Source organism: Microtus pennsylvanicus, chromosome 17 (genome assembly GCF_037038515.1).
Source record: "Microtus pennsylvanicus isolate mMicPen1 chromosome 17, mMicPen1.hap1, whole genome shotgun sequence".
Classification (NCBI taxonomy): domain Eukaryota; kingdom Metazoa; phylum Chordata; class Mammalia; order Rodentia; family Cricetidae; genus Microtus; species Microtus pennsylvanicus.
Window position 1 is genome coordinate 8623125 of NC_134595.1, and position 72089 is coordinate 8695213.

Here is a 72089-nt window from a genome sequence, read left to right on the forward strand (position 1 = left end):
TTTTTCATGATCTGTACACGTAAGTAATTTTATTCTACATTGTCCAGGTCCCTGCTATACCTCAAGATTTTATGGAAAACTGTTGCTTTAGTTTCTTCCACCTACTATCAATAATGATAGAATTCACATTTCTTTTCCTTATCTCTGCTGTGTTTTATTTATTAAAAAGTATTAACAAAAATACAATACAATCAAAGAAAGAAAGCAAAATAAAAACTCAGCTTAGAAATTGTGATAGAAATAGCAGTTTCTTTGATAGCATCTGTTTTTTTAATTGATTTTATTGAGCTATCTATTTTTCTCCGCTCCCATCCCTGCTTCTCCCCTCCACTCCAACCCTCTCCCATGATCCCCATGCTTCCAATTTACTCAGGAGATCTTGTCCTTTTCTACTTCTCATGTAGATTAGATGCACGTGTATCACTCTTAGGTTCCTCATTGTTGCTAGGTTCTCTGGGATTTTGATTTGTAGGCTGGTTTCCTTTGCTTTTAGTTTAAAAACAACTTATGAGTGAATACATATGATAATTGTCTTGTTGGCTCTGGGTTTCCTCACACAATGGAGTACTACAAAGCAGAAAAAAATAATGACATCTTTAAATCTGTAGGCAAATGAATGGAGTTAGATAGCATCTGTTTTTAAAGATTGGCATGGTTTAAGAGAGAAAAACAGGGCAATTATTGTTGATTTTTTTTTTCTCTTAACTGTCACTGCTCAAACTCACCCTAACTAGAAGATATGGTCTTGTTGGAGGAGCTGTGTCACTGAGAGTGTCTTTTGTGATTTAAAAGCTCATGCCAGGCCCAGTGCCTTCTTCTCTTCCTTCTGTCCTTGGATCTAGATATAGAACTCTCAGACTCCCAGCTCCTTCTCCAGCACTGTGTCTACTTGTGTGCCACTATGCTTCTGACCATGCTGATAATGGTCTAAACCTGTGAAACTGTAAGTAAGCGCCAATTAATTTGTTTCTGTTATAAGAGTTGTCTTGTTCATGTTCTCCCTCCTTGGACCTTGGGAGCTCAGTCGGGTGCTCCAATGTGGGTCTCTGTCTCTATCTCCATACATCGCCAGATGAAGGTTCTATGGTGATATGCAAGATATTCATCAGTATGGCTATAGGATAGGGCCATTTCAGGCTCCCTCTCCTCAGCTGCCCAAGAAACTAGCTGAGACGATGGGGCTGGTCTAATTGGAGCTCACCAAGGCCAGCTGGACTGGGACTGAAGAAGTATGGGATCATGGGGCTGAAAAGATGGCGCAGAGGTTAAAAGAACTGACTGCTCTTCCAAAGGTCCTGAGTTCAATTCCCAGCAACATGGTGGGTCACAACGATCTGTATGAGATCTGATGCCCTCTTCTACCCTGCAGGTGTACATGCAGGCGGAATACTGTAGAAATAATAAAGAAAACATTAAAAAATGTTTAAAAAAAAGCATGGGATCAAACTGGACTCTCTGAACATGGCGGACAATGAGGGCTGACTGAGAAGCCAAGGACAATGGCACTGAGTTTTGATCCTACTGCATGTACTGGCTTTATGGGAGCCTAGTCTGTTTGGATGTTCACCTTCCTTGACCTGGATGGACGGGAGAGGACCTTGGACTTCCCACAGGGCAGGGAACCCTGACTGCTCTTTGGAATGGAGAGGGAGGGGAAGGGGGATGGAGGAGGGGGAGAGAAATGGGAGGTGGGGAGGAGGTGGCAATTTTTAATAAAACAAAGAAAGAAAGACAGGCAGCTGTCACTTCCTTAAGTCTGATAAATAAAGGAAAAATGAACAAAGGCAAAAAAAAAAAGAGTTGTCTTGTTAATAGTGTCTCTTCACAGCAATAGAATACTGATTAAAACAGTGGGCTTAGAGGTTTCAAAAGCTTATATCATTCCTACTTATTTCTCTGTCTAGGCCTTGTGGTTGTTGCCTAAACGTATAAGCTCTTTGCTACTGCCCAGTAGCATGTTAACCTGGCTGATGCCATGTTCCCTTCCATAAAGGTCATGGTCACTTTGCCATGGAAAGTGTAACTTAGAACCCAGTTATATGCCTTTTTTATAAATTGCCTGTTTATGGTGTCACTTCACAACAATAGAACAGTAACTAAGTCAAGCCCAATAATACCACTGAGAAATTACTAACAAAATAATCGTTAAGGATATTGAACTTTTAAATAATCATACAGGGATTCTTACCAGGACGTAAAGAAAGAGGAAGAAAATGACTAAGAATGAGTTAATAATATGAAAAACAAATACACTTGAGAAAATATAAAAAGAAAAGTTGGAAATTCTGATTTGTAATATTTATGATAAATTATATGTGTATAATTTAATATATAAATGGTTCTAAAAGTCAATGTTAGAAAGACCAATTCAACATAAACACATCAAAGCTACACTTATCAATCATACTGATCATGACAAATCATGTGTTTAGCCCATTTCTTGTGGTTCTGAGTTAGTGTTTTATCTGATACTGTTATTTTTCTTGGGAAAGTGCATCAAAATGAGAATATGATGTCATCTTGACAAGAAGAAATTCATTTGGCTATTGTATTAGTTTTTGTCTTTCTTTTTTGTCTCTGCCAAGTTTTATATTTTTTTAAAAAAAATGCTGCAAGATCCCTGGCGGCAGTAGGTAGCAGAAATGCTGTAGGTCCCAAATGGTGGTAGCGGGTCATGTGGCAGCAGACAGCGGGCCCTGGAAGCAGCCAGTCCCAAGCAGAGATGGCTGCTGGTCCCAGAGTGGTGGCCCGAGCAGTGGTGGCAAGCCATGTGGCAGCAGGCAGCAGGACCTGGGAGTAGCCAGTCCCAGGCAAAGATGGCTGCCGGTCCCCCTAGCAGTGGCTGGTCCCAGGCAGGAAGATACATGGCGGGTGGTCAGAAGACAGAAACATGGATAGACATGACTTGCAGAGTGAGGTTGAATATTTATTCAGGGGGCTATGAAGGGGGAAGGGAGAAGGGGAGAGAGAGAGAAGAGGAGAGAGAGACAGAAGGGGGAAGCAGAGAAGTGGGAGAGAGGCAGAAGCAAAGCTGCCTCTCTGAGAGGAAGATGGAAAAGAGAGCGAGCTCAGGCCAGAAGCTGAAGATCAGCCTGCCTCAGTGGATGGGGAGGGAGTGGGTGTGGCTTCTGTCTTAAAGGGATAGGGGACCAAAACCATAACAACAAGTACCTTAGAAAATCAAATTGAGGAAGAAAAATAAATTTACTTGGTACCTGATTTCAGACTTCAGTTCATGGTCATTTGGTGAGGCTTAACATCATGGCAGGTTAAACATAGGAAGAGAGAGGAAGGAACAAGAATTGAGCTTTGACTTTCAAAAGTACTGTCCAGTGATCCTACCTTTTCTACCTATGCTCTGCTTCTAAAGTTTCAATCTCTTTCCAAAACAATGCTCTCAGCTAGGAATCACACCTACAACCCACAGGTCTTTGGGGACATTTCCTGTGAAACAATAAGAGCTGGTAAACATGAACATATTCAAGTTCACTGTAGCAACAGAGATACATTGTAAACCAATAAACCCATGTTCTTTTATTATATTGTTAATTTATAGTGGAAGACAATGGTCACATCAAAGAAAGGGATTTTCTCATGACTGGCAAGTGAGACTGTAACTTATTATATATAACCTTTGACGTTTGAAGAAAATGAAATTGTTCATCTATTTAGATTCAGAAATTAAATTCCTGTAAATTAACATTGGGAAAATTGCATACTAAGATATTCTTCAGAGTATGGTTTAGTTCACTAAAAATGAAATAATCTACATACACAATAATCAGTAATCAAATAAATTGTGGTTATGAGTATAGTTGAATATTTAGTGATTAAAAATATAAGAGACAAAAACACGAACAAGCAATACATATAATATAAAATTGTTTTAAATATGTATGACTGTATATAGTTCAAATATGTACCAACAGAGCAAGCATAAATTAGTATATAACCCAAATATCTGCAATCTAAATGTCATAAATATGCCAAGATTATGCTTTTTATGTTTAAGTAAGTTTCTTCAGTCTATCCCAAATTATATGGATTATCCCTTTTTCTATCCAATACCTCAAGGATTATCAAGATGGTGACATTTTTCTCCTTCTATCAGCTTTTCAATTTTTGATCTTATTTTCTAAAACAGCTCGAATTTATTGTCCATGTGGAATGCTTCTGTCTCTACTGCCTAAAATAACATTTCCAATGTTTCTGCTAAGAAATAAGTGAAGGAGATTGTAACAAGGCTAAAAAAAAAACGTGGATACTAGACTTTTAGTTGTAAACCTTCAAATCAGCGACATCATATCAGGGTAACCTCACTTGCAGATCAGTTTCTGCCCCAGGTTTCTTCTGTTTTGTTGTATTGCCAGACATTTTGTCTTTAGAGACTACTTTCTGCTCCTGACTATGCTATCAGTTTCTGATCCAGTTTCATGACACCCTGAAACAATCATTTTATAAGAAGAAACCTCACTGGAGAAAATGTCCATTCTATTGGCCTTGGACAAGCCTGTAGTGCATTTTCTCAGTTAGTGGTTGATGTGCGAGGTGCCATCCTTGGGCTAGTGTTTCTGGATGCTAAAAAGGAATCTGACCTAGCCAGTAAGAAAGGTTCCTCTATGGCCTCTGCATCAGTTCCTGCCTGTTGCTTGGTTCCTGCCCTCTGTTCTGCCAGATCAGTGATAAGAAAGGACCTAAAATGTAAGTAATCCTTTCTTATATTATAGATCAACTTAATGGTGTTTTTTGTTTGTTTGCTTGCTTTTGCTTTTGTAATAGCCCTTGCCTTTCAGGCTATATCTAGAAGGCTAACATTTTGCAATTTGCATTTTTTATGAAAAGAGCTATTGTCTCCTTAAAAGACATTACCATTAGCCTAGGCAGTTTGGATGCTCACCTTACTAAACCTGGATGGAAGTGGGTGGTCCTTGGACTTCCCACAGGTCAGGGAACCCTGATTGTTCTTCTAGCTGATGAGGGAGGACTTGATCGGGGGAGGGGGAGGGAAATGGGAGGCAGTGGCGAGGAGGAGGCAGAAATCCCTAATAAATAAATAAATTTTAAAAAAAAGATAGAATCTCAAAAAAAAAAAAAAGAAATTACCACTAAACTCACAGGACATCCAATACAAAACACAGCAAGCCTTTCAAAGGAGCTTTCCATCTTCTCTAAGCAAAGCAGATATTCACAGAAATATGCACATGATTTTCTGTGTGTACATGTGTGAACCAAAAGGGTATACATCAAAAGGTTATGAAACCATTCTCTGGGAGAGAAGATGGGGGTTTGGGGAAGTAGTCATGTGATACTCAGTTTTAAAGGCTGCACATTTACCTGCATGTGTGTTAATGAACAGAGGTCTTGAATGGTTTTAAAGAAACTTAAACATGTATAATTCAACATTAAATTTAGTGACATCTCCGAGAAGCTGAAATGGTTCACACAGACTTTTAAAGAAGCATGTGTTTAGAGGTGAATTACAATAAAGTTCACCATCTTTTGACACTTTGTCCTTAATTTCTAGTGGAACACATGGAAAGAAATTGTTATCATTCCTAGAGAGATCTTCCATGTGTGTGAAGCGAGGCTATCAGTCTCCTCCCTCCCTACTGTAGCACACGATTCTGCATCTTTGGAACAAGAAGAGGTATAGTAGAGCCCTAAATCATACCTTAAGTGGAGTCAACATACCTCTGGAAAACCTCAAATATGTCTATCCCAGCTAAGATGTTAAATGTTCTATATCACTTTAAAAGTTTTACTTTTAAAACTTATTTTCAATTTAGTCAATGAAAAATTGTTGTAAAGAGGGCCAGGCTGCTTGTTTGTCCTGGCCACCCAAAATAACCACACAGAAACTGTATTTATTAAAACACTGCTTGGCCATTAGCTCTAACTTCTTATTGGCTATCTCTTACATCTTGATTTAGCCCATTTCTATTAATCTATGTATTGTCACCTGGTTGTGGCTTACTGGCGAGATTCTAACTGGAGTCCATCAGAGGTGGAGGATCCATGGCTTCTCTGACTCTGCCCTTCTTCCTTCCAGCATTCAGTTCTGTTTTCTCCTCTTACCTAAGTTCTGCCCTATCAACTAGGCCAAGGCAGTTTCTTTATTCATTAACCAATGAAAACATCACACAAACAGAAGGAACTCCTACACGAAAAAGATTCTTAGGGGTATTTAGAATACATAAATGTAGTTTTTCAACTTTAAGTTTTATGAAATTTTATTTCAGTATAAGTATTTCTTACGAAAATTTAGTTTCCTAGTTAAGAGGTATTTGTAAATGCAAAGTTCATATATTTCAAGAATGTAGCATAATATACTAGTATAAAACACTATAATAAATAATTTTGTATCAATTGTATACTAACAATATATTTTTGATAAATCGAGTAAAAGAAAATACATGAGTTATATCATTTCATGCATTCTAATTTTACTTTATAAAAAGAAACTTGATCACTAGAAATTATAAACTATGTGGATCACATCCAACTTCTATGAACAATGTTACACTACAGGGTAAAAAAAATTCATAGACACACTGAAGCCACAAATTAGCAGAAAATACTTAGCTTATGGACATTTGTTTTTTACTTGTGGTAAGTTTTGTAAATATGTGTAAAAACTGCAGCAATTTACATTGAGAATGTCGCATTCAATTTCTGAGAAATATTAATATTTAGCTTCCTGCAAGCAGTTAGCAAATGAGGCAAAACTCTTGGTTCTTGGAATGGCAACAATTTGGCAAATGGACAATGCTTGTCCCCACTACATGGCTCAAAGCTCTTCATGTTTCATGTTTCATGGTGGATCCTGTCAATGAAGAAGTACGCCACTGTGAAAGACTTCTGAAGACCCTTGAGTCTGATATCCTTGAGGCAGGTGGCAGGATGATGTAGAAGTAGGCTTTGTACCCACTAAATTTATTTTTCCAGCAGGAGTTCTCTGTCTTGGGTAGTTTTCTGTCTGGTTTTTTTGTTTGTTTGTTTGGTTTTTTGGTTTTTTTTAGCCACAGAAATTGATCCGTATTTTACAAGGTTAAAATCCCACTGAGCATTTTAACAGCTGCCCATAAATCAAGTAACAAAATCTCAGTGAAGCCATGTCTTACATTGTGGTGTAGAAAACCCTAGTTATAATTAAATCTGAGTCTATTCCTTTAAGTCCTGAGAAGCTCCCAGGTTCTTTCTGCACTGTTGGCCTATATGACAAGCTTTAATTAGCACAGATTTTTCACGTTCATGGATAGATTAGAAATTTGGAAGTGCTTAATGAAAAAGGTCTGTTACCTTGACCAGGCTGAATTGCAGTTAGAGGACATCTACAAAGCTCCTGAGGCTAACTTCATACAAATAAATGAATATTTACACTATGCACAGAAAAGTAAAGTTTTTAGATTTTTCACTAAAGCAATATTCCCTTTATTTACTGTTAATACCCTGAAAATGTTGACTCTTTTTAATAACTTTGAACTAGTTATGCCTAGACCTTCTATGCCCATTCAAACACCTTAATTTTATCTTTGCCCATCGCATTAAACTACACGTGAAAATGGTCTTATTCATGTTTCAGTATTGCTCATTTTCCATAAGTGGCTTGCAGTTTAATAAGATACTGCATTAGTGATAGACAAACAAATATAGGAAAATTCATGCATATATACAAAGTTAATACATGAAATAACAACCACTTATTTTAGGTTCAATAATAAAGTAGGAAGTGAGAAAGGGGCTATTGTGTAGTGTTGATGGTCAGTGTCACAGGAGCAGAAAACACATGGGAGACAAACCTACACACACAACATGAGAGATTATGCATGATGAGGCCACCTTCTGGGCATGCCTGTGAGAGATATTTTTTTTGGGTGAATTGACATAGCCTGATCTATCCGAAAGAACAGTGGCTTCATTTGCTAGGTTTGTGTCCTAAACAGAATATAAAGGAGGAAGCTAGCTGAGCACGAGTCACCATCATTTTTTACTTACAGATGATGAAGGCAATGTGAACAATTACATCAAAACCTTCCTGTTATGATTTCTCCACTGTTGGCATACAAAAGAGTTCCAAAATAGCCTGGAATGGAGTATAACAAAGCTATATTTATTAGGGAATAAACTCCCCAAAATAGTAATGATCCACAGTCTTCTGCATGTGCTGGTAACTGAAACCAAATCTAGCAGCAAAGAGGCCTACTCTTGTTTTCTGTCTGTATTTAAAGTACACGAGACCATACACAAAGTGAACTGATGTCTTAAAGGCTATTGGTTGAAGGTGTTCCCACAGCCCCTCTCCCTTTTGTCTAAATAAGAAAGTGCTAAGCCTAATACAAAACTATATACAATAAGAACAAATATCAAGTATTTTCCAGGGGAAAGAAGAGACAAAACATACATAAAAGAAGGACAATATTTTTTTTATTGAGAAAAGGAGAACAAAAAAACAAGTTTCCACCTCCTCCCAGCCTCCCATTTCCCTCCCCCTCCTCCCACCCTTCTCCCCCTCCCCCCACTCCTTTCCCCCTCCCTCTCCAGTCCAAAGAGCAGTCAGGGTTTTCTGCCCTGTGGTAAGTCCTAGGTCCTCCCCTCTCCGTCCATATCTAGGAAGGTGAACATCCAAACTGGCTAGGCTCCCACAAAGCCAGCACATTACATAGGATCAAAACCCCATGCCATTGTCCTTTGCGTCTCATCAGCCCTCATTGTTCACCATGTTCAGAGAGTCCAGTTTTATCCCATGCTTTTTCGGTAACAGCCCAGCTGGCCTTGGTGAGCTCCCAATAGATCAGCTCCACTGTCTCAGATCTTGGGGGTGGGGTGGGATGGGGGTAAGGGGAGATGGGGAGAGTAAAGTTAGAAGGGAAGGAGGTGGGGCCTTGGGGAAACAGGAGGGTTGGGATAAAGGAAGGTTGGATAGGGGAGCACGGAACCACAATTCTTAGTTAAGGGAGCCACTTTAGGTTTGGCAAGAGACCTGACCCTAGAGGGGCTCCCAGGTGCCCAAGCTGAGGTCCCCAGTTAGTTCCTTGGGCAGCTGAGGATAGGGAACCTGAAATGACCCTATCCTAGAGCAATACTGACGAATATCTTGCATATCATCATAGAACCTTCATCTGGTGATGGTTGGAGATAGAGACAGAAACCCACACTGGAGCACTGGACTGAGCTCCCAAGGTCCCAATGAGGAGCAGAAGGAGGGAGAACATGAGCAAAGGACAATATTTTTAAAGGAACTATTTTAGGAAATATTTCCAGATAATATTTTAGAATTCTAATTGAAGGATGTCCACCACAGCACACCTGAAGAAGCAACCTCCACAAAAGCAGGTACAAGGGAGTGATAGCTGGGGGAGAAGGCCTGAACCAGAGACCTCTACAGGACTGTGTGTGAGTCAGGAACCTCAGTAGGAGCAGGCCCAAGCCAGGGACATCTGTGGGAATAGGTCTGAGCCACCTACCTTAGTCAGAGCATGCCTGAGGCAGTGACCTCTCCAGGAGAAAGCTTGATCCAGTGACCTCCACTTAAGCAGGCCTGAGGCAACAACCTCCACAGGAGGAGGAACAAGGAAGCCAAGGCTGAAGGAACAGGCTCAAGCCTGAGACCTTGATAGGACCTGGCATGAATCAGCAACCTCAGAGGTAGAAGGCCTGAGACAGCAACTTCTGCCAGAGCAGGCCCAAACCAGCTACCTCTGCTGAAGCAGACACAAGGCAGTGACCTCAGAGGAAGCAATCCTAAGCAAGCACCCTTCACAGGAGCAGGTCAGAATGAGCCCTGGTACTGCAGAGTGACATCAGGAAGCACTGAACAACCTCCAGAGTGACCTCAGTATTTGCTGGAACCATGGCTCTGATGGCACAATGAGGAACACCCATCTGATCTTTGGATTCACTGGCACCTAGAAGATTGATCACCAGAAACACAGACAGCCCCAACTACACCAATCAGAGGGAAAAGATGGGAAGACAAGGTAAGAACATACTCAACACCACAAAGAACAACATGACACCAATAAAAACTAGTGGTCCTACAACAACAAGACTTGAACAACCAAATATAGATGAAGAAAATGACCTAAAAATATCTTTAGGAGAATGTTTGAGGCCATTAAAGAGGAAATGAAAAATTTTCTCAAAGAAATGGAGGAAAAGACAAACAAAAAGTTGGAAGAAATCAACAAATCCTTTAAAGAAAACCTAGATATAGCAATCAAACAGGTGAAAGAAATGAATAAACAATTGAAAACCAAAACAGAGACAATAACAAGAAAACAAATTGAGGGAATTATAGAAATGGAAATTATGAGAAGAGAATCAGGAATCACAAATGAAAGCATAAACAGCAGAATATAAGAGATGGAAGAGAAAATCTCTAGTGCTGCAAATACAATGGAAGAAATAGACTCATTGGGTCAAAGAAAACATTAACTCTAACAAAAGCTTAACACAAAAATATCCAGGTAATATGGGATACTGTGAAAAGACCTAAGAATAATCGATATAGAAGAAGATCTTCAGCTCAAAGTCACAGAAAATATATTAAACAAAATCCAAGAAGAAAACTTTCCCAACCTTAAGAAAGATATGCATATGAAGATACAATAAGCTTACAGAACACCAAGTAGACTGGATCAAAAATAGTCCCCTTGCCATATAATAATCAAAACACTAAACATACAGAATAAAGAAAAACTATTAAGAGCTGCAAAGAAAAGAGCCCAAGTAACATGTAAAGACATACCTGTCAGAATTACACCTGACTTCTCAATGGAAGCAATGAAAACCAGAAGGTCCTGTTCAAGTGTTATGCAGACATTAAGAGACCATGAATGCCAGCAAGACTACTATACACAGCAAGACAAAATAAGATATTCCTTGATAGAACCAGATTTAAACAATACCTAGCCACAAACTCAGCCCGGCACAAAGTACTAGAAAGAAAACTCCAACCCAAGGAAGTTGAATACATCCACAAAACCACAGACAATATATGATCTGACAGGAGCAAATCCTAAAGAAGGGAAAAACACACACAAACATCACCAACAATAAAAACTAAAATAACAGGTCAAACAATTACTGGTATTAATATCCCTTAATAAAAACAGATTCAACTCACTGATAAAAAGACACAGGCACTAACAGACTAGTTACAAAAACAGAATCAATACTTCTGCTTCATACAAGAAACAAACCTCAACCTCAAAGTCAGACATTGCCTCAGAGTAAAGTGTTGAGAAAATATTTTCCAATCAAATGGGCGTAAGAAACAAGCTAGTTTAGCTATCCTAATATCTGACAGAATAGACTTCGAACTAAAACCAACAAAAGAGACAAAGAAGGACATTTCATATCAGTCACAGGAAAAAAAATCCAACAAGAGGAAATCTCAAAGCTGAACATCTATGCCTTGGTACAAGGGCACCCTCATATGTAAAAGAAATACTTCTAAAGCTTAAATTACACATTAAATCCCACACTCCAATCGTGGGAGACTTCAACACCCCACTCTCACCACTGAACAGGTCTGGCAGACAGAAAATTACAGAGAAACAAAGGAACTAACAGATGTTATGACTCAAAGGGGCTTAACAGGCATCTATAGAATATTTCATCTGAACATAAAATGGTCTATTAGTACCTCTAAAAGTTTACTAGAGGTTTTTGTTTTTTTGTTTTTTTTTTTTTTTGGCACAGCCTGAATGGCTGATGACTGTTTTTTTTTATATTTTTATAGTCCTTTATAATATCCTTTCCAGAAACATGAGGTGGTTTATATTTTGTTTCTGCGACTGCAGGAATGTTAATCTGGGTATTCTATTGCAACAAATTATGACCCCAGAGATTCACTACTATATTAGCCACATGTGGCCTTAGCCTTCCTCTCTGTCCTTCTGGCTCTATGCATTCAACCCATATCATGTTTTATTTTACTTGGGATAGGGCTCCAATTCTTAGGAATTGAACAGCTGCATCCTGAAGAAGCCATTTTGGATGCCAAGATTCTGGAGTAATAATAGTCATGTCTGCACCTGTGTCCAGCAATGCTTCAAATATAATGTTATTTATCCATACTCTCAGCTTTAGTCTTTGATCATTTATAGAAGTCTGCCAAAATATGTGTTTCCTATTTTCTATTGGAATTTTTGATTCATCCTCCATGTTTATTCTATCATCCAGAGCAGTGTGGATTTTTACAACAGGCACTGGATTTTCTAATTTTCCTGGGGAGGTATGTCCTCCATAGTGACTGGAAATGACTGGACCATGCTTGACATGGAGGCCCATGAGAGGCCTTCCAAAGAGTTTCCGAATGGTAATGTTGCCCTGTTTGTCTCTTTCTGATCTACATTCATTGATCCGGTTTCAGCCTTTGCCACATCTTCTCCATAATCCAAAAGATTGAGACCATTTATTTTTGTCTTTCTCAGAGGCAACCTTATATATAGGGATGTCTTCTCTACAGTCCCTTCTCAGGTGGCCTGTTTTACCACAATTAAAACATTTGGTATTTTATTTTCTCTTCATACCTTCAGAAATGTCTACTCCTACCCAAGTATCAGTATTATACTCAAATGACTCAGCATTGGCTGTGTGCAGGATCCATCCATCTATTGGTGTTGATTTGACCTTTAAAGGCCCAAGTATCTTTTTGCATTATAAGCTGGCATTTTCAAAAGCCAGAGATTCAAAAAGTATTCATATAGCTTCTGGATCTGTTACCCCTATTTGTACAACTTTAGTTAATCTTCATAAAAAGTCACTAAAGTGTTTTTTGGGATGTGTACGACCTAGTATATGATTCAATTATTCTTCCTAGTTTATGAATCCTGTCTCAAGCATTCAAGGCTGCTGTATGGCATAGGGACAAGATATGTCCATTGTTAATAGCTTGATTCTGTGGATCAGCATAACAGCCCTTGTCAAGAATTTGATTTTGGGAAGCCTCAAGTCCTTTGACTCTATCTTGATGTTCCAGGGCTTTAGCCTCCTCTAATAGCACTTCCTCTGTAACTGTGGCCCATCTTCTAGCACTGCTGATACTAATTGAAGCCAATCATGTCTTTTTCACCCCACTTACAAATGGTGAATCCATGCCTTAAGTTACTGCTGCTTGTTTAATTTCTTTTAGATCTTTCATACCTATAGATTTCAATTTACATTCTGTGAATCCATTTAGGTACTGAATATTTGCTGAGTTTTTAGAGGTATTAACAGGATAATTAGCTAAAATTCATGGTAAGTCGTCTCTGACTCTGAGAGGTACTGGTGATGCTAAATCCTTTGCCTGTATTTCCTCTCCTTATCTGTTCTGACAACTTCTTCAATTGATTCAAATCTTTTTAATCACTGTCTTTTGTAAAGCCTGAATCTCTTGACCTGTGAATGTTTCTAATGATTTAATTAAATCCATTAATTTCTGGTTTTCATCCTGCACTTTTAATTCCAAGGTTTACAATTTTTCCCTTAAGGATAACTTCTCATCCTTAGGTATTATTTGGATGACATGTAGATTGCCTTCTTGGAGAGATGTTATATCTGCTAGCTTATCATAACTTTTTAACAGATTGTGATTGTCAATTTCAATAATATCAATCCTTTGAGAATATCTCAGTACCTTTTTGTAAGGTTGAGTAAACATGAATTGCATTTTGCCTGTCAAATTAAGCTTATCATTTTCAATAGTATGAATACTTTCAGCTAAAGACTGTATCCTTACTAAAAATTTCTTATTCTTGGCTCTTTTAAACCATTTCTCTAAAGATATAATATGAAGAACAAAGCTTTAGTTACCATGACCACAGAAATATATATACAAGGTAGGTCATATAACTCTTGCAGAATTCCAACCATAGTAGAAACAGAAAGGTTGAATGGTGATATTGTCTGCCATTATCTTGGGGTTGGTTCATGATTTTCAAATTTATATTTTATTTATTAATCAAATTAACTTACCTCCATTATAATTTTCACAAAGTTGTCAGAAGTGTAATAATCTTGATTGGGCAGCAAGTGTCGGAGTCACAGCAGTAAGGCAAGTCAGAAATAGTTCTTGAGACTTAGATAGAATTACTAAAACATTATTTAAAAACTTAAAAGCAGCACACCTGCATAAGGAGAAGGCTTGTGTTGGGCACAAGTTTAAGAAACACAGAGCTTGCAGGCAGTGAATAACCATGAGGTTACTGACCAGAGCTAAGGTCAGGCATTCATGGATCCAAACTAAGAATGTAGGCCTATGTTCCAGGTGCGGGATTAGAGCCTCTGCTCCTGGAATCAGAGCTTGGCCTGATCAGAGCATGTCTGACAGATGCCATAGAAGCCATGGAGGAGTGGGGGCAGAAAGCCGTGGGCATGGGCTGTAGCTGGAAATTGTCAAGTCACTGCCGCAGGTCTGCTGAGCCAAACGATGCACAGCTGCATGCCAGAGGGTTAGTTCAGCTGCATGGGGTGGGAGAAAGCTGCACGCTGGGTTCTGGGCAGAGCTGGGCAACGATGTGGACTCAGGCCTTGTGGGGGCCAATTTGTTGGCATTCAAAAGAGTCCCAAAATGGAGTATAACAAAGATTTATTTATTAGGGGATAAACTCACAGAAATAGTAGCTATCTGGAGTCCTCTGGCATACACTGAGAACTGGAGTCAAATCCAGCAGCCAAGAGGTCCACATATGCTTTTTGTCTGCATTTATAGTACATGAGACCACACCCAAAGTGGGCTGATATCTTAAAGGATATCTTTATTTCCTGAAGGAGTTCCCCCAGCACCCCAGCAATATAGTCATTACTTAGAGCTGTGGGCCAACAGAAAACCCTTCTTTCTTTAAGATTTTTTTTGTAAGAATATTTCATCATAGCAACAGTAACTAGGGGAGAAATGATCAGAGAAGATAGATGTCTTTGAGGGCTGAATTTAAGGTGAAAACCTAAAAGTAAAAAGCCATGGGAAGGATAAAAAGGTTCTAGTCAGAGGGAAGAACATGCGCACTGCTTTAAGGGCATGTGAAGAACAGAAAAACACTGGTGTAAGGAGCTGGGGGCTGTGACACATGCCTGACTGGGTGCCACCAACGTGATTCTAACAAGACATCCTTGCAATTGGACATAACCAGATGACACCTAATGGATGAGCCCCCTCCATGCTCACGATAAAGTATGCCAGGGCAAGAATTCACCTAAGCCCAGAAACCTGGATTTCACCACCCATTCTAGAGCTGCTCATTGATTCATGTAAGGAACTGTTTGCTTGCCTTTGAGGAAACTCTTCCTATTCCTCTTAGCTAATTTTCTCATATTCTATGCAACTTTGTATTTTTTTTAAATGAAGAGTATTGCACACCAGGATCATTCTTTGGTCACTGAGCCTTTATTTTTCTCTTTCATCTTTGAATAGAAGATCTTAGGGAGGATGCGCTATGAGAGACTGTGAGGCAGACATTATAGAACAGGAAAAAAAAAGTGGTCTTTTCTTTAGCCCCCATAAGTTCTTGGTTGCAATAAACACTTGGTTGCAAAAATCTAATCAATCAACACAAGAAAAAAAAAGTAGAAGTTGAGAGCAAGTACATTTCCTGCATGTGAGGGAAATAGAGCACAGTTGTGCTCACACAGGTGGCTTTGGATTCCTGCAGATAACACAGCTCAACAAAGAATGACAAATTATTGGAGAAGTGACAGGAAGGATTCGGAGTGATGAGACAAATAGCAAGAGGTTAGAGCCCAATTATTGCAGCTCATTAATGGAGACTCCGCTGGTTCCAGGCCCAAAACAGCCTGAGATGATCTTCAGTAACAACCTTCTTTTTCTTGGGGGAAAGTGGGATAAGGATCGTTTTGTCTTACAAATCTATGTCCTGCTTTTAGGCAAATAGAGGAAGAGTACAGAGATCTGTTCATCTAATTTTTAAATCCCCTTTTCCTCAACAACCATTATAACAAGGAGGACTATTTGAAGGTTGGTGTTAGGTCAACATAACCCCCCCCACACACACACACACCCAAATGGCAGTGCTGGTGATGTCCTCCAAAACAGGGCTTCATTTGGGTAAACACAAAGATTGTTATCATAAACAAGCCTCAAGGCAGGTTCCTGTTTTCCAGAAACCAGCCTTACCTCCCGAGGAAACTCCTTTAACCTTCCCACAAAGGTCAGCTACCTTGGGCAAAGGTACTTAGTTCCTTTGCAATCCCCACGGTCTGTATCAACTCAGATCCTCACCAAGCTGAGTGACGCTTAAAATCTGCTTGTTTTTCCACTGCCATTTGCTCTTCTCCCTGCCCCCATCTTCAAAATATGGCTTTGGCAGTTTGATCTCCAATAAATCCTTTTTCTGCCCACAGCAGAGTCTAGTAAGGTAGTTTGCTACATCATCACATGCAGTGGCACTCTATAGTCTTCCAGAACCTTCAAAACAAAGATTGCTCTATGGTTAAGAGTGTCTACTGTTTAACCAGGTCTGGTAGTATGTGCCTTTAATCCCAGCATGCAGGTAACTAAGGCAGGGGATAATTTTGAGTTCAAGGCAAGCCTACCTTGGTCTACAGAATTAGTTCCAGGTCAGCCAAATGTACATAGTGGGACCCTACTTCAATTACAAACAAAAGAAACAAAGCAAGTGAAAAGAAGGACAAGAAATGAGTGCTTGCTGGACAATCGTCAGGACCAGAGTTTAGATATGTACACCTCTGCTAAGCATCCTGAGTGTGCCTGAAATCCCATCCTCAAAGGACCAAGAAAAGACCAAGCAATAAGAGAACCCCATTACTTTTCTCTGGCCAGGGAACTGTCACCAACAAGTATGTCTCTGCCACTCCTCATACATGCTCATATATACACAAATAACAACTCAATTAATTAATTCAAAAACAGTTTGGCTTTAAGTGTTCACTCAGCTTATTGAGGGATAATAAAAAAAAGTGTAATAAATCCCAATTACATTGTTCTCACTAAAATGGAAACAAAACTTTTGACGATGAAAAGAGGTAGAGTGAGGACGAGAGGGTAAGTGGTGTGGGTCTGTTGCAAGGAGTTAGCTGAATACAGGAAGATCAACATGTCAAATCAGTGAAACCACGCTAATGACAAATGTTGGCAACTTCAACAATTGATGACATGAAAAAAAATCAATGTTTATTGAATGTAAACTGCTTTATATGTCTCCTATAGAAAGTTTATTCAGGTTTATTGATGTGTTTCGCACTGAAGCACCGTGTAAAGTCGCACAGTGAGTTGATGAGAACAAAGCAGACTGCTACATCACTGAGTTCATGCTCTTATACACAGAAATTTGATTAGCAAACCTTGTGGTGAATCTACTGTTTATGCAGTAATGCACTATTAGTTAGGAAAGTGAGAAAACTCATATGGGTTTGTGTTTGCCAGTATTCAATAAAAACATGAATAAGATTTATTTTTGTGGAAATAAAGGAATATGAATTTGCAATTCAAATGGCTCCTGTTTTATTTTCTCTTATATTATCCATGACATAATACAGCCTTACATCTAAATGATACTTTCAAAATTCTATGTGAAGGCAAGTAAGGAAGTCACATAAATCTAGCATGTGGCACCTTTGAAAATCCCTACTCATGAGGTTTTGGCTTCTACAAGCTAAGGATGGATAAGAGATAGTGGAAATCAAGCCATGATCTAAATAAAGTACTATTGATTTTGCACAAACTCATCTTGTTGGGTCACTATACATCCCAGGAATTCATCAGGAAGACTAATGAGCATCTTTGTGGTTACACAAACAAGTCACCTCTTGGTCCAAATCCGAAAAAAAAAGTACTTCTTCTTAACTCCTTATTTTGCAGTTCAGCTATGTTCACAGTGGTGTGAATGGGATAGGAATCATTTTATGTTTTAGTCATACTGTTAGGTACCTAGTCACACATGAGCATTAGACATGGAAATCATTAAGGATGGACCCTGCCTCATAATCAGCTTTGGGCTTCATCCCATGTCCCTGATAGACATTAACTTTAAGCAAGGGAGAATATCACAATTACCCAACCTTAGATTTTGAAATTCTGTATGAAAAGGGAAGGATGTATCTGTAGTAATGATCTAGTTCCCGGCTGCTTAGTCCTGAAATAATAACACAGAAGTTTTATTATATAAATCACTTCTTGGCCCATTGGCTCTGGCTTCGTATTGGATAACTCTTACATCTTAATTCAACCCATTTCCATTAATCTGTGCATCACTGAGAGGTCATGGCTTACCAGCAAAGTTTTAGCACATCTGTCTCAGGTGGCAGCTCAAAGGCTTCTCCTGACTCCACCTTCTTTCTCATAACATTCAATTCTGTCTTCCTTGTTTACCTAAGTTCTGCCCTACTATAGGTCCAGAGCAGTTTCTTTATTCATTAATGGTAATCACAGCAGACAGAGGGGAATCCTATATCATACATCTGAATTGTCCTTCGATAGGATATAAAATAATGTCCCTCCAAGGAATTAATATAGAAGCAACATGGTTTTGCTGAAGCTTGTTATGGGAAAGCTACTTCTCCTTGGATATTTTGTAGATGCATTTTTATTTTTCTTTTATTCTTTTGAAACTTTCTTCTATAATCAAAAGAATAGTGAAATCTGAGTTGACCCTTTGACCCTGGGTAAAGACATGATATTCTATACTGCTCAAATTATTTTAAGAGTACAAAGACATACTATTTCTGTATTAATAAATAATACAAATGGACCAGTCAATCACCTGGTCATCCAAACACCTCCCATGACAGCTGTCTGTTCCAGAAACAAAACACACTTGAAGGCATGTTAAGAAGAAAGGAGTAACTATCCTTTTCATGATAAACCTATGTACTTACACACCGAGAAGCCCATCTCCTCCCTCAGTGCATACATACTCAAACTAATAAGTCTTAACTTCCTCCTCCAATCTTTAGAGTGTCCATTTGTTTGTTTTTAGCTTCCCCTTTTCAGTTACAATCCCAAACACCAAGCTTGACACCAGGATATCCCAACAGCCACCATGCAGCTGGCAGACTCTGATTGATGTACTTGTCCTGTTTTCTTGTCCTCTTATTCAGAAATTTGTTTGCATGCTCACTTAAATTTTAATCTCAAGTCCAAAGTTGTGATCTGTACCATTTTAGTATATTTACTAAGGCAAATGTTTATGATCATTGGAATTGAGAAACAGGTGAATTTTGATTTCTCAGTTCTTTTATGGGACACTCATTTCTGGGTTGGCTATCATGTCATCCATGCTTTGGACTGTTGGCTATAAAAATGCCACTGTCTCAGATGGTACATTGGTGAATGCAACTCCCAGCTTAAAACTGCAGTTTTTAGCAACTCTGGAGTTCCTCCTTCCCTTCTGCCCCTGCTTCATAGCCCATCTTGGAGAACAGGCCCAGTGGAAACGTTTCTGTTTTTCCTTAACCCCAACAACCATGAAATTAATTAAATGATGTCATGCTTCATTTTATCTTATTTGGAAGCAATTCATCCCCTTTGCTTGCTGTATTAGTCCAAGCAATCAGCACATTAATTCATTTGTGAGAGTAAGCTCAAGGGTAATTATAGTGAGGAGGTTTAATGCCTAAATGTGTTAATGTCTGCAATCAGAAGTACTTTCTCAGTGTGAACAATTGTTAGACAATTACTGTTAGATATGATTGTCCCATAGACAACAGAAATGTATCAAGAGGGAAATAGCAACAGCTTGTTTTGCAAGTTTTATATTATCAGCAAGTTCTTCAACCGTCCCCCACACACAATATTCTCTAAGATGTTCAGCTAATGTAGATCCATCCTTTTGCTTGCTCTTCGCATTGTGGATTAAGTAAAAAAAATGATTGCATTGCTTTTGGATTAGTTTTTTTTTTGTTTGTTTTTTTCAATACGGGGTTTCTCTGTGTAGCTCTCACTCTTCAGGTAGTCTTTATAAACCAGGCTGGTCACAAACTTATAGAGATCTGCCTATCTCTTTTTCTCCATTGCTAGGATGAAAGGCATGTACTATTACCACCCAGTTTAAATTGTATTTCTTATATAAAAGATTCACAAGTGATAACCCAACACTGTGGAAGCCTTAACCCTTTGATTTTCTTTCTTTTTAGCACATTGTTCTGTTTGTCTTCATAAAACTTTCAGCTTAGTTGTGTACCTTTATTTCCCTATATATGCAACAATCTCTATTATCTGATGATTTTATTCTATAATGAAAAGGTCTTCTCATTACAAAGTGAAAATTATAGTAACAAGCATCCATCTAAATTAATGAATTGCTATGAATTGAATAAACAGTGAAAATGTGAATCTTGGCCAGGCAGTGGTGGTGCACGCCTTTAATCCCAGCACTTGGGGAGGCAGAGGCAGGCGGATCTCTGGGAGTTCGAGGACAGCCTGGTCTATAAGAGCTAGTTCCAGGACAGGCACCAAAGCTACAGAGAAACCCTGTCTCAAAAAAAGTGAATCTTAACTCTTGCTGTTTTTTCTGAAAAGGTGACTTTGAATGTAAATTTAAATTTAATCTCTATTGTGTTTAGTTTTTCCTTTCTCAAAGCTCTGTGATAAGTTTCAAATGCAAATGGAATACAATGTAATATAATCACAATGGCCAGGCTACCCATGCTTTTATATATCAGGATTTTTATTTACTTAAGCTTTTAAATTTTTTAATTTTAATAATTTCTTAATTTTTGAAACTCAGATGTTGACAAATGATTTTCTTCTTTTCCTACATTTATTTTACAAGTTCAGTTAACTAGTACAATGTCTATCAAGTTTATGACATCCGCATGTGCTGCGGGAGCTTCTGTTCCTTCAGCCATTAGCCTTCAAGATACCAGCCCACTTGGGTGGGGTCTCTTTTGCTTTAAAAAGCAGTGGTAGCCATGAGCTCTCCCTCTCTTGCTTTGGACTCCGCTTCCGGCTACTAGACGCAAGTACTTTCCTCAAAATATGTATCTATAAGTTCAATACTGTTACCTCCTACTTCCCAGGCATAGGCAATCAATCATCTTTTTTTTTTTTTTTTTTTTTTTTTTTTTTTTTTTTTTGGTTTTTCGAGACAGGGTTTCTCTGTAGCTTTGGAGCCTGTCCTGGAACTCGCTCTGTAGACCAGGCTGGTCTCGAACTCACAGAGATCCACCTGCCTCTGCCTCCCGAGTGCTGGGATTAAAGGCGTGCGCCACCATCGCCCGGCTCAATCATCTTTTAAGATAGACATTTCATTTAAATGGAGTCCTTACAATAATGTGGTCTTCTCTGAGTAGTTTCTTTCCTTTACCATATGTCTTTTCAGTTTGATTCATGTTGTGGTATATATTAGTGTTTTACTTTGAACACTATCCCATTTGACATATATACCACTTTTTGGATATTATTTATAGTGTGTTTTTGAGATGGGGTCTTACTGTGTAGTTCTGTCTGTCCTTGAACTCACATTGTAAACGTAGCTGGCCTTTAACTAGGAGAGATCTGCTTGCCCTTTCTTCCTAGGATTCTTCCTGATGGCATCAAGATTGGAAGTTTCTAGACTCCATTTTGCTTAAGTCTCTTTTCAGCATTGTTTATAGAGTTGACTTACTTTTCTCCTTGCTATAAAATCAGGCATTTCCCTCAACACCTGAGATATGTCTGCTGCAACCCAGACTGATGGCATCTGCTGTGGAGCACTTGGGTAGTTTTGGGAAAAGGAAACTCATTTCCTTGTTGATGCACATACCACTTGCCATGCTGGGAGTAATCAGCCATCATGATCTAAGCTATTATTTTGCTGTATACTGTCAGTGCTTTTGGCAAGTGGCTTATTCACTTTGTGTCATGCTTTATAGTGTTGTGGGCATTAATAATGTCATATTAATTTGTCTAAGAATCTCAGAGTGAGTCTCTAAGATAGAACAGTATGTGGTAGGGAAGTCAGGTCACTTGCCTTTGGTCACAAAGCTAATTAGGTTACAAACTAATTACAAATAATGGTCGCCCCTCACCTGTACCTAGAGCTTTCTTCATGCTTTTCTTAATTAGAAATAGATAAGAAGCACACAAAAGTAGGTCCAGGCAACAGAACTGGAAACTATCTTTTACCTAAACAGAAGGTAAAAAAGACCCAAAAGGAAAAAAAAAATCTACCTCAAAACTAGATCATCTCTAATTATCTTGATATTTTGTTTATTGGGTGATTCCTGGTTTCCCAAGCTTTGTCTGTATATTTTCTACTTCTCAGAGGATGTCTAAATTGCAACTGATCTACTTTTGTGAGTAGTAAAAATATGAACTCCTGAACCTTGCCTAGATCTTCTGACTTCTATATGTTATACTTTTAATTGTCCTTAAAACACACCAACCTTCCTTGCCTTGGTAGAATGCTGCCCTAATTCAGATACAATCACCCAACTCATAAAGTACTGATATTCAGGATGCTTCTGTTAGCATATCAAGGTCTTTTAACTAAACAGAAAATTTTATATGAAAAATTGATGAGTGTTCTTATTTTATGTTGAGTTTGGCAAACTTCCAAAATTTGTGTTGCACAGCACCCACCCCAGTTAGCTGTGTGACAATGCTTTGCACCCTTGCTAATATAATCATTCAGCTCTCATTTAGAACTCCTAATGTAAAAAAAAAAAAACATTGTGCAGAAGGATACAATACATATAAAATGAAAGCAAGGATTTAATGGGCTCAGGATTTAAGTTGGAAATCTTAAATGATTCCTGCTCAGATTTCTGGAAAATAATAAAGTTCCTGGAGCTATATAGGAACATACACCCATAACTAACGTGTGCTCTGTGCTACAGTGAGCTTTTACAAAAGTATCAGAATGTCATTGCTCCTTCATTTACAATTTCACTGGCCTTCATTGTATCAATTTGACCATCCCATAGATTCAGTTTACTGTCAACAGGATGTTCATCACTTCTTTTCGTACATATCTATTCAAATTGACAGAGGCAGGCTTTGTTGAGTTGATGAAGACCACAGCAAGCAAGTGAAAGTCTGGCTTAAGTTCCCTTTTTAATAGGAAGTATTATAAATAAATATTTCAGTAGACTCTAATCAGAGGACTTGATGTATAGAAAAATATGTGTAACTGAAATGAAAGTGAAATCAGAAAACACTCAAGATGGTACAGAAAGTTTGGTTTCAAATTTAGGGGAGGAAAACAGGAAACTGAAAGTGCTAACAAATATGTTAATGTACTCAGGATTTTAAAATGTAAACAAATGAAGCATGATTATCTGTAAAAATTGATTAGGTTTGAATACAATTTATTCAGAAGTGGCTCAGTAAATTAAAGCACTTGCTATGGAAACATGAAGCAGAACATCCAATCCCTCGGATCATGCAACAGTTCAGCAGATGTTGGGGACCCCACCTGTATCTACAGCTTTTTAAAAGCAGAAGCAAGGGTTGTTTAGGGTAAATGGGCTAACTGGAGTAGCTGGAAGTGGGGAGCCTCAGATTTGATAGAAGACTCTGTCTCAATATATGAAGTATAAAGTGATTGAGGAAGGCATGTCACATAAACCTCTAACCTCTACACAAGTGTACACACAAGTGCATGTACCACCACAATTGTCTATGCTCATATTCATGTGAAGATTCATAATACACCACACACATTCACGCATGCACACACCAAAAATTGTATGATTTATAACTTTATAATTCTTCTTTGACATTGGCTTCTAGATGAAGTCATTTCATACTGAAGAGTTTTTACGTATCTACTCAAATTATTAAAATAAATAATTGATAAATTTGAATATGATTGAGCTCCTATAGTGCTCCAGGAACATTTGAGGCTAGGATTAGGTTATTTTTTAAAGATTCAATTTATTTAAAATCAAATACATATATATGTATGTGAATTTATGCATGTAAGTTTAGGTACCTACCCAAGGAGACCAGAGACATAAGATCTCCTAGAGTTGGGTTTATAGGCAGCTGTGAGCTGACATCGATGTTGGGGACCCAACTTGGGCTATATGAAAGAGTGTTATGTGACATCAACCACTGAGTCATTGCTCAGGCATGGGCACTTATTGTTTGGTTCATACCTATTGGGTAAGGTAAATCATATAAATAAATAATAAACACAAAAATGATAAGAGCTAAGAAGATACATCATGTGTAGTAACACAGTAAGCAATGTGAATAATGAAAGAAGAAATCGCGCTGTGGGTAGAGTCATTATCTCCTAAAATGATGTTAGAGATTACATTTCAATGAGGTAAAGTTATTGACAAACCCAATGGCTTTGAAAAATACTATTTTAGCAAATGGTAATTCTTCAGTGTTTGTCAGTATCTGCAATTTCCTGTTTCCATTACACCATAGTGCCAAAGTTCCAGGCTTAAGTTATTTTAGTAACTGGGGCTTATAAGTGAATAGAGTTCTGCTAATAGAATTATAATCTCTAATTCTTGACCAGAATAAGCAAATATCTTGACGCCAAGAGTATGGCTCTGCTACCACCAGTTCAGTCTTCCATTCATTTAGACCTTAGACACTGCACCCATTCCAATGTCCAGAGTCAGAATTCTTCAGTCTTCCATAGCTACCCTAAGTCTTCTCTACATTGAGCCACTCTGAGATCATTTTCTTCATTCCCCTTCACTTCCAAAGTGGGTTAGTCTGCATAAGAGACTATTGAGAAATTTAGGTAGTTATTCTTATATATTACTGTCAAACTCCAATAAAATGCCTCTGTATACAACATAACTTTCCTTATTGCTCTTTATAAATGAAAATACATTTCTAGTTCATTGTGGTGCACACACCTTGATTCCCAGCAATGAGGAGGCAGAGGCAGGTGGATTTCTATGATTTCAAGGCTAACTGGACTCACACAGTGATTCCAAGGTCAGCCAGCACTATATTGTGAGGCTCTGTAACAAAACAAAGCAATAATCAAAAATACATTTGCTCTCCAGTGTCAACTTACTCCTTCACGCTGATTGGCTGGTTTGGTTTTAGTCAGGAGGTTCACTTTTACCTGCCACTTTCTCTTTTTTATTGGCTTTTTCTATTAACATTTAAACAAGCCTCATACTTTATATGTTATAAATTTTCCCTTTTGCTTTGTATTTTTCTGTCTAGTCCCTTTTTCTTCATTATTTTAAGTTAATTTAGTCAAATAAATTGGTTTATGTAATCGCACCAGACTCCTGAGATGCATTAATAAGAAAACACACAATAAATTAACTAAATCACTAAAAAAACAGAAGGCTTTCTAAAGTAGTAACACTCTAAAGTGATGAAGTCATAGGTACATGTTTTCAGAAAGGTGGTTAATATGTGCAAATCACATTGTCTAGAAAATTCCCCTTACTTTTGAGAAGTCTCCCAACCTAAATCACAAATGCTATTTGGAAAAGGCAAATGTGAAAAACACACATTAATTTCTAAGTTATACGTTTATATTATAATGTACTATAGCCATCTTTAAATTATTCTTCCCTTATAATTGTCAAAAGTATATGTGTTTTGAACAATATTTCAAAAGAAAGTTTTGCCATTTAGGTTTGTTCTTTTGTTTTTTTTTCCTGAACAATTATGTTGTGTTTATAAGATTAAAAGTTTCCCTTATTTTGTTTCTACTCAACCTCCATTTGATTTGTTACAGTTTTTCTTTTTCTCATCCCTCATTGCTCACATTTGTGAAAGAAATAATAAAACATCTCCAACAGGTTTCAAGCTAATTCTTTTTGAAAAAATGTCTTGATTTTTTTTATAATAAAATATGCAGTGGCCTACATAGATAGAGAAAAGACATCATCAAGAAGAGAATTTGGAGGTTACAAGGGAATTCTTGTCTCCATGGTGACAACTACACTTTCATTACTTCTTTAAAGAAGTTTATTTTCATTTACAAAGTTGAAAATATTTCTAGCATGATATGTGAAATTACTAAAAACTACCCCATTTTAGTCCCCTGCAAGCAATCAAACCAATGCTAAGCTATCGTTTTAAGTTTCTAGTGTTTTCTTTCTGTTTTTGAAGGCCAAATAGCTTTAAATTATATCTTAATTTTTTGTAAGATTTCCAACTTCCCAGTCATATTTGTGGACACCTTGATTCAGTCTTCTTTCTAGACCATGATGTTTTCAATTAAAAATACAATTTCCCCATAGTTAAGAGGCAAAAGTGGTGGAACTTATATTTTTTCCAAATTAAAGTGTGCAAATACTTCAACCAAAATGATTGTCAGATGCGTTGTTTAGCTTCTATTCACTGTAGTGACACTTAATATTTTAACCACACAATACTTGCTGAATAAGTTAAGTCTATTTATAATTTCATAAAAATACCTCCAAATTTAGATGGTAAAAAACCATGTGACCTTAATTTCAGCTGATACAAAACTTATCTAATTAAATACTTCAAAGTATTGTGTGAAGATATTTCAAAGTCGAGTTCTATAGATCTAATGCCATTCCTTCTGTATCACTGAGCTCTTTGACTCCCTACTTGATTTCAATGAATTCACTTTAGTGCTCTCCTGTTTGCAAGGGTTAAAGCAGACAACTGTGGTGAGCACTGACCAGCAGGGGACTGGCAATGAGTAGATCCACCACCAGGAGGGACTATTACAGACTGGAGAACCAGTGGCTTAACAAGGAAAACATCCTTGGCTAGGAACACTTCACTTGATGAAAAGTACCATGTTTTGTGCAGAAAAACATGGGTACAAAATGAGTATTCTTAACTATTTTTCCACATTTAATACCACGTTAACAAGGAAATTCATGTAAGCATGAGTTATTGGCTAAGCATTTTTGTATTAAATTTCTGAGTGATTATTTGAGATGGTTATACTTATGTATAATGCATATATGCACATGTACATATATTATGAATAATAAATAGTTTTTGCTTGTTGCTATGGACTAAATTTTGTATTCCCTTAAATTTTACATCTTGAAAACTAACCCAGAGTATGATGGTATTTGGAGGTGGAATCTTTGGTGGGTAATTGAAGACGATGATGAAGCTCTTGAGAATAGGCCTGTGTATGGCACAAAACTATAATCCCAACACCAGGATGCTGAGCTGAGGCTGGAGGATCACAAATTCAAGACTATATTGGACTACATATTGGAACCTTGTTATGACAAAGAGAGGGCAGAGACAGAGAGACAGAGACAGAGAGAGACACACACAGAGAGATTGATAAATGACAACTCTTTGAAAACCAAGAAACCCATTGTCAGTCCATGCCATATTTACCCATGCATTGATTTTGGAATGTCTATCCTCTATAAGTAGTAGAACAACATTTCTTCTCACACAACTGACTTTGATGGAGGAGGGTCCTCTGTCTGTGTCTTAATTTCATTGGTTAAAATAGGTAGAGTAGACAGAACAGGATGCTGGGAAGAAGGGAAGTGAGGCAGACGCTAAAGCTCTCCTCTCCAAGATGGATGCAGGTTAAGATCCTTCCCGGTAAGCCACCACCTTATGGTTCTACACAGATTATGAGAAATGGGTAAATCAAGATGTGAGAATTAGCCAATCAGAGGCTAGAACTAATGGGCCAGGCAGTGTTTAAAAGAATACAATTTGTGTGTTGTTATTTTGGGGCATAAGCTAGCCAGGCAGCCTAGAGCCATGTGGCGGGAAATGGCCCTGCAGGTCCTTCTACATGACTTAACAAATACAAAAAAATAAAAATCTTCCTGATCTTCTTGTATTTATGCACCAGATGGTTGAGGTGTCCTTAAACCAAATTCTGACAAGTTAGTGTTGGTGACTAATTCTTCTTACTCTGAAAAGCTGAATTTATGACTCTGCTTTGAAGCCACTTCCCATGGCTCGCAGAGGCAATCCCCATTATAACATTATTTCTGAACTTTTCATTTTCTCCCACGGGCTCTTCACATTTTCTCCATTCACTTAATTTCCCCCAGACAGCTTACTTCTGTAAATTGAAGGAATTGTATAAAAAACATTTTCTAGTCAGAATAACGCACTTTGGTTATTTTGGTTATAACTCTCTGAAATTTTCTGGGAAGTGAAGCAAATAAGAAAACAATATTGAGTTTTCTATAAGAACAAGATTGAGGATACAGACTGGCTTCCGCACGAGCTAGCTAGTGTATTCATGTGTTCATGGTGGGCTGTCAAATACACTTACAGAGGGAAGTCAGAATCGCAGATTCTGGACAAATTGACTTTTAAAATGTTCTATTTCATATGAGGCATAATGACTCACTCATACAATTTAAGCACTTGGGAGGTAAAGGCAGGATAATTGGGAATTAAACACCAACCTATGTTACATGAACATAATAAAATAACTATTAAAAATCAAATCTTCTTTATTCATTAATTTCCCAACCACGGTCAGAATGATAACCCAGTCAAACAATTCAATGTCTTTTGCAAGATATACAAAGTATTCTGAATTGTGAAAACAACTGGAGAATAGCTATGTTTTCAAAGGTGTATCGTTTTTCCTGTCTGTATTCTCTGCCCTCAAACTTGTCTCTTTTAACTTTGAGCTTCTGGTCATTATTTTAGTACATCATTTTCTTATCTTACTCTCTTCTTGCTTCAGGGTAGTCTCTGTCTAACTTTTATACAGTGAAAGATACCTTTGAGTCGATCCAACTCTGCTTCTGAAAACAGGTCGGCACAGACTTGGTGTGAATTCATCTTTCCCCCACTGTCCCGAGAGTCACAGAGATCTCATTTTTAAACTCTGCACCCTTCCAATTCTTTAACTTCTCATCAGATCATTTGATGTCTGACATCTATAATAGGTTCTCCTTACATTTATCTTTCTTGCTCAGACTTGTCCTTGGAGTCCTGAACTAGCTTGTAGACTGCTTGAGGTATGGTCCCACCAAAGCATCATGTATACAATTGAACTCAATGCTTTCTCTTCCAATCAACAACGGGTTTGGTTTTTCTTTATTTCAATAAAGAGGGCACCACCTATTCATTTATAATAATGATCAATTCAGAAGTCTTCCTTGATCTCTCATGAATTCCAGTTGAGAGAAACAATAACAGAGAGAAGATACTTAGAAACATGTGTGTGTGTTTCTATATGTAGTGGGCTTCTGTTATGACATTGCCTATATTGCCTTCCTGCACACAGAATAACAGTTTCCAAATAAAAATACAACCATTTAATTTTCTCATAGCAACTCCTACAATGACTTCCCATTGCTACAACAAAAAAGGTTGGAATCTCTGCATGACCTTGAACACTCCGTGTGGTCTGAGTTTTGTGTCCTGGCAGTTTGAGGACTGCTTAGGACTTCTCATTAGCCCAGACCTCCATATTGTTCATGAGCACCCTGTTGGTCTAACCCTTTGTGCATGCTGCCTGCTCACTGGTGCCCCTTTCTCACCTTCTTTACCTCTTCATGCAGATAATTGCCGTGTATCTCTACTTCAGTTCAAATTATCAGTTCCTGGAGAGATTTTACCCAACTACCTCGGTGGTCTTCTACTCCCATCACAAACATCCACAGAGCCATATACTCCTTTCATCACTCTTGTAAATTAGTATTTGTCTTTTTCTCCAAATAATGAGTTCCAGAGGAGGAAGAAATACATCTGTCTTTATATAGTTACTAATTCTTCTGCAGTTACTATAAAAATATTAGTAAAGATATCTTCAAATCATGAGTGAATATGATTTTGTGTGTGTGTGTGTGTGTGTGTGTGTGTGTGTGTGTGTCTGCCTGTCTTTCTGTGACTGTGTGGTAGGAAGGGAAGAAGTTGTTAACAGAAGAAATAGAATCAGAACTCATCTAATCTTTGAAATGATTTTTGAAAATTTGCAGAGTTCTTGCCTTATACCCAACATTAACCTAAGGATTTTCCATATATATATGAAAAAATGATTTTTTTTCATTTATTCCATTTTTTTTTCTTAGAGAAACTGAATCTTCAGTCAATGATAGGTAGACAGTTTAAATTCAACTGGTGTGGGAAATTCCGCTGTCTATGTGTTGGTTTTATTGGGTAATGAATAAAGAAAACTTGCTTGGCCTATAGCATGGGAGGAAGAAGGCAGAGTCAGAAAGGAGCCATGAAACCTCTGGAGACAGACATGCTGGAACTTTGTTGGTAGGCCACAACCTTGTGGTGATACACAGATTAATAGAAATGGGTTAAGTTAGTATGTAAGAGTTAGCCAATAAGAAGCTAGAGCTAATGGGCCAGGCTGTGATTTAATTAATACAGTTTCTGTGTGATTATTTCAGCTCTAAACTAGTCGGGCTGTCGGGAACCAACAAGCAGCTCTCTCCTCCAGCATTCAACTGTTATGCTTTGAAAGTGATGTGTCCATGACAGGATTATATATTAAGAGCTTGATTGCCATCTAATGATCTTTTGAGAAGTTATTAATCTTAAGGGCTTTAACCCACTCAGTAGATAAATTCCTTGACAGATTTCTAATATGGTAGTTTTGGAATATAGCAAAAAGACGTGGACAAAGCCTAGTTGGAGGAAGTAGGTCGCTGGTGTCATGTCCTCCAAAGAAGTATCTTCTCCCTTTCACTCCGTTTACTGTGATATGAGCGACTTTGCTCTGGCACTCTGGTTTCCATGCTCTTCTCTCTCACCTAACACCCACAGCAACTGAGCAAACCCACCATGGCGCTAAAATTTCCTGACCTTTGAACCCAAGGAACCCAAATGAATTGCTCTTCCTTTGAAGAGTCTCCTAAGCATTTGTCAGGAGAATGAAAGTCTTACTTGGATATCATTATTGCCTGACTCTGTGTCCTGGTTCATATTCTCAGGCCTTGCTGAATGTTACTTGAGCCAGAAAACAGTTTTGTTTTGTTTTGGTTTTTTTTGCCAACTAGAAGTAGTTAACACTGGCCCTTTCCTCTGATAATGCATGTTATCAGTTCCACAGCATTTTTATTTTTCATTGACTAAGATTCATTGTTTCTATTTCCCATCTTCATGAAACAATTGACAAGGCTTACCCCTCTCTGCATTCTCGAACAATGCTTAGAATAATCGTTTAGTTAATAGGGCAAAAAATTAAATTGTTATAGGGTAATGTTTATTAAATTGAGATTAACTACAAAAGAATAACGGTAATTAAAGAAATTTGTATTCCTGGGCTCAATAACAAGAGAATTTCTACTCAATTGTAATGAGAAATGACCCCCAGTGTTTGTTTTGTAGTTTCTGGGACTTGTCTAAGCGTAGCATGTTCAGGGACTTTTTGTAATTTAAGACTAATGCAGTCCTGAGAGTTGGAGTCCAGAGCATGAGGGTACTGGGCCAAAAATGTTCCTTGGTCATTAGACAAAAGACTAGAAAATAGGCAGAGAGGCAGTGAAACCATTCCTTCTGTATTTTTGGATTTTTCTTTCCTTCTATTCAATGTGACAATTCTAATATAAATTAAAGGTTCTTATTTTAATTCAGAGATAGAGTGAAAAATAATATGAAGATTCCATTAATATAATCTGTTCACTAAAGTGGAGCTATAATAAAACAATAACTGTATTTTTGTTCTTATTTTAAAATAATATCTTTTTAAAATCAGATGCTAAGTTGCACCAATTAACATTTATTTGGGGTGATGATGGAGGGACTATTGCGACAAATATCTATATATATCTTGGCTGTCTTGAAACTCATTATGTAGACAAGACTGGACTTGAACTCACAGAGATCCTCCTGCCTCTATCTCCTGAGTGCTGGCAATAAAGGCCTGACCCAAATTAACACTTAAGATTCTGACACTGACTAATAATTCTGCCCCATCCGATTCAGTGGCGATACTCACTGTCCCTTTTACCAGAGTTCATTATTTTTATTAAGATCCATTCTTTTGCAATGTTCATGTTTTGCTATTACATGAAAATGTGAAATTATCCTAAGGTTCACAATACAACATGAATAATGTATTATTTTTCTATTGCTGTTGTAAAGATCTCTAGAAAGTAGCTTTTAAAAAGCACATATTTGTTATTTTAAAATTCTGGAGGCATGAAGTACAGAAATAAGGCTTATTGCATATTAAAATGAAGATGTTGGTGGGATTCTTCCTGTGGGGGGCTCCAGGGAGAATGTTTCTTGACTTTTCATTTTCTACAGGCTACCTTCCTTCCTTCCCTGGCTTATAGCCTCATCCAGAAAGGCATCAACCTGACTCTTTATTCTGTTACCTTTTTATCTAATTTTAATTCCCCTTTCCATCTGCTCTTAAAAACCATTGAGGGCCAGGTGTGGTGATGCATACCTTTAGTCCCAGCATCTAGGAGGTGGAGGAACATGGAGCTGTGAGTTTTAGACCATTCTGGTCTGCATAACAAGTTCCAGGACAGGCAAGGCTACATAGAGATCTCTAAATATCTCAAAATACTAACAAAGAAACAGAAAGAACCTTTGTGAGTCAGGTGTGGTAGAGCCACAGGATTAGGTATAAAATTTATCCTTAGCTATATTGTGAGTTTGAGGCCAACCTAAGCTACAGAGACTCTGTGAGAAAGAAGGAGAAAACAAGGAGTAACATCGGAATGTTTGTGATTACACTGAAATTCTGTGAAAAACTTGTTAGATGGGCACCATCTGAAAATCCTGAAACACACCCACAAGTCAATTTTATCTTTAAGGTAACATATTTACAGATTTCTGGAAATAAGGACACAGACATCATTAAAGGACATATTCTTCCCCCTACAAATACTCTCTCAATTACAGTCTACTTGATGTCCAGTACATCAAATGAAGGATTTAAAATAGTAATATTAATTCATCTCTGTCAATGATCTTTGTAAGAACATGTGTGCTGCATACTGTATAGGTAGGAAACTGATAGGGGTGCACTCTCATATGCCTGTGTACACACGCATAAATAGCCACACAGGATATACATACACAGAATGACAAATCTTAAAAAATCCTCCTGAATCTGGCGCTAGAAATATCTCAGCTGAGATGACCAAAAGAAGCAACTGAAGCCTAGAGCCACCAAGAGAGAGCTTTTCCTGTGAACACTGAACTTCCTTTCATAGAACATGGATTCCAGATTCCCTACACTTTTGGTTTAATTTCATGAAATTAAGAAAATTACTTCTTTGTACCTTTTTAAAAGGAACCTAACCCAGAGTTTTGTTATGCACAGGTGTGGAGGAACAACACACCTCCTTAGTTTCTCAAGCAACTAAAGATCGTTCAAAAGAAATCAAGAGTCATTGAAAAAAAGACTAGGTTGTTTCTTCTTTGCCTTCTCCCTTGGCTGACACTAAAAGTTTAGAGTTAACCAGTTGAGTTTTGGAGAACTTTTCAATGTTTAAATTCCAATAATTTCTTCAAGTATTTATTCTTTCCTAAAATCCCCAAGTGTAAAATTCAGATCCTGAAGGCAAATTTGAAAGGCCTGAGGGTCATTGTCCAGTGCCAAATGGACAGTCCAGAAAACATACATATGGGCATCATTTTACAGTCCTAACAGGATATAACAAAAATATATATGTGTATACATATACATAGATGCATGTAATAACAATCAGTGAATAAAGAGGCCATGAATTTGAAAGAGAGTCGGGAGAGATATGTGGAAAGTTTTGGATGGAGGAAAGGAAAAGGAGCAATGATGTAATTAAATTATAACTCAAAAATAGAATGAAAATAAATTATTATTTGTCTCCCCCACTTGGGGTGCCCTATGCTCCAGAAACACATTTGAATGGATATGAGATTTTCAACAAAATCTTCATTGTTTATTCAATGTTGTGTCTGCACTTCAGAAGAGGGCACCAGATCTCATTATAGTTGGTTGTGAGCCACCATGTGGTTGCTGGAGTGAACTCAGGACCTATGGAAGAGCATACAGTGCTCTTAACAGCTGAGCCATCTCTCCAGCCCCTTAACAAAGTCTTTATGACTTGAAACAGACTTGCCTAATACTGGATCACTTCTAGACATTGACTTGATGTAACAACAACAACAAAAATAGATTGTATTGACTTGATTATCTACTTAGTTTATTATGAGATGCTGGAATTGAGGGCTTTTTTGTTTTTCTTGTTTCATTTTTGTTTGCTTGTTTGTTTTCCCCTGCTTTTTCACAGCATGTGAGAAAATTACCTGAGTCCATTTTGAAGGCAGGAGTATTAAAAAAATAAGTTTTAATTTACTTTTAAGAGGTGAGTTTCTGTTTTTAAATCTGTTTCCTGGAACCTGACCTGCTCCAACCATCCCCTTGACTTCTTTTGAGAATACCCAAACTTTCCCTAATTGAGACATATGGTGATGACTCCTGGGATTTTGTTTTGCTTGTTTTGAGATTTTCTGTACATCTTTATTACCCCATTGTCTCTCTTCTGCAAGTCTGCTCTGCAACTACTGGTGGTTTCTCTTCTTAAAGTGGCCTCAGAAGCAGGGTTGCTCTCTATCTAACCTGACTTAGGAAGCTGTTTGCTGGCCAGATCTCGGGTGCACCACAATTAAAAAAAAAGTCAAGTTTATCTCAAATTTGTTTAAAAAAATTTGCTGGTGGTCTTATTTTAACCCAGTGGGAATAACACATGCTGTGGGAATTAACAAAACTGCCTTTGAGGAGCAGAGTATACACCATTCTCCATCTGACAAGCTCTAACCCATGTTAATTTTTATTGACGGCTTAAAGATCATTCTCCTTGCCTTAATTCTAGGTTTCTTGCTAAAAGGCCATGTTCATTAGGTTTATAACAAAGAGTAATCATGTCTTAAGTTAGTCAGTCAGTTTCTTCCCTGTCTTTATCAGATACCTGCCATTTCCCAGCCCCACCCATGGGTCTCCAGCCCCACCCATGGGTCTCCAGCCCCACCAGTCCACATTTGCTAATTTTGGTCCAGCATTGATTTTAACTGGCATCTAGATTTCACCATTGGAGCTACTGAAAGTGTAAACTGAACCACATATTTCAACAAGCTGATGACAGCATCACTTGTGCACATGTGAATGTTTGTATGTAGATGCGTGTGTATACATTTCTGTGCATGAGTGTTTGTGTGCATGTTTATGTGTGTACACGTTTATGTGTGGATGAGTGTGTGTGTGTGTGTGTGTGTGTGGGGTTATCTTCAGAATCTCCTAAACTGAAAAGTTGTATATTTGGGGACTGAAGCTTTAAGGATAGAGAACCTTAAAATGAATTGCATTGGAATAGCTGCTTCTGTCTGACATTTATCCAACAAAATTTATAGAAAGAAAATCATCTGAAGTGGTTCTCTGCCTCGCGCTGCTTTTGAGCTGACCTGTTAGGAGCTGTTTTTCTTTCAAACCATCGCTTTCCTTTTAAAGCACTACTGAAATATTTTGAAAAAGCCAATGCATCTTTCCTTCCCCTTGTTTAGAACAACAAATACCTATCTTATTCAGCCATAGTTTCAAAAATTATAAATATATGTTAAAATAAATTCCTGGTACTTTACCTTAAACCATACCGGCCTTTGGAAAATACCCTTTTCTCCCTCAGAGAAATATATTAATAACACACAATTTGAAATTGAACAAAACCAACTTCATAACTTCTATATTTGCATCTATAAATTTCCCTATAAGCAAGAGAAAGGCAAATTATACAAAGGGCCTGGGGTGTCAATGAACAAGGTCTCTTTACTGCCTCGCACGTGCAAAGGAGATTTATTGCCAAGCTGACTGTGGGGCTGTCCGGACAAGTTCACCAGAACTAAGAAGAAATTCATTTTCACAGAGAATCACATGCTCTTAAGAATTTAGGAATAATATACAATGGCACGTTGGAGAAACACAGCGATGAAGGCAAAGAATTGCTTAAGTTCTCATCCCTGGAGGCAAACGAGAACTCAGGACACAGGGTCCTTCCTGTCATGTTAAGCTTTTCAGCCTTTGTCACTGGGCAAATTATTATTGCAAAGACAATATTTTTTTGTTTTTGTCAAAATCAGAAATCTGTCCAATGTATTGGAGTGCTGTGTAAAATGTGATCCTAATTAGTCTTATCAATAGAAACCAGGAGCCAGATACTGGGGAGAAACCTGGAAGATCAGAGAACCAGGAGTAGCTGCCAGTTGCTTTCTACCTGTCTCCTTCCTCGGGTCAAATCTTGAGATACTGTCTACACCACCCCTTATCACCTCCTGTCTCCACCTCCCAGCGCTGGGACTAAAGTCTTGTGTCACCATTGCCCAACTTCTATAGTTACCTAGTGACCAATTCCATTCTTTGATCTCCAGGCAAGCTTTATTTGTCAGAACACAAACAAAGTACCACACAACATCTTTGTTCTAGGACTTGCTCTTGGAAAGCTAGGGATAATTGTGGCTGGATACTAAGCGGTCATGAAACAGCCCCTTTAGGGATTTTTCAGTGTGTTCCAAAATAACATGAAAGCCTCTTGTTGTTTCTGCTAAGTTTTAATAATTTGTTTTGTTCCAGAGCTTTGAGGTTGCTATTGCTACAGATTGACCAACAAAAATTAAACTATATATATATATATATGTATATGTATGTATATATATATATATATATATATATATATATATTGCACAGGCATGCATATGTGTTGGTTAAGTTAGGTTTGTGTAAAGATGGCATTGGAATTTGACAATGATCTTTGTAGTATCCAGGACTGTTACAAATGGAACTCATTTCTCACCATGATTTTTTTAAAATATAACTTAACTGATTAACCTCTATGTTCATATAGATGCTTCATGTTGTATACATATAAACAGATACACATATACTTTTATACTCATATTTGAGGATTTTCCACCTCAATGAATAAGAACATAAACACAGCCCTCAGAAAAACTGCATATAGCTTATGAAAATTTGGTAAGAACAGAACCCCCTACTTTGTTTTTAATCACTTAATTTTGTATGTATAGGGAGGGTGTTTGCTTGTGTGTATGCCTGTTCAACATATGTATGTAGTATCCTCAGAGGCCAGATGCCAGATGCCCGATGACTGGAGTTTCAGACAGTCGTGAGACTATACGTGGGTACCAGGAATCTAACCCAGCTCCTCTGAAAGAGCAGCCAGTGCTCTTAACTTCTGTGCTGTTGCTTCAGCCCCAATGTGCTCATATTTTTAAAAAGTAGTATTCTTATCTCTGTAAAGAATGTTTTCTTAACTTCTTTAAACTTGACAACTATTCAAATATTTCTCCATCTTTATTAACTATAGATTAGTCAGGAGCATCGTTCCTAATCACTATTCTCAGAGGGTAGTTTTAACTTAGACTAAGAATTCCCACAGGCCAGGGAACCCTGATTGCTTTTCGGGCTGGGGGGAGACTTAATTGGGGGAGGGGGAGGGAAATGGGAGGTGGTGGCGGGGAAGAGACAGAAATCTTTAATAAATAAATAAATTAAAAAAAAAGCCAAATAGGAAATATTAGCAGCAGAAAATGTAAAAACAAATATATTTGGCTCATTTATTTTCATGTTGAGATCTATTTTTTATACTTAAATGTGTATAAACTAAGTAATAAATGTTTTATAAAAGAAAAAAAAAAGAATTCCCGAGTATTATAGGAGGAAGGTGATGATAATGATGCTACCAAAGGACAGAATCGTACCATGAGTCAATAATAGCAAAAGCTATTTTAACTTTTCAATTCTATGAAATACTAATACTTGGCTTCAAATGGTCAACAAAGACCAAAGATGGAAACCTCCTTTTCTCCAAATCCAATATAAAACACCCACCCAACAAAGAATGGAGAAGATATCAGAACCTAAAATTACAGTCTTTCCAAATACAGAAGCCTAGGCAACCACATGAAACTGAATTAAGAGCAACTAGGATAATGTGTCTCCACTAGAGCCCAGAAATCCTACCACAGTAGGTCCTGAGCAATATTATTGAGGCACAAGACAAAGACCTTAAATTAGTCTTTATGAATATGATAAAGGAAATGAATAAATCCCTTAAAAATATATGAAAACACAAACAACTGAAGAAAATGAATAAAACAGTTCAAGAACTGAAAAGGATATGAAATAATTAAGAAAAATATAAAACGATGGAAATCTGCAAGTAAAAAGTTTAGATACTCAAACAGGAATCTCAGAGGCTTGCTTTTCCAGTAGAGTACAAGAGATGGAAGAAAACTTCAGGTGCTAAAGACATGATAGAATAAATAGATAAATATCTCTAGCAGAGAAAATGTTAAATAAAAAATCTTGACCCAAAACATCCAGGAAATTCACTATGAAATGATCAACCTAAGAAAAATAGAAACAGAGGAAGCAGAAGATATCGATGTCACAGGAACAAAAAATACTTTCAACAAAATCATCAAAGAAAATTCCCCAATTTTCAAGAGAAGAAATCCAAATGGCCAAAAGACACTTAAGGTCATGCTCAACCTCCTTAGCAATAAGGGAAATGCGAATTAAAACAACTTTGAGATACCATCTTACACCTGTCAGAATGGCTAAAATCAAAACACCAATGATAGCTTTTGCTGGAGAGGTTGTGGAGTAAGGGGTACACTCATCCATTTCTGGTGGGAATGCATACTTGTGCAACCACTTTGGAAATCAGTGTGGCGATTTCTCAGGAAATTCAGGATCAACCTACCTCAAGACCCAGCAATACCACTCTTGGGAATATACCCAAGAGATTCTCTATCATATGACAAAAGCATTTGTTCAACTATGTTCATAGCAGCATTATTTGTAATAGCCAGAACCTGAAAACAACCTAGACGTCCTTCAATGGAAGAATGGATGAAGAAAGTGTGAAATATATACATATTAGAGTACTACTCAGAGATAAAAAACAATGATATCTTGAATTTTGCATGCAAATGGATGGAAATAGAAAACACTATCCTGAGTGAGGTAACCCAGACCAAAAAAGATGAACATGGGATGTACTCACTCATAATTGGTTCCTAGCCATAAATAAAGGACAATGAGCCTATAATTTGTGATCCTAGAGAAGCTAAATAAGAAGGTTAACCCAAAGAAAAACATATAGTCATCCTCTTGGATATGAGAAGTAGACAAGATTGCTGTGTAAAAACTGGGAACTTGGGGGTGGGGTGGGATGGGGGTAAGGGGAAATGGGGAGAGAAAAGTGAGAAGGGGAGGATGGGGGTAGCTTGGCGGGAATGGGATGGTTGCAATAAAGGAAGGGTGGATATGGGAGCAGGGAAGTATATATCCTAATTAAAGGAGCCATCTTAGGGTTGGCAAGAGACTTGACTCTAGAGGGAGGGGCTTGGAGGTGTCCACGGAGATGTCCCCAGCTAGTACCTTGGGCAACTGAGGAGAGAAAACCTGAAATGATCCTATCCTATAGCCATACTGATGAATATCTTGCATACCACCATAGAATCTTCATCTGGCGATGGATGGAGATAGAGACAGAGACCCACATTGGAGCACTGCACTGAGTGAGCTCCCAAGGTCCAGATGAAGAGCAGAAGGAGGGGAAGCAAAAGCAAGGAAGTCAGAACCATGAGGGGTGCACCCACCCACTGTGTCAGAGGGGCTGATCTATTGGGAGCTCACCAAGGCCAGCTGGACTGGGACTGAATAAGCATGGGATGAAACCGGACTCTCTGAACATGGCGGACAATTAGGGCTGATGAGAAGCCAAGAACAATGGCACTGGGTTTTGATCCTACTGCACGACCTGGCTTTGTGGGAGCCTAGCCTGTTTGGATGCTCACTTTCCTGGACCTGGATGGGGGGGGGCTTGGACTTCCCACAGGGCAGGGAATTGGGACTGCTCTTCAGACTGGAGAGGGAGGGGGAATGAAGTGGGGGGAGGAGGAGAGGAGTGTGGGGAGGGGGAGAAGAGTGGGAGGAGGGGGAGGGAAATGGGAGGTGGGGAGGAGGCAGAAATTTTTTCAATTAAAAAAAAAAAGAAAATTCCCCTAACCTGTAGAAGAAGATGCCTATAAAGGATCGTGAAGCGCATAGAACAATAAATAGATTGGATTAGAACAAAATGTACCTGGCACATAACAATCAAAACATTAACTATTCAGAACAAGGAAACAATATTAAAAGTTCCAAGGAAAAAAAGGTCAAGTAATCCCTCTTATTATTAAATTATAGACCCTAAAAACCAGAGGGCCTGGACAGGTATGTGCAGATTCTAAGAAACCACAGATACCAGTCTAGACTACTATATACAGCAAAACTGTTAATCACAAGAGATGGAGAAAACAGGACATTCCATGATATAAACAAATATTTATATATTATTTATTTATTATTTATATATTATTATATATATTATATATCATTATATATATTATAATATATATTATATATATTTATTTATTATTTATATATTAGTCCAGCACTACAGAAGGCCTCAAGGGAAACAGAAACCTAAAGAGGTTAACTCCACCCAAGAAAATGTAAGAAAATAATCCTAGACCAGCAAATGAAAAAGAGGAGGCAGTCTCTTTCTCTCTCTCTCTCTCTCTCTCTGTCTCTCTCTCTCTCTCTCTCTCTTTCTCACACACACACACACACACACACACACACACATGCACACACACATACATGCACAGAAACACAGAACTGAACAAAATGAAAGTAATCAACAAACACTTCTCACTGATACTTCTCAACATCAATGATCTCAATTTTCCAATAAAACGATGCAAACTAAGAGAATGGATGTGAAACAAAAAAAAAAAAACTAGAGGTTTATAGAACTGAATGAAAATGAAAATACATATTCCCCAAAATTTATGGGACAAAATGAAAGCATTTCTAAGAGGCAAGTTTCTAGCACTAATATGCCTACATAAAATAAGAGGAGACATCTCACACTAGTAACGTAACAGCAGACCTGAGAGCTCTAGAAAAAAAGTAGAAAGCACATCCAAAAGGAACAGATGACAAGGATGACAAGAAATAATCAAACTTGGGGTTGAAATCAATGAAATATGAATAGTGACAACCAAAACTACAAATAATCAATGAATCAAAGAGTTGGTTCCTTGAAAATATGAACAAAATAGGCAAACCTTTTAGCAAACTAAATAAAATGATGATTGAAAGTGTAAAAATTAATAAAATCAGAAACAAAAGGGGGGACAAGACAACAGACACCGAGGAAACCCAGAAAATCACAAGACCTCAACAAAAACAAAACACACTGAACTCAATAAAGAGAAAATAGGAATAACCTTGAACTCATTAGTACAACTAAAGACATTCTGAACAAAACACTATTAGTACAGTCACTGAGATCAACAATTGATAAATAATACCTCATGAAACCAAAAAGCTTCTTTACGGCAAAGGACATGATCATTTGGACAAAGTAACTGTGTACAGAATGGGGAATTTTTTTTATAAACTATATATCTCATAGAGGGCTAATACTCTCTCTCTCTCTCTCTCTCTCTCTCTCTCTCGAGAGAGAGAGAGAGAGAGAGAGAGAGAGAGAAAAGCCTAGATTTCAAGAAAACAACCCAATTAAAAATTTAAAAAATGGAGTGTATATCTAAAGAACATTCTCAAAAGAAAAACTTTAAATGGCTGCTCAACACTTGGGGAAATGTCCAACATTCTTAGTGGCCAGGGAAATGCAAATCAAAGACTTTGAGACTCCATATTACTCCTATCAGAATGGCTAAATCAATAAGACAAGTGACAGTTCATGCTGGCAAGGAGCGTCCATTAACAGTAGGAATGCAAACTTGTGCAGCCACTATGGAAATGATTATGGCAGTTTCTCAGGAAAATGGGTCTTGATCTACTTCAAGATCCAGCTATATCATTCTTGGGCATATATCCAAATGTTACTTCATTCTACTCTAGAAACACTTGCTCCACCATGTTCATTGCTTTTCTAGTCATAATAGTCAGAAACTGGAAACAACCTAGATGTCTCTTAACAGAAAAAGATAAAGTAAATGTGGTACATTTACACAATAGAGTATTAGCTGCTAAAAAAATGAAATGATAAAATGTTCAGGTAAATGTATGGAACTAGAAAGTCATCCTGTGGTAACCCAGGCCAGAAAGAAAAAATACAATGTCCACTCACTTATATGTGGATATTAGCTATTAAGTTGATGATAAACAAGCTGCAATCTTTAGCATCACAGAGGTTATGTATAGAGTAAGGGACTAAGAGGGCTGGGGAGCAGATAACTTGTTCTAGGAAGGTTAAATAGAGTAGATAGGTATGGATGGATGGAGGGAGTCTGGAAAGGAAGGAAAATGTGGGGAGGAGGGAGGAAGAAGTGAAAGATGGAAGGAATATAGGGAGAGATAGGAAAGTTTAAGGGACATTTGAGCAGGATGGAAACCTAAGTCAGTGGAAGTTTCCTAAAATCTACATATATATGAAGGCAATCTAGATGAAATTACCAAATAACAGGGGAGACAGAGCCCCAACTGGCAATCACTTATCATCAAATGTGTCTGGACTCTGTTTCCTTTAATTAAGTTATTTGCAAAAGGGGTCCCACGATGTAGTGATATTTTGTTTATAATCTAACAAATAAAGCATGCCTGAAAATCAGGGTGCAGAGCTAACCCACTAGTTAGTCACAAAGGCCAAGCAGTAGTTGCACATACCTTTAATCCCAGCACTCGGGAGACAGAGACAAACAGATCTCTGTGAGTTTAAGCCAACCCTGGGCTACACGAAATTAATCCAGTCTAAAAGAGAAAAAGAGCTTGGCAGTGGTGACTCACGTGTTTAATCCCAATACTTGGGAGTCACATGACTTTAATCCCAGAACTAGGGAGATGGAGACAGGAAGGCATATGGCTGGGCAAAGAGAGGAATATAAGGCTAGAGGAGACAGGAGAGAGAAATGGAGGCTGTTGATGCAGTCTGAAAATTCAGTCTGAGCATGCAGTCAGAATTGTAGAGAAAGGATCACCCCTTTGGTCTGAACATTGGTAAAGGTAATAACTCTTTAGTGGCTGGCCACTTTGCTTCTCTGATCTTTCAGCATTAATTTCTATATCTGACTCCAGGTTTTTCGTATCAAAAGCAATTAGAATTTATGCTACACCATGAGAACACCTAAACAACCACGGCTGTAATCAAGCCTATACGTTGCACCCCAACTGATGGCAAAGTCCCATTGTTGAAGACAACACCTACACAAATCATCTCACATTAGGAATTGAGCTATTACCTACATAGAACCTTCACCCTTATGATCTATTATCTTTACTATGGGTAGGAACTCTGTAGACAATTAAAGTAGAAACACAAAACCAACACAAACCCTTGGATCTACAATAGTGTTCTACATATATGATATGCTAGGGCAATGAACACGCAATATTTGTGAGAGAAACAAATCAATATCTTATTTGACTTAAGGCCCATTCCACAACATGCAACACATACCCGACACTGCTTAAACAGAGGTCTACGGCAAAACCCAATGATCTTAAAAATAAGGCAGTGTAACAATAAAATGACTCCCAATGACATTCTGCTATACTCATAGATCAGTGCATTGCTTAGCCATCATCAGAGAAGCCTCTTCCTGCAGTGTATGGAAATAAATATAGAGACCCATTGCTGGACAATAAGTAGAGAGTGAGAGACCATGGAACACTCAGTCCTAAAGGGAAGTTTTCATCAAATTCCTCCCCTTAAGGCTCAGGGACCCCTGTGAAAGAAGAAGCTGAAAGAGTGTAAGAGCCATAAGGGATGAAGGACACCAGAAAACAAGGTCCTCTACATCTACATGATCAAAACTCATATGGATTCACAGTGACTGAGGTAACATGCAAAGGGCCTGCATGGTAATTCATTAACTGTGGTTCTAGAGCTGAAAGAAGTGGGCACATGCTTCCATTCCCAAGCCAGAGTTATCTCTAATTAATAACTACTTGCAAATAAGAATTTAGTTTTTTTCAGTCAATGGAAAGACATAAATCCTTTTCCTAAGGGTAGGTTGCACGCCCAGTAGGAGATGATCAATAGAATCTGAACTCAAGGGCTTCTTTCGAGGAACCTTGCCTCATAGTGTTGAGTCAGGAATCCTTTTCTTGCATTTTCTCTTATTATTATTTTTTATTTATTTTACTTAAAATTTTTCTCTTCTTTTTCTTACCCCACAGTTCCTTTGCATTTGTATTATGGCTTGCAGTTTAGAGTTTTATTGGATTTCTATGTGAGTGAGTGTGTGTGTGTGTGTGTGTGTGTATGTGTGTGTGTGTGTGTGTGTGAAAAAGTGAGTGTCTTTTTCTTATGCCTTTTCTTGGGCTCTTTTTCTGTTGATTTGTTTTGTCCAATTATGATGTGTTAGTTTTGTTTTATTTTATTATTTTTTGTTATTATTTTATTATCATTCCTTAGAAATCTGTTTTCTAGTGAAAGACAGACAGGAGATAGATATATATGAGAAGGGTGGTAGGAAAATACTGAAAGTAAAGTGAGGGGAAACCATAATCGGGATGTATGATTTTCAACAAAAGGGAAAAAGTCCATGAAATTTATTATTTTTAGCAATTTGAATTGAGGCTGACCATGACAATCACTTGGAATTGGAATTGCCTTCTTCTTCTTCTTCTTCTTCTTCTTCTTCTTCTTCTTCTTCTTCTTCTTCTTCTTCTTCTTCTTCTTCTTCTTCTTCTTCTTCTTCTTCTTCTTCTTCTTCTTCTTCCTCTTCTTCTTCTTCTTCTTCTGCTTCTGCTTCTGCTTCTGCTTCTGCTTCTGCTTCTGCTTCTGCTTCTGCTTCTGCTTCTCCTTCTGCTTCTGCTTCTCCTCCTCCTCCTCCTCATCATCCTATTCCTCCTCCTCCTTCTTTTCTGTAGCCCAGGCTTTCCTGGATTTCACAGCTTACTTTATAGACAGGCTGGCCTCAAACTTGCAGAGAGTTGCCTGTCTCTTCCTCCCAAGTGCTGGTATTAAAGGCATATGCCACTATGTGCAGTGGAATTAGCTTTTTATTCACAACTTCAAGGGTTTATTCTTATTAGAGACATTTTCATTAAGAACAGAAATATCTGAGTTTATCTTTAGAAGCTACACCCTTCAGTGGTTTTCCTTTCAATGCCCCCAAATAAAAATGTTTTCTATGGGTCTGATAGTCAATTTTGCAGGGGTGAGACAGTATCTTTTTCAGTATGTCATAAATTTATACTCAAATAAAAAATCAGTCTATCTTAGAAGGATTCAGTTGGAAAATATAATAGCTGCAGGCAGTATTCAATTACAGAATTGAGAGATTGTTTGAGAAATTAGTTCTGTAACTTTCAAATGAAAAATTACATGAACTTGGACAAAATCAAAGAGACAGAAAACACTTTATTCTAGGCTGTTACAAATTCTCTCTCTCTCTCTCTCTCTCTATATATATATATATATATATATATATATATATCATATATCATAAAATTATGGTCATTATATCCTCAAGATTCATAGGCTATCTAACAAAATCTCCAGTATTAGACATGAAAACCTTTTTCCATTTGTTAGCCAGGTGAGTTCAAGAGATTCCCAAGCAATTTAACCTATCATTGTTGTATTTGGGTGCCTCCCAGAAGTTGAAGGTAAATCCCTTTTATTGAACAAACCACTCCACTTTGGACATGGGACTCAGAAGATTTGAGATGACACTGACCAAAAAACCTTCTTCATAGGGAATAGCTTTTATAGTGTAGGAAGGTGATATGTAAGCTGTCAAACTAGGGAGAGATCCGATCAATCGTCCTGCCCAACAGTAGTGCCTAGGATCCACAACAATGACCAGCTTGACAAAACATACATAAAGGAGCAAGAGTAGCACTTATATCTTAGCAACAACCAACAGCTGTCTAATTGGCTGCAAGTTCCACCAAACAGGAAGGAAATTATTCCTGTCACTGTACACCTACCCAACTGCATACAAGGCCAGTGAGGTCATTAGAGAAGACTCTGTTATGGGGTGCCTAAAGAGAAAGAACTCCTGAGAGGCCTATTGAATAAGTTGAATAGAGTCTTTATTAACTGTTGCAATGGGACTGTACCAAGCAGATCAGTGGAAAGAAGAACATATTTCCAGTTGGTTCAATTTTGTGATATATACACAAAGAAAGCTCTGGACAGCTATAACAAGAAAGCATTGCTTACTGAAGAGAAGACATAACAGTTAAATGACCAGACCAGGCAGTTAACCTTAAGCTCAGGTTCATCCTGTATAGGAGTTTTAAACTGGTCCAGATACCAGTTTACCTTAGGAATTTATTCCTGGTTCAGACACCAGTGTTACCCAAGATGGTTCTAGCACTTAGAATAGTTTTAGGAATACTTTCCTGCGATGGCATAACTATAGTTCAGTAGACTACTACAAGTCTACTTTCTTTTTTTTCTTTTTCTTTTCTTTTATTTATTTCTTTTTGTTTTTAAAATTTATTTATTTATTAAAGATTTCTGCCTCCTCCCGCCACCGCCTCCCATTTTCCTCCTCCTCCCCCGATCAAGTCCCTCTCCCTCATCAGCTCGAAGAGCAATCAGGGTTCCCTGACCTAAAGGACATTGAGCCTATAATTCGTGATCCTAGAAAAGCTAAATAAGAAGGTGAATCCAAAGACAAACATATAGGCATCCTCCTGAATATTAACCTTCATCAGGCGATGAAAGGAGACAGAGACAGAGACCCACATTGGAGCACAGGACTGAAATCTCAAGGTACAAGTCTACTTTCGCCACTTTCCTAACTGCATTCTTAAGCTTATGCCCACAGATAAGTGCAGATTCTATCTCAAAGAGATAGATATATAACAAAAATGCTTTACCAGAGGCGCAGGAAACACTGTAAAAGTGAGCTGGAAAGAATTTAAGAGCCGAAGGACCAAGAACACTGCTGCGAAACTGTACTTTCTATCTGTGACAAAGAAGCTATGCATCCATAATATTTTAACCACTGGACTGCCTAAACAAGACCTAAAGAATTCCAAAAACAATTGAGGCCTAAAGTAGATGGAAGGATTCTTATAGGACAACACTATGATAGGAACAGCTTCAAGCAACTAGCAATTGCAGAGAGAGATATGAGATCCCTAACTTGTTATCTAATATTATCTGGTCAGATGTTGAAGTATATTAATGTAGGCAACATTGAATGAACTCAGTTCATTGCATTCACTATGTCTATTCCTTTAAATGTATATTAACAACAATGGTTAAAGAAAAGGAAGCTTTGATTTTGGAATGGAGGAGCAGAAATGGAAGGGATAGAACAGAAAGATGGGGATATATATATATTTGTTTGTGTATGAGACAGGGCCCTTCTGTGTAATCCTGGCTCTGCTGGAACTTGATATGTAGACTAGGCTGGCCATGAACTCACAGAGATCCACCTGTTTTTGCCTCCCAAATGCTGGGATTAAAGGTGTGTGCCTTTTAATTTTAATTAAAATTTAAAAGGAATAAAAAAATAAAGACATAAGGAACTAAACTGCCTCTTATAATAGTTTTAACTAAAGGAAAAGTAAGCATACCCCTGTCTTCCTAACACAAAATAAGTTGGAGCAAGTAAAACACCCTTAGTACCTTCCCACTGAAACTCTAAGGTGAAGTGGGAAGACAAGATTTGCTGTCTCCCTAGGTGACCATATTCAATGGACTGCTTCCCAGTCCTCCAGGAAGACAGTTTAGTCTTATGGAGAAAAGCCATCCAGAAGCTTTTAAAATTTTATCTTATCAAAGAAGCAGAAAAAAGCATTTGCAAAGGCGAGTTTTCTAAAGAAAACACTCAAGGAAAGGGAAGTCAAGGGCTCAAGGTTATGGATGTACCCAGCTAAGGTCGCTTTTCAAAGAGAGTACCATTAGTCTGCCCATAGAAAAATTACACAGGGTATCACAATTTTAGCTAAAGTAAGCCAAAAGAATCTAATCAAATATTTTGTTGTCTTACAGTATTTTGATAAACATTGACGACTATATCAATCCCTCCCCTAGTTTTGCCTGCACTAGTCTAAGCTTTTGTGATGACATATAAACTAGTTTCCGCGAATTCAGGAACTAGTGTAAAACACAACCAGCAGTGGGAATGATAACGTCATTAGATATTCGTTAATCCTATCAATTTAATTAGCTGAAGAATCAACTTGTTCCCCCACCCTGTACCCTACAAGAGTAGTTGCTAACGATGGCAACAGTTGGAACTATCTATGTTGCTATTTCTGCCTTAAAATGACTTACTTGGAGATAATTTTTGTTTCTTACCAGCTTGCTAAAAATCTTATAAATAAAATAATAGTATGTATAATAAAGGAGGAATAAAATCGAGGGAAAATCAGGGAGCATTGAGAGCCTCAGGCAAATTGAAATAGAATACCACAGTGAAAACATATGTTTGCCTCAGGGTGAGAAGCAAGAATTAGAAGGTCACAGAGAAATAGTAAGAAAGAAATAGACAGATAGAAGGTGTGATTGTTTGTGTTTGTTCAGGACCTAGCTCCTTTTAAAATAAGATTTGCAAACAAATAATATATCCCTATTCAATGTGGCTCTGTGTATGTAAACATTGAGGTTATGTTACTAAAGGTAAAAAAAAAAGAATTTATTATTTACTGTAAAACAAAAAGAATCATTGTAAAAAATATACTATCATAATGAGTATAACAGGCAGTTAAAGTAGCTTAAAAGTTTAATACTGTTCTATTTAAATTTAATCAAAAGTCTGTTTATCTGTAGGTACATACTTAGTTGATGTTATTTGGTTTTTGTTTTTTTCTTTATATATTTAATTTTGTTTTTCATTCCAACCACAGTTCTCCTTTCTACCGCTCCTCCTGCTACCCCTCACTTCCCCCCAGCCCACCTTTCATCCACCACAAAGCCTGGCAGAGTAAGTTAAGGCAGGACCATGTCCATATCCAGCACCCCCCCCCATGGCATCCCACCATAGAGAATGAGCTCGAAAAGCTAGCTCATGTACCAGGGATAGATCCTGGTCTCACTGCCAGGAGCCCCCGAAATGGACAAAGCTACACAACTGTTTTTCACATGCAGAGGGCCTGGTTTGGTTCCAGGAGACTACACAGCTGTGGGTCTAAAGTTCATGAGTTTGCATGAGCTTCTTTCAGCTTTCTCTACAGATTTTTCTGTCATGGTTAAATTGAATCCCTGGTTATTGAGAATCTGCCACCACTGGTGTAATGTAATAAGCCAATCAAACCAAATTAATAAATCCAGGTTAATTCTGAGCAAAGCATTCCTGGATGACTCCACGGGAAGCTGAGAAGACCACAAAGGAAACCCACGAGGTAGAGCTGCGTGACGGTGGTCTTTCTGAGGCGCAGCAGGATTTGGAGTGATAGGGAAAAGGTATTGGGATGGAACATCCACCTAAACAATGATCTTTACTTCCTTGCTCATTTATTCCTTCCTTCCTCTCTTTGACTGGAGTCCCAGAGCTCAGCCTGGTGCTTGGTTGTGGATCTCTGCATCTTGTTTCATCAGTTACTGGATGAAGGACTATGATGATAGGGTATTCACCATTCTGATTACAGGAAAAGGTCAGTTCAGGCACCCTCTCTACTATTGCTAAAAGTCTTAGCTGGAATCACTTGTGGATTCCTGGGAATTTGCCTGGCACCAGGTCTCTCTCTAACCCAATAAAGCCTACTTCTATCAAGATATCTTTTTCATTGCTCTCCCAGTCCATCGTCCCTCCCCCAACTCAACCGTTCTGTTCCCTCATGTTACCCCCAGAATACCCAGGAAATCTCATCTGATTCCCCTTCTCAGTTTCATCCATGGGTCCCTCTTAGGGTCCTCGTTGTTGCTAGCTTGTCTGAGCTCTGGGTCCTTCTCTAGTTATCCTATGAGTGAGTATTACCATACTCTTTCTGAGTCTGGGTTACATCACTCAGGATGTTTTTTTTTAGTTACATCCATTGTCTTGCAAATTCCATGATGTTATAGTTTTTTAACAACTGAGTAATACTCTAGTGTGTAAATATACCACATTTACTTTATCCATATTTTGACAGAGGGCATCTAGCTTGCTTTCAGGTTCTGAGTCTTATGAATAATGCTGCTATGATCATTGTTGAAAAAGTGCCCTTGTGGTATGATTGAGCATCCTTTGAGTATATGTCCAAGAGTGCATCACTGGGTCTTGAGGTAGACTGAGTCCCAGTTTTCTGAAAAACTACCATACTGATTTCCACAGTGGCAGTACAAGTTTGCACTCCCACCAGCAGTGGAGGAGTGTTCCTCTTACTCCACATCCTCTCCAACATAAACTGCAGGCTGCCCTTGAACTCTTGATCCTTTTTTTCTACCTCCCAAGTGCAACTACTAGGTGGGATTTATCAAATTGTCTACATCATTTTTTAGGAATGCCACATATGTTTTTATGCTGTATATTTTTCTGGTGAGATATGTGTTTATAAGATCATTTTGTCTTCCAGGAGATAGAAATGCAACTTGACCATTATGAAAGATGATCAAGAAAAGAAAATTACTGGGTGAACATTAGGAAACACAAAGTGATTTTGGGATTCAATTGATGTGACTTAATGTAATTTTTAATTTTCTCAATGATTTTGTAAATGAAATGAAAATAGTCTTTGGAGTTGAATAAATTTTGGAGGGAGGGACTTGGGGTGTGTTCCTGATTTAGTTATTACATACCCAGAGCTGATATTAGAATTGAACCATAGGATAAGTAGTCTGCTTCTAAACCAGGTTTCCTGGAACCCGGAAGATGATTAGGTGACTACATCAAAATTATCCATCATCTAGAATTCTGCAAGGATTTCATCAACACCTTAAAGGGGTAACAGGCTCAGCACATCAGGAAGAAAAAAGGAATATTTGCACGCATGTGGATTTTCCAGGCTTGTCCTCATGTATGAAGAGCACAATTCTGTTTTTCCTCACAGCCTCTACAGCAAAGAACATCACATAGCTGACTGAATTGATTTAGCCTTCACATGGCATTTTCTAAACTAGAAGTGAAAAAAAAAAGTCTTAAATTCTTTGGAATAGCTGGCAGACCCTAACTCCTTGCTTATTGATTTTTATGTTATTGCTCCTGGTTATGAATTATGGATTAAAAACCTTTTATGATGGGTAATAAAAGCAAAAGCCAGAAGAAAAATCCACCCCTCATCCCACACCACATCATTAGTTTCTTTTTCTTTTTGATATTAATCTATAAGTAGAATGGGGGTGGTCATAGCAATCTAATTTGTGTCACAGAGAGGCATGAAGAGACTCTAAGTCGTAGGGACAGTGCATGACAAAGAAATGAGAAATGCGCCCTCTTTGCTGCAGTCAGAAGCAGGTGAGCGAAGGCATAGATCTCGTCCTTTTCTGAAACATGGCTGATAGTCAAGAGCAGGGCTCTTTGTACACTCCACTCAGATTTCTTTTATCCAGAAAGGGATACATGATGCTTAATATATAAAATGCACAACTGTGATACAGACAATAAAGTTCTTGGATAGCATGCAGCTCCTAAATGGTAAAACTGCTAAGAAATCAGTTCATCAGGCTTCATCCAGCACCAGTGAGTCCCGTTCCTTTCACCAAGTTGCTGATCTGTTTGTAAGACTCCAAAAACAAAAAGACAATTCAGACAAATTCTAGATTTCTTCTATTTTTTTAAAAGCATTCTTCTGCAGTTTTCACTATCTGGTGTAATTCTATGTTTCTCTTTTACACACATATGGATACATGCACCCCTCTGCACACTAGCATGCACACACTCATGTGCATACACACACACACACACACACACACACACACACACACACACCTACCTTTTAGGCCATATCCTTTCCCTTCTCTCATTTTCCTTTTAAATAACCAGTTCCTTGACATATTCCCTCAGGTTCATTTTTCCTCCTGGATGACACAGATAATATAAATTCTTGACCTCTATGTAATTAAATTTTGTTACAAATTCCTCCCTTCTCATATTCAATAACCTGTGCACTATATCTCCATATTGATTTACCGAGAACATCTTTAATTACTCTTTTATAATCCAGTCAGCTAAATGCTACTGAGACTCACACTCTGCTTTTGCTGATACTATGCTGTTCATAAAACACAAAGAACTTGAGGCAGATTTTGGAAGGTTAGCAGAATCACGGACAATCCCAGGCTGGAGTGGGGTTATTGCTGTCCCTACTGTGTCTACATCAGGAAGAGCATCTTCGTGCCTGTAAAATATGTGCAAGAAAAAATCAGACTCCTGCTTCTCTCGCTTATTTTTTTCTTTGTGGCTACTGATTTGGGTAAAGGTTTTGACTTTTAAACATGAGATTTGTGCTTACGTCCCTTTCCTCATTCTCTTCTGTTCAAGTTATTTTACTGATTTAATCTTTAAAAAATCTTCTGATCCCTATTTTGTGCTAGAAACCACTCAAGAACTTGGTTGTCTCTGATTTGTAGCCAGCCCCATTACAGCTTTGTGTAGCCCTCCTATATGATCATTCTGTTGGCAGACACTGGGGTATACTACCTTTAAAATCTGACTATAAAAAGATGCCATGACTTCTGTACTGATCACTTTCCTTCTCCTTCTAAGATCATTCATTCTCAAGAAAGCCAGTGGTTACCCCACAAAGACATCATATGGAGAGGCTCACCTGGTGAGACCTCTTGTCAACACATATGTGAATAATTCTCCACCCAACCAAGATTTCAAATAGTTTTAGTGAAGGCCTGTTTCTCAGCTGAAATCTTGAATTAGCAACATGATTTTTTTTTCTGATTCTAGAACTACTAGAAATTATTATTAGTTGTTTTAAGCTTCGAGGTTTTAGAATAATTTGTTACACTATAATAAATAATCAGCATAGCTTACCTCATATCCTTCCAAGCTGAAACATGAGATATCTTGTTAAGAAAAAAATAGTTGTTCTTTATTCAGGATTCTAGAGCTTAAAACTTCTTCTGGCCTGGAGATGTTGGTAGAGTGCTTGCCCACTATGAGCAAGGCCCAGTTTTGAACCGTAGCATTGCATGAACCTTGTGTATTTGCAAAAAAGCAAAAGGTAGAACTTCACACTTTTCATGTTACATTGTGGTGATGTCAGCAATGAATGCCTATATTACATGTGCCTCAGCCCTCAGACAGGGTGGTGGGGTCTATGCTTGATGTTAATTAGACTCAAGTACCTTTTTCTAAATTTTCTCTAATCAAATTTGTCTTCAAGATTTTATTTTCCAAAATAAGTCACAAGCCTTAAGTGGGCTTATCCTCTTAAATGAATAAAAATCATTTGCATGGCTTGAGTAGTTGCCAGGTAGAAACTGCATGCAAACATTCTACATGTAATGTATGTATTATACATAGCACCAGATAAGAACAGTCTGTTTTTTCTTTCTTGTTATTTTCATTTTACTATTTATTTACTTAATTTTTGGTATTTTGAGACACGGTTTCTCTATGAACTGGCTCTCCTGGAACTCACTTTGTAGACCAGACTTGCCTCCAACTCAGAGATCTGCCTGCTTCTGTCTCCCAAGTGCTGGGATTTAAAGCATGCACCACCACACCTGCCTCAAAAACTCTTCATTTCATCCCTAGTGCACCGTGTTCCAGAGTGGCATTATCTTGGTAGAAAGAAGCAAGTATTGTAGTTGACCTCTGAAAAGTATTTTCAGTTTGGAAGCAGTTTTCTGTATGAAAGAGCCTGGCCACTGGCCAACTTTGACGTTTCCTGTGGTCCAATACCTAAGTGTCTGTGCTTCTTTCCACTCACATCAGTATTGCTTTAATAACTGGGCTATGTTGATTTTCTCCTAGCTGTTGTCTACAAAGCCGAGTAACCTTTCTTTAGGATACCATCTCCTTAGGGAGCTTCATCTGTGCGACAATTTCAGATAAAGACACTCAGAACTTTCCTGCTATTGTTAAGTGAAATCAGATTCTATTAAGAATGGAAGCATCAGATGTGGAGGACACGTTGGTTTCCATTCTCTTCTCAAGAACCATAATTCTACTTTCCTGCAAGTCATCTACCAGAGTAGTCATTTATGTTTAATTCTTATTAATGATGGCATTTTTATTTTTATAAGCAAATGTGGAATTACTACCTTTTATTCAGCTGTTTCTTAAATGGCATTTGAAAAATAAGCAAGCAATTGGTGAGAATGAACTTAAAAGAAAGTTAGTATGGCAACTGAATGAGAGCGACTCTGATAGGCTTATATGCTTGAATTCTGTTCCCCAGATGGTAGACTGTTCAGGGGGGATTAGCAGTCATGGTCTTGTTGGAGGAGGTATGTCACTGGGAATAAGGTTTGAGGTCTCTAAAGTCTATACTAGACCTACTCTCTCTCTAAGCTTCCAACTTGAAGGATCAGGGTGTGAATTCTCAACTATTACTCCAGCACCATGTCTGACTGTTGGCTGTCCGCTTCCTCACCATGATGGTTATGAAAACAACTGTCACCTCTGCCACTGTAACCAAGCCACCAATTAAATGCTTTCTTCAAAAAGTTATCTTGGTTACTGTGGTGGTTTGAAGGGAAATGGCCCCCCAAAGGAGTGGCACTATTAGGAGGTGTGGTCTTGATGGAGTATAGGTGGCCATGTTGGAGGAAGTATGTCTCTGCGGAAGTAGACTTTGAGGTCTCATATACGCTCAAGCTGCCCCCAAAGAGACAGACCACTTCCTGTTGCCTGGGAGTCAAGATGTAGGACTCTCTGTTATTTCTTCAGCACCACGTCTTTGGGTACAACATCATGTTGCACCATGATGATAATGAACTAATTACTGAAAATTTAAGCCACCCCAAGTAAATGTTTTTCCTTTATAAAAGTTGCCATAGTCAATATATCTCTTCACAGCAATAGAATGCCTAACTAAGACAGTCATGGTGGCTTTTTTAGGCAAGAGAAAGGTAACTAAATGACTTAATTTCTTATTTGCCATTGTTCTTTATCATTAAGCAAATCGATTTATTCCGCATGTCACTATTGAAGAAAGTAGATTACTTGATGAATGCATACTTTGCAATAACAAATTAAATGTTGAAATCTGCTCTACAATTTGCTTTTTTAAACTAAGCAAAAAGTGAATGTGATTGTTTTACTTGTATATTTAAATATGGAGCTAAGTGTTAGCTGATATCATTATTAGGATACTAACACAGGAAAAATATACTTTGCGTGTTAAGAGTTTTGTTTGTAGTTAAAAATAAGTTCCTGTTTGTCTTATGTTTGTTTGAGTCATATGCATGCACAGGGTGTAGTTGATCATATGTGTGCAGGAGATGTGCTGGTAGGAAATATATCAGAATGTATGCTTGTTCCTGATTGGGTAAAGGCAGGAGGTGTAGTAGGAGGGTGCTTGTTCACTTCCCACCTGCCAAGACTCCTGAAATAACCACACAGAAACTATATTAATTAAATCACTGCTTGGCCTATTTGCTCTAACTTCTTATTGACTAACTCTTATATCTTAATTTATCTCTTTTCTAGGCATTTGTGTATTTCTACAAGACTGTGGCTTATGGGGTAAAGATCTGTCTGGCTCCATCCAGGTTCCATGGCTTCGCTCCAACTCCAGCTTCTTCCTCCCAGCATTCGGTTTAGTTTTCCCCTCCTAGCTTAGTCTGTCTTGCTGTAGGACCCAAACAGTATCTTTATTCATTAATGGTAATCACAGCATACAAAGGGTAATCCCACATCGAGGAGGCACACAAGCAGGAATTATATCAGGATATATGTTTGCCCCTGATTGGACCTGATGGGAATTATCCTTGCCCTTTTCAAATTTCTGCAAAATGTGACTCATTCCTGGGAACCTTGGAATGGACCTAGCCATAGTTCTTCAACTTGGCGAGTAAATCTTCCTTCAAATTTGGCTCAAAATTGTGGAAGCAGTCTTAGTCTCAACTAGTAGGATTAACATTATCTAAAATTAATTAATGGTTATAACTTTAGGCTAATAGGTAGACAAAATGATACCATGATTTTATATATATATATATATATATATATGTGTGTGTGTGTGTGTGTGTGTATCAACATGTGTATATGTACTACACACTCACACACACACACACACATATATATATATAGTGATTCTTATTCATTTAAGTCTCCAGTTCTCTGTAGTATATTATTAATCCATATCTGTCCTTGTATCTGCACTGATTATCTTCCTTTATTTTCTGTCCTCATCATAGCTGGTGGAAACTTTATATACAAGATCATAATGATGACTACCAAAGATGTCATTCATCTTCCTTTCTTGGAAAGAAGCAAAGATCATCGATAAATTTATTGTGCTGGGTGGGTACAAATACTTCTCAGTAGGAATTATCATTATTTGAAGGAATTATTAAATTATTAAAATCTCTAAAGCATTCATTTGGAGAGGATTTCACAAATAAAAAATAAAACCATTGAGCGTTCCTTGGTAATACAGGAAAGCAAATGGTATTTAAATCAGAATTGAGATATATTGTTTTGTTATATATTCCAAAAAAAAATTCAAGACCCATATAGAGTCAGAGACTTTGTGCAGACTTTTCTTCACCTTTAAATGGTACATTTTCTGTTCTTATACCTCTTTGAGTGCTTGAAGGAAAAATAAAAATCAATATAAATTAAAATTTCATAAATATTTGCTAGGGTTTACCATATTAAATATGGCTTAATTTCTCAGCTCACTGAAAAGTTCATGTAAATAATTAAGAACAAATATCACCCAATCCATGAAGGTGTTAAAAAAAAAGAAACAGAAAAGAATGTGGACTTAGACAAGAATAGCAGTGATGTTAGGGAATCCATTGCAACATACATGCAAAACTATTGTAATAGGTTATTTCTGACAATAGGGGGAAGCTATTATATAGTGATAGGTAAGGGCAAAATTGCAATAAATGGTAAGGGACTACTCCAGTAGGGAGCAGTCATACCAACTGTATGACTATTGTGTATGACTCTGAATACCAGCAGAGGTCATACCAACTGTATGACTACTGTATATGACTATGTATACTAGCAGAGGTTATACCAACTGTATGATTACTGTGTATGACTCTGTAAACCAGCAGATGTCATACCAACTGTATGACTACTGTGTATGACTATGTATACAAGTAGAGGTCATAAATCATTCAGAGAAACAAAGACAAAAATTTATTTTAAAAGGAAATAAACTATTGGAAAACCACAAACAATAAAAAATGGATATGGGAAATGTATGAACAAGTGTTATAAATCAGACAATTGAGAAAATTCTTTCTTGTCAGAAGAGGGGAATAATGAGAACTATTACATAATACTTAGGTTCATGAGTGATCCAAAGTTCAGGGTCTTTGAGAAGGAAACAAATCATATTAAGTAATATTTCATTTTGTAAGATAAATCAGTGTAGACAAATGGGAACACCAATCATTCATGAGGTACAGTAGGAATTTAACTGGTAGGTATCTGGTCTTGTCATAGGTAATAAGGAGACTTATCTTTGAATTTTATCTGTTAGTCATTTTTTGACTGCTTTGGTAGAGTATTATAGACTAGGGAATTTATAACAAAAGAATTTTACTTCAAATGAACAAGGAAATCCTCTCTCTAGTCAGGTCATGATTGACAAAGGGATTACCCGGTAAGAGGTATAAGTAGACCCAGGTTTCTGCTTTTCTTACAAAACCAGCTATCTCATCCTGAGAGCTGTCTTCATGGTATAATCAAAGCCAAATCATCTAGCAAGCCTGAATATCACTGTAGTAGTTTGAATAAGAATGGCCCCCATAGGATCATATATTTGAATGATTAGTCACTTATTTGAGAATGATTAGGAAGTATAGTATTGTTGGAGAACATGTGTCACTGGAGTTGGACTTTGAGTTTTAAAAAGCCTAAGGCAGGCACAGTGTCTTTCTCTTCCTGCTGTTTGTGGATCCAGATATAGAACTAACAAATACTTCTCCAGTACCATGTCTGCCTGTGTACTACCATGCTTCCAGTCATGATCACAATGAACTAAACCTTTGAAAACATAAGTCACCATGATCAAATGCTTTCTTTTATAACAGTTGTCATGGTCATGGTGTCTCTTCACAGCAATAGAACACTGGCTAATGCACTCATCAACAAAGAATTCGTCAATTAGGTTTTCAACAAACGGACTTTTAAAGAACATGTTCAAATCAGAGTTTTAAGTCATGTGGCAACGGGTAGTTGTCAGTAATAAACAACTTCCCACACTGAAAAACAAATAAGTGAGATGTCTGTGTATTCTGTTTGTTTTTCTAAAACAAACAGGCTCTGGTAATCTTTGATATTGCTGGAATCTGCTTCGGAAAAGAAACAGAAGTGTTACCTTTTCCATCTAAGAATTGTAATTTATTTGATACATTTTCATAATTGCAAAGTTCCCAGGATAAAATCTCACACCTGTGATAAACATCCAGTTATGACTGACGGTTAGGATCTCAATGACGGTAGAGAGCTGGAATGTTATTGATCGGGAGCCAAATTATCGTGGAGTATGGCTGCCTCCTAAGCAGTCACTCGTTGCTCACTTCTGTGTGAAACACAGACCCTAAGCTTGCACCAAATCAGAGGCTGAGGATGCTGTGGAATAGCATCTGAGGACTATGGCAGAGCTTTCGATGCTCTGCTGTAACCCTGTTTATGTTTTTACAAGCATGTTTGAAAAGTGCCTTTATTTATTTTTTTCTCTGTTACTGTAAAAATTTCCTGAAATGATTATCACATTGGGGCATATATTTGAGGCAGCTTAAATCTGTGGTCCTGGGGCGTGGTCACTCACAGTCAGTTTTAGGGTAAATTATCTCTGGGAGGTGAACAGCTTTTGTTGTTGTTGTCTTGACACGTCCTGATAATTGTAAATCTGACTGTTTAGGTCAGTGGTTCCCAACCTTCCTAATGCTGTGACCCTTTAATATAGTTCCTCATGTTACAATGGTCCCCAATCATAAAATTATTTTATTGCTACTTCATAATTATACTTTTGCTACTGCTATTAATTATTGTAGAGATCTGATATGCAGGATATCTGACATGTAACCCCAAAGGGGTGGTAACCCACAAATTGAGAACTTCTGATTTAAGTGGCAAATTTCTTATTTTTTATTTTGCAATCTCTGTAATGTGTAATAAAACAGTACAGCATTCAATTATGCCTTTGTTCATTTGTTTATCTGTTCAACAAATGAACCAAGGAGACTGGTATAAACAAAGAAAGAGTATGTGTGGATCATACTGAGTGAATTGTGGCATAAACAGGAGAAGGGACAATTTTTCAAAGGCAATCTAAGGTTTTATTAATGAAAGCCAGTGTTGGCTTCCCCACTGTCCTTGCAATCACTTCTTAAGCCTCAGCTGATAAATAAAGGACCCTACTTCAGTTTTTCCCACCACCCACTGGTGTGAGCTTTGGTCCTGGGAAAGAGAAGAAGATCAAAGAAGAGCCTGCCAAGTTCTCCACGGTCTAGGACAGCACCTGCTGCTCTCTCTTGAGGAACAAATACTTGTCATGAGAAGTGATAATGGAAGGCTATGGGCCCAGGTTCACCTTGAGTTTTACCAACTAATAAGGACATCGTCCTTTTTGTTTTTACTTAATGGATGACAAATGCAGAGTTTTATCACATAACAAACTTTATCTCTTTTCAAGTTATTGTGCAGTGCAAGTGCTTCCTGAACATTTAATGTTTGTTTGTGTTATTGTTTGATAACATATCATTCATTCAGAAACAATTTTATGATATACAGTTATAATTTTGAATAATTGCAGCCATGCTACCTGCAATTGGAAATTGAGGAACAGCAATGTGAAGGTTGCAGAATGGTAACTTAACTTGCTAGCCATGATGGGAGCTGTTGACTTGTTCTGTTGCCCATTTTCTATGTTGTCTATTCGGTTCTACAGGTAGATGAATGAGAAGAAAATATTTGAAGTTTTCTTTTTAAATATGTGTGTCATGAAATTGTCCCTCTGCAGTAGTTCTAAGGTATCCCATCACTCTTTGAAGACAATATCAAGTGGTAATGATGTTTCTATAGAGCAAATTGTCCCTTCTCCTGTTATAACCTACACATACAGATATACTCTGTTATATTCCACACATAAAACCTTGTAGCTGATTATTCAGACCTATATGGATTTTGAATTTCTGGTGTTCAGTGGTTTCCTTGAGTCTATATTGCTATCCAACAGTGGGAGCAGTGCCTTGGTGTAAGCCAAGACCCAATCACTCTGAGACTCGTTTGTGTTCATTTTCTCTAGGTATCTGCTATTTCTATAACTCCCAGTGAGAGCATTCATGGTCTCCAAACACCATGCAATGCTTAGCTTCAAACATGATCCATTTTCCTGCTGTTTTGTTCCACTAAAGGAGAAGGCCTTCTATTTTCCCACCGCAAACACAAGAGGATGTAGACTTTCATAAAACATAGGAAGAAAGCTAGATACAAAAGGCCTTGAGACAGGAAAGTACAAAAACCCTACCAGAAAACAAAAGTAAAATCATTGATCATACAAATAATTCTGAGTGCCTCTACAGCAAAGGAAACACTACACAAATGACCAAGCTAAAGCATTTCTCTACCATCTCGGATCTAATCTACCACAAGGGCCTCACTTCAATGAGGTCCCCACACAAGGAATTCTAACACCTTCTTTTACCCAACATGAAGTAAACAGATGGTGAAGGGGAATGGGGCAAAAATCACATAACTAGATTCCTACTTAGGTTACTGACTTAATGTTTTATTTATAGAAAAGTAGCCTGGGGTGGGGGCAGAAGCTAAAAGTTAGCATGGTCCACACATAGAACAGTTTGACCCGGTTTCAGAACACAGTTCAATCAGACTTGAGCATCCTGCTCTTTATAATGTATTGTTCAATTTATACTATGTGAAATTAAATATTTTATAACTAGCTAGATATATACTTTATATTGGAAAGTCTGTATAATAATTAGAACCTAACACTTTTCTTTTCTGAATCCAAATGAATTTCTCAGACAGAAATAAGAAAAACACAATATATTTCCTATGGGAAGCTCCAAGAACAGTTGGAATATCAATTGCATCCACAACACTTTAACCTGGGGACACAATTGATGGCTAAAGATTCTGGTCTCTCATGCTCTAAACTCTAAGTTAAAGGCCATATTAGTTGTTTATGAGCCTTCCTATCCTTTTCTCTAAAGTTTGAACCTTCAAGGTGTTAAGAAAAGAGAAACTAACATCAGCAGAAAGAACTCCAAACAAGACAGCCTGCAGAGAGTGTGAAGATGATAGTGATGGATATATGAAAGAGGAACGGCGAATCCTGGTCTACCAGTTCCCTGCATTTGTTTGACTCTTCTATCCTTGGTGTCTCTCAGTGTCTAAGAAATGCTGTTGTCTATTATCTCCAGTCAAGTAAAATTTAGTTGCTCACACTCTGACAGCTTAGCTCATTCAATTTCTTCTGGAAGTGAGCAGTAACCCCTTGAGGCAAGATGAATAACAGGAGAGGAAGTAGAGAAAGGACTTAAAAGCCCAGTCCTGTTTTTGCACAGTAATGATTTTGAAGTTGCATAGCCACTTAGCATTTCTGTGATCCATTTATCTCTTTGAAGCTAGTATTAGTAGGTCTATTGGATGAGCATCTTTCATAACATATTACATTCACTAATTTCCATATAGTGGGTGCTTGATGCAATAATATGTGAATGAAATAACTAATTGTAGTATTAAAACAAGATATATAGGGACATACAAATTTCTATTTCTGTCCATAGGCATGTTCAAAGTCCCTAGCAAAAATAATTTTGAATAGATGAAACCAAGAGAAACTGTTTTGAGGAACACCTTGATCAAATGTTACCACAGACTCTGTAAGTGGTGACAATTTTGTTTTACACTTTTGCTTGGGTTTGTCCTCCAAACTTCGTTTTTGTTATTTAGGTAGAAGGAATGTTCTCTTACCTCAGGACCACTGTCAGGGACCAGCCTTGACAAAAATACCTCTTGTCAGGGTAGAGGCATGGGGATTTAGAAAATATTAGTAAAGAGTATGAAGATATGAATGAAAATAATAAAACAGAAACATGTAGAATAGTACCAGGAGGGAGCCACAGTGAGTACTGGAATTTGCCTGCATTTAATTTCCAATTGCTTAATATACCCCTGACCACAAAAGGTAGGAGTAAGACAAGAAACTGCATTAACACACCACAAAGAAGTGAACAGACCAGTTGAAGGTCATGGGCTACATCCATAGTTAAATATTCTGATGCTAGAACAAAATAAATCATGCTCACACCCTAGACTAAAGCATTCTGCCTGGGTGGAATTCAATGCTATCTCCTTAAAGAAATTGAACCCTTAGTTGGATTCTTAGACTTTTGTTTGAGGTAAAAACATATCTACTCCTCTTTCTGAAATACAAGGTCTTCCTATTAGCCACACCTGTTGACAATAACCTTGAGAGAGCAGTACTTTCTGGTCTAAATCTACGTGGGATCTTTGTTTGAGGTACAAACACAATAACCTTTAAAGGCACTAGAAGTAAGTTCCAACTCTGACCTTTGGTCAATGTGGAAATAGGCTCACATTTTCAGGCCTCCACAGACCACCTGCAGATGGGTAGGTAAAATGTAGAGCAACCTTCAATGTCACTTATTTTATTTTTCAAAACCTAAATCATTAAAAGGTTTTTCTAGCTTAACATTAAATTTCTCTGAAGAGCTACTATTTCTGTGGGAGATCAGAGATATCTTCTTATGGATTCCTGGAGGCCTGCAAAATGGTGGACTGGGAAAGTAGAAGATGAACTTGAGGATTCACGTATCTCATCTGGAGTCATGCACAGATAAATGGTTATTAGCAGGTTTTAAGGTCATTGAGGTTGGAACCTTTCTTCAAAATCAGCAACTTGTAAAACAGGAACTAATACCTTAGGACTTTTATTACTGCTCAAAAGAATGAGGTCTCAGTCCATTTCTGGCTCTAGGAGCCAAAATATACACAGCTGCCTAAAGGATTTTAAAGGATTTTTTTTCTTTCCTTTTTTTTTTAAATTTTATTTTGTTTGGTTTTGGTTTCTCTACACAGGGTTTGTCTGTGTAGACCTGGCTGGCCTGGAACTCACTTTGTAGACCAGGCTGGCTTTAAACTCAGAGGTCCATCTGCCTCTGCCGCCTGAGTGCTGAGATTAAAGGTGCACTACCACTGCCCAGAGTACCTAAAGGGTCTTGAGGTGACTGTGTAGCCAAAACTTTCTGGTAGACAACGAAGTCCTGTCACTGTCTGTCCTCTTAAAAGTTAATCTGAATGGGCCTGTCAGACCCATGACCAGGAAACTGCCTTTCCCGAAACTGACACTACAGGAGTGTTTAGAAAGAGTTTAAGATAATTTGAACAGGGAGTTTGACACCATTATCCACTCTCAACCCATGAGAGTCTTTTCCTCCACGGTGATTCCATACTGTCGCTGTCCGTTCTCATTTGTGAGAAACACCTCATAGTATTCTGTGATAAATTTGTTTCCTATACCATGTCCTATACACACATATTTATCCAACTTAAATCATAATGATGGGGAGTTGAAGGGATGCCAGGGGTGGAAGTGGGTACAGGAAATAGAAACTCAGTAGAAACCAGACACTTGGATCTCTGAATCCAAAAAATAAAATTAGGATCCTGATGATATCATTTGAATGGACAATTCATGCCTTAGTGGCAACTGTAGACTGTTTAATAGCCCAAAGTCTTACCTAACACTGAGAACTATCTATTTTGCAAGGTAGTGACAGCCCCAAATGGATTTATTTGCTCATTTGACAATCATAATCAGCACTTGGTGTCAACATTAGATTAGCTATAAGAAATGTGCTATTTGTTGTCCACCTGAATTATGAGAGCTCCGAAAAAACTAGTTAAGTAATAACACAGGAGCCAATTCAATTGGCAAATATACCTTTTATTCTTGCCAAAACTTAACTGCACCCCATTCAATTACTGTAGAGTATTTCCTTGTGATTAATTGGTCCATCAAACCTATTTGAGCCATCTCTCCAGTCATTCACTTAATATTTATTGAACATTCTCCATGAGCATAACACTGAGCATGGGAATAATTTAGTTATTACATGGTGACAGAATTAATTTCATAAATAGTTTTTATTCTGCTTCCCCTCCACCATTGTCGTAATTATATGCTTGAATAAAGTAAATCTCTAAACTGCACTTGAATCAACCAAAATTCCCCAAACAACATTTTAATCACAACTGTTAATAATTAACAATGCGAATTACATTGAATCTGTTCTTTTCATGTAAAATAATAAAATTTTAGAGCAGAAAATGATGCTAAGATCACCTATGTTTATTAACTGATTTTGCTATTTGACAAATATGGGTAAATTAATAAGACATCTCCAGAATTGCAGAATTGAAGTATTGACAGAAGGATGGAGATCAACATTTCTGCCTCTTCACTTTTCTTCTTCTTTTAGAATGTAAACTTCTCCTCTACCAATATGAGGAAGACTCTATCCAAGATATATACATAAAAACATATATATATATATACATATATATATGTGTGTGTGTGTGTGTCTTGCATTGTATATGTATATATATATTCAATATAATTAAATATTCTAATAACCATTATTAGTTTAAAGTTTTTGTTGTTCTTTTTGAGACAGGATATTCTTTAGCCCTCATTGGCCTTGAGTTCACTATATAGTCATGGATAGATGACCATCTCTGAGTTTCCTCCTCTTACTTTTCTAGGGCTGGGATTATAGGTATGTGCCACCGTACTACTTTTCTATGGTATAGTGCTGGAGATCAGGCATACTAGGAGAAATATCTACCCATTAAACTAGGCTACTTGTTGCATTTTTACTGAATGAAGTTTAGCATTTAGTTCTGAAAACACTATGAAAAGTGGATAGTGTTAATGCTTCTAGACTCCAAGAAAAATAAAGTCACATGCTTAGTGAGTGGAGGAACTCCTATTTACACATGCAGTAGGGACTCAGAATCAAGCTTAATAGGATTCAGGCCCCAAATGATGGGAAATTGGCCAAACACATGTGTTATTAATTTACCTGAAAATGAGCAAGTAAAATATTCACCTTTTTAATACTGAAAGGGGCTCTAGTGATAAATTGGTCAATGACAGACAATCTAGGGAGCTGTAAACATTGCATTCAAATATTTGACAGATGTCTTTGAAGTAAAATAACAAATTCCTACTGGTGTCCACAGGTATTAGGAGATTTTATTTAAATGTTGTTGGGAAGATATAAGACATCAGGAGATAGATTCCATAGATGTACATTCAGGCACACTGAGTGTTCTAGCCACAGGAAAAACTTTCAAATCCTCAACAACTCCAGTAACCTCATGTGTTTTCCTTAAGCTAGTATCTATTAAGAAAGAGATCTTAGGCAGGGAGAGGAGACAGGACTACTGGTCAAATATCATCACTAGTTATTCCCTTCTTCTTCTGTTCCCTATGAATTCAAGTCTAGTTTCTTTTGTCAAGTCAAAAGGGTTGTTAAAACTGGTGAGATTCTGGCCAGCACACTGGACAATGTGGGTTGGATTCCTAGAACCCACATGATAAAAGAAAAAAAAAATGAACTCCTGCAACTTGTTCTTTGAATTGTACATATACACCATGACACCTCCTCTCTTTGTTAGGGTTTCTATTGCTGTAAAAAGATTCCAAAGCAAAGATTCATAAGCAACTTTATATGGAAAACCAAAAAACCCAGGATAGCTAAAACAATCCTATACAATAAAAGTACCTCCGGAGGCATTACCATCCCTGACTTCAAACTCTATTACAGAGCTACAGTAATGAAAACAGCTTGGTATTGGCAGAAAAATGGAGATATTGACCATTGGAATCGAATTGAAGACCTAGATATTAATCCACAAACCTATGAACACCTGATTTTCGATAAAGGAGCTAAAAGTATACAATGGAAGAAAGAAAGCATCTTTAACAAATGGTGCTGGCATAACTGGATTTCAAAATGTAGAAGAATAAAAATACATCCATATCTATCACCATCCACAAAACTCAAGTCCAAATGGATTTAAGACCTCAATATTAATCTGACCACACTGAATCTGATAGAAGAGAAAGTTGGAAGTAGTCTACAACACATGGACACAGGAGACCACTTCCTACATAGAACCCCAGTAGCACAGACAATAAGAGCAACAATGAATAAATGGGACCTCCTGAAACTGAGAAGCTTTTGTAGGATAAAGGACACTGTCATTAAGACAAAAAGGCACCCTACTGATTGGAAGAAGATCTTCACCAACCCGACATCAGACAAAGGTCTGATATCCAAAATATATAAAGAACTCAAGAAACTAGACTTTAAAATGCTAATTAACCCAATTAAAAAGTGGGCAACTGAACAGAGAATTCTCAACAGAAGAAGTTCAAATGGCCAAAAGACACTTAAGGTCATGCTCAACCTCCTTAGCAATCAGGGAAATGCGAATCAAAACAACTCTGAGATACCATCTTACACCTGTCAAAATGGCTAAAATCAAAAACATCAATGATAGCCTATGCTGGGGAGGATGTGGAGTAAGGGGAACACTCATCCAATGTTGGTGGGAATACAACCTATGCAACCACTTTGGAAATTGGTGTGGTGGTTTCTTAGGAAACTGGGAGTCAACCTACCTCAGGACGCAGAAATTCCACTCTTGGGAATATACCCAAGAGATGCCCAATCATACTACAAAAGTATTTGCTCAACTATGTTCATAGCAGCACTATTTGTAATAGCCAGAACTTGGAAACAACCTAGGTGCCCCGCAGTAGAAAAATGGATAAAGAAGGTGTGGCATATATACACCTTAGAGTTCTAGTCAGCGGTCAAAAAACAATAACATCTTGAATTTTGCATGCAAATGGATGGAAATAGAAAGCACTATCCTGAGTGAGGTAACCCAGACCCCAAAAGATGAATATGGTATGTACTCACTCATAAGTGGATTCTAGCTGTAAATAAAGGACATTGAGCCTATAATTCATGATCCTAGAGAAGCTAAATAAGAAGGTGAACCCAAAGAATAACATGTAGTTATCCTCGGGGATATTGGAAGTGGACAAGATTGCTGGGCAGGGGTTGGGAGCATGGGAGTGGGGGTGGGGTGGGGATAAGGGGAGATGGGGAGAGAGAAGGGAGAAGGGGAAGATGGGGAGAGCTTGAGGGAATAGGGTGGGTGGGATGGAGGAGGGGTGGATGTGGGATCAGGGAAGTAGATATTTTAATTAAGAGAGCCATTTTAGGGTTGGCAAGAGACTTGACTCTGGAGTGGTTCCCAGGTGTCCACGGAGATGTTCCCAGCTTGCTCCTGGGGCAGCAGAAGAGAGGGTGCCTGAACTGGCCTTATCCTATAGTCACACTGATGAATATCTTGCATATCATCATAGAACCTTCATCTGGCGATGGATGGAGATAGAGACAGAGACCCACACTGGAACACTGGACTGAGCTCCCAAGGTTCATATGATGAGCAGAAGGAGGGAGAACATGAGCAAGGAAGTCAGGACTGCGAGGGGTACGTCCACCTACTCAGACGGCAGGACTGATCTAATGGGAGCTCACCAAGGCCAGTTGGATTGGGACTGATGGAACATATGATCAAACCAGACTCTCTGAATGTGGCTGACAATGAGGGCTGACTGAGAAACCAAGGACAATGGCGCTGGGTTTTGATTCTATTGCATGGACAGGCTTTGTAGGAGCCTAGGCTGTTTGGATGCTCACTTTCCTGGACCTGGGGGGAACAGGGAGGACCTTGGACTTCTCACAGGGTAGTGGACCCTGACTGTTCCTTGGACTGGAAAGGGAGGAGGAGGGGAATTGGGGGGAGGGGAGGAAATTGGGAGGAGGGGAGGAGGTGGAAATTTTCAAGAATAAATAAATAAATAAATAAATAATTTTTAAAAAAGATTCCATGACCATGGCAACTCTTACGAGGGAAAACATTTAATGAGGCTGGCTTACAATGCAAAGGTTTAATTCATTGATTATCATCATGGTGTGAAGCATGGTGACACACAAGCCGACATGGGGATGAAGAGGTAGCTGAAAGTTCTACATCTGAAGCCACAGGCAGCTGAAAGATTGACATAACGGGTGTGGTTTGAGCATGCTGTCCACAATTCCCATTCCAGTGCTCAGCCTCCTGAATGAGCTGGAGTTTGTGCTGGCAGCATGGCTCAGGAAGCTGCCATTATGAAACTGCATTTTTGTTTTTTTGTTTTTGTTTTTTTCTGCTACCACTAAATCCGGAAAACCTCTCTTAAAGGAGCCATGACATGCTGCCAGCAAGCAGAGCCCATCTGAAAAAAAAATGTAGCTAAACTTTTGTTTCTTAATGTCTAGAATTACTTTCAAAGCCCTTACGTTTTATGTGGATTTAATTAGCAAACGTTGGAGTACTAATTTGTTGTAGGAGGCTGCATGTTCATTCTGGCTGCCCAGACCTGAAATAATCACACAGAAACTATATTATTTACAGTGCTGTTTGGTCAATAGCTTAAGCATATCGCTAGCTAGCTCCTACATCTACTGAATTTCAACTATTTTATATTTTACAAAGACTCATGACACTCAGGCAAGGTTCCAGCTGGCAGTTTATGTCTTTTTCCTCTGGCAACTCCATGGCATTTTATTGACTCTGCCTCCTTTCTTCCAGCATTCAGTTTAGTTTTCCCCACCTAGCTCTACTCTACCCTGTCACAGGCCAAGGCAGTTTTTAATTCATTAGCCAATAAAAGCAACCCACACCACTTGAACATAAGAAACTGTACTGTTCCTCTTTCTTGTGCCTCTTTTCTCCTCAAATTGTACATGTTCTGTTTTTCAGTTTGTTCCTTCTCATTTAGAGCTACATAAGAGTGAACATTAATAACCACATGACAGAGTTTTAAGATTTCCTCTTCCAACACAATTAATCCAAAACTCTTCAATTTAGCCACAGGCAGAATTTTTGGACAAGGTCAGAAAACAGCCATATTCTTAGCCAACATGTCACAAGAACATGAACAAAACGGAGTCTGACCTTGGCTGGCCTCTTCTACAACATTATGGTGTGGAAGAATCAATATAGTTACTTTTCTGCTCTGAGTCATCTTTGTGTACTTCATAATGTTCCTGTAAGAGCTCATGACCAGATCATCTGTCACCATGTGACACACTGTAGGCCTTTTCAGAACAACAGCCTGTCCTTGTGAGAACAGTGACCAGCTACTAGATGGCTACATGGTAGAAAAATGCTGATTCTTAAAGAGCTATCTTACCCAGGGCACAGAACCACAACAAACAGAACCTATGAGAACCATTCCCTGCATAATTACAGTAGCCAAATTGCAAACATTACAAATACTTGCTCACAATAGCTATAATAACATAGAGCACGCATTCATTATTTAAAATAAATGGAGACCATATAGATAGAACCAACACATTATTTGCACTCAATCTTACTCATCTTCATCATATTTATTTAGCTGACCGATAAAATACAGTTTTACTCAAATGCTTGGTTTTTATTGCTTTAGTGGAGTCATATCTGATACCTTTTGTTTCCTTATATACAATACATTTTAAGTTTTTTTTAAAAAAATCTTTTTGAAAATGAGAATTCAAAGATTAAAAGAAGGTCTTAGTCCTCATTTCATGAGGTCTTGAGGGAGTCAGAAAAGAAAATAAACAAGGATAATGGAGAAGATAAAAGTACAAATTAGAAATTGTGGGCTGAGATAGGGAAGGATAGAGAAAGCAAAGCAAGACAAAGGAGCATTCTACACCTTAGAGAAGATAAGTATAGATGTAGGGCTATGTGCTTGAAAAACTGTCATCCCGATGATTTCCCCCTGAGAAGGTTCACACAGCAGCAACAGACAAAAGAAAGCAAAGCACCTATGAGTCAGATAGAGTCATTTGGAATATCAACTGTGCTTGTTAGTTTTATATCAACTGGATATAGGCTAGAGTCATTGGAGAGGAAGGGAGCCTCAATAGAGGCAATGTTTCCATAAAGTAAGGCTGTAGGCAAACCTGTAGGGCATTTTCTTAATTAGTGATTGATATGGGAGGACACAGCCCACTGTGGGTGGGAACACTCTAGGACTGGTGGTCCTGGATTCTATAAGAAAGAAGGCTGAGCAAGCCGTGAGGAATAAGCTAGTAAGCATCCCTTTCCCTGGCTTCTGCATCCGTTTCTGTTTCCAGATTCCTTCCCCGTTTGAGTTCCTTTCCTGACTTCTTGGATGATGAGCAGTGCTGTGGAAGTGTAAGCCAAATAAAGCCTTCCTTTCCTGTGTGGCTTCCTGTGTTAACTAACCAAGCTTTTGGTTACAGTTTCATCACAGCAATAGTAAACTGACCAAGACATCTACCACGCTGAGTTTGTAAACAAAGAAGATTTGTAAAGAAAAGAGGGTAAAACCCTGATTTCACCAAATTCTTTAATGTTCTACTGAGAACTTTGTAAAGATTTTACAAAATTGATAGAATTCCCCCAAAAAAGTTTTGAGCTTTAAAAAATTGCTCCAATAGGGCATGGGGAGGCAATTCGGGAGTTTAGAATGTGTGCTGCTATTCCAAAGAAACCCAGTTCAGTCCCAGTTCAGTTCAGTGCTCTTCACAAATCTAGAGAACTCCAGTTCCAGAGGATTCTGTGGCCTCTTCTGGTCTCCGAGGGCACTAGGCATGCACATGGTACACACACACACACACACACACACACACACACACACACACACACAGAGTTTTTCATAAGGCAAAGGGAATGGGAGAGAACGACAAAGTCTGCCAGAGCCATGCTTCATATGCTCATGCCTATTAGAGCTCTTCCCTTGTGATACATTGATAGGGGCCACTGTGCCTTTACCTGCAGTATGTCAGAACAATGATATTTGACTGGAATTTAGGGATCTTTGTTCCATTTCAGGGTCAAATCATAAAATGATTGCACTTGAAATTGCTTATTGTCCTAAACTAGTGAATTTTCATAGAGTTGAAATGCTACTTTCTTCTGTGATGAAGGTAAAATGAAATCTTATATCAGATTTATTTAAAATAATAATCAACAATAATAGTGTCAAAATGGTATATTAATTTGTAGGCTCTCATGCTCATTGCCTCAAATGACTATGAAGTGACCTAAATAATAAACTAATATGGATTGAATCTTACAAAAGAAAGGCAACATGGATAGAATTTCTAGGATATAGATATATCCAATATATATATATAGAATTATTTTGACAGATACTAAAACTAGGTGACTAGTCACAGAGTCATAGACACCATACTCAGGGGCTTTCCTTTCTCCTCTGGGACTGTTTTCTCTAGAGGTCACCCTGAAACAATGACATGGGCTTTTGAACAGGGCAGACCAGGAAAGCCAGAGAGTGAATGTCGCTTATGAAGTTCTTCTAAGGATAAAAGGTGTGGATAAGAAATTTATAATATCACAAGCTCCCAAATCCATATTCGGGAAATACTGCAGTGGGATCAGCTGCAGGATCAGAATACTTTAGTTGTCATTGTTTAAGAAAGTCGGTCATCTTTGTTGAAAGTGCACAAGTAGATTCTGATTCTTGACTATTTTACTAATTTAACCACTTTAGGGAAAATCTTTTCATTAAGCATTGAGTTAGGTCCTAAGAACTAAAAGCTGAACAAATAAGCAGTCTGAGGACCATCCATGTGATATATGCAGAGGTAGAGCTACAAACGCATGGCTCCAGAGAAAAGAACACCTGTTCCAAGTGCTGAGCAGGAAGTGGGGTCAATAGTCAGAGTCAGATGACCAGATAAGCTTATTCTATATGGAGGAGTTCATACTTGGTTCAGGGAATGTCGGTGAGCCCTGCATAGCAGGAAAATAAAAACAAAGACAATAACATGTCCTCTTCTCCTTCCTTAGAACTTCTGTTACCTGCAATGCCATGTATTCCCATATCTGGTCACATAGTGCCCCTGCTCATAACTAAGTTCTTCTTTCTCATACGCACACAAAATTTGACACAGTATAGATATTTATGCTTCATATTAAAAATATTCCATAGCATGAGGAATAAGAATCACCTGGACAGATATTTATTCATAAGATATGGAATGAAACCACTCAGATCATCCAGGATCAATGCTATGGCTTCTCCCTTTCACTTGGGAGCTAGTGGACC